Below are 72,089 nucleotides of genomic sequence, written 5' to 3' on the forward strand. Positions count from 1 at the left end.
CATTTATTATCAGGGTATCCCAGAAACATCAACATAAAACTGAGGAGTGGTACGATCACGCCTTCACCTTGCCACGATCTCCTGAAGTACCTGAAACAATACACTGAAACTGTAAGACCGAAAGCTTAGTGAGTTACCCCCAAAATACCAACCACAATACCATACATATATCATATCATATCATAAACAGAACTTCCATGCATATCGAGTCTACAGTGTGACTAGTCCACCTGCACCAGGCCTTCAGTCCACCCGGTCCACTCTCTCTCTGAGTCTACAGTGTGACTGGTCTGCCCGCACCGGACCTTCAGTCCACCTGGTCCACTCTCCGAGTCTACAGTATGATTGGTCCGCCCGCACCGGGCCTTCAGTTTATCTGCTCCACTCTCCGAGCCTCGGCACGTTTGGTCTGCCCTCTTGGGGCCTTCAGCCTATCCGGACCGCTCGCCGGGCCTTCGGTCTAACCGGTCCGCCCTGGGTATGTTGGCCTACAGCACAAAGCAGGACCCGCCTCAACCCAACCCCAGCCCAAACAACCATGTGCACATAAACATATAATCATATAACAATTCACATCTAATTAAACCGATCTAGCAGATCACATATCATAGCAACATCCTAACCAGGATACTGACCTAACCGGTCACTAACATAGCATCATCCTATACACCAGGATGCAGACATAGCAAGCAATAACATATCAAACAGATACCCGGATTTCAATCCGATAAAGGGCCAACCTTGGTGCCTTAGAGCCTGTCGATATAGTGAGGATAACTCACCTGCAATTGCCGAATGAAGAATAAGATCACGCTGCTCTGACCACCGACACGAACTCCACCACTGAACATTACCAAATAACCAAATCCAAGAAATACCAATAATTACCAAAATACCCCTGGAAGTCAACTGGTCAACCCTTGGTCAAAATTAAAGTCATCAGTCAAAGTCAACCTTCCTGGTTGACCCTACTCGCCGAGTCAACGCATTGACTCGTCGAGTCCCTATACTTAGAAACTCTCAATCACGACTCAACTCGCCGAGTCACCCCAAGACTCGTCGAGTCCAACAATCTTCGAGTCCCATCCTGCTCAACTCACCGAGTTGTCCCTCAACTTACAGAGACACGGCTTAACTAGAAAAGGCTAGGGTTCCACGACCAGACTCGCCGAGTCCAAGGCAATCTTCAATAGACTCGCCGAGTTGTTCTACTAACTCGCTGAGTCCAAACGTGACATCTTCATTTTGACGATTACAAGCCATTTCATTGCTTCTAATACATAGATCTGGACTCCTAGGGCCAGATTCACACGTAAAGTTTCCAACTTTAAGTGCATGCAAGGCTCAACAAGCTCCAAAAAGCTAAAAATGAAGGTTTAAGGCAAGGACACTCTCAATCAAGCCCCAAAGCTATCGCTTTCCAGATTCTACAATCAAGACAAGTCTAGATCCGAAGTAGCAACCTCAGATTTGGATCCAATACATGAAAAGGACTCTTAATATGACAATTTGGCCCTAAAACTTCATCCATGATCAATCTATTTGAAACAAGGTCAAGGTAACAGCTTGTTACCTTAAATTTGATGCCAAAAAGCAGGGAAAACAGATCTACTTCGTTCCTCTATGATCCCACCAACTTATACTTCAAGTATCCTTTTTCTCTAAGCCCCAAAGCACACAAAATTCCTTCTCTCTCACAATTTAGGGTTGAAATCGATGGGGGAAAGCTCATGGACGTCAAGGGATGCTAAAGAGGCTGGGGTGAAGGCTTAAGGTTCTTTAAATAGGGTGCAAACCCTATAAATTAGGGTTTCTCATTCCAGCACTGACTCGTCAAGTCCAGCCGCCGACTTGGCGAGTCGGGTCACTTAACATGTGCCCGACACACGCTTCGACTCGACGAGCTGAAGCTCTTACTCGTCGAGTCCTTCTTTTCCAAACCTACACTTTATCCCCCTGAACTCTTGATTCCGACTTGGGATGTTACAAAACTCGGCTTCGGATTCGTTTGGGATATGTATTTGATCTAAGTCTTCAGCCTTGTTCTTTTCCTTTGAAGATGAACTCGACTCTTCCGTTTTCTTTCCCGACTTCTTTGAGAATATTGACTTGAGTTCTTGTAAGGGCGTGTTCTTTGGTGTTTGATCTTCTTTCATGTCCTTATCTTTCTTTTTGTGAAGGGCGGACTCTGGATCTTCAAGAGGTGGTACCAAAGGTGTGTTAGAACCCTTGGTCATGAACTCCTGCAAAATAAACAAGAAAAAAAACGTAAAACTGAACTAAGAAAGACAAACTAAACTAAGAAAACGAGGAATCATAGGATTCACGTCGTGAGTTCTGTAATGCAAAAAGGATCGATTAATTTAAAGCGAAATAAATCAGTAATTAACGAAGCCATTCCTCGGAAACGGCACCAAACACTTGATGTGCACAAAAGTACCCACTAATTTTATAATTTATAACCTAGCTAACTTAACTAACTAAAAATGCACCTAGGCAGTGTACCTAGTCGAATTATAGAATAGTTGGGTAAGTCGGGTGTCGATCACAGGGAACGGTGTTAACTAATTATTCTACTTACTACTAAATTAATCTAATTATTAACAGCTTAAAAGGGTTTTATCTGATTTTACAAGATCATACGAACTTTACTCAAATTCAATCAATTACTAAAAATACTTCTGTTAGTTCGAATCCACTTTCCCTCAATGGTTTATAATTTAGCTATGACAATTACTGTTGGTACCAATTAAGATAGTATTAGCAATTTAGTTCTAAATCTACTAACTTTAATTAATTCAAGTAAGTTTATGTATGGTCACACAATAGTTAACACATAATCAATTATTGAATAAGATTGGAGCCATGTAAGATTGATTAATCAAAACACAATTACAGTCATAATATGAGTTCTCTAGCACAACTTAATTCAATGATTCAATTACTTATCTAAGATTGGTTTGATCTTAGCTCTAATAAACTAGTGTTCACGGAATCATTAGGTATTCAAATTCATACAGATTTGTATTCACTAACTACACATAACAAGAATTTAAAGCAATCAAATATTAAACTAAACATGCTAGGTAAAATCAATCAACACAAGCATATTACCAACAAGTAAAGTCAAATCTAATGCATCAAAACCATGAGTTCCAGCTTCATCTAGCTAACAGAAGCAGCTAGTTTTTGCCGGATATACTAGCAAATAAACAAGCACAAATTAAAGTATAAGACATGTTCAAATATCAAAAATTAAACTAATTATGAACCTCTACTCTTTTGGTGTTGAAAACCTTCTTCCAAGACTTTTCTTCTGTTGGAATTCGTCTTCTGAAACCCTTTTCTCCAGCCAAAAGTTTTTCAAGTCGTAATGAGGAAGAGAATTTATAATATCTGATTTTATCGAGTTCACGTCGTGAACCACAAGGATTCACGTCATGAATGCGAGTTCTCCGTATTCGACAATGACTCTTTCACCCGGATGCATATCTTCTGGAATACTTTGCTCACATTGTAACACCTGGTTCTTGGTACGTATTCTTGTATTTAATTATGTTGATATTTACAATTTTGGCATTGGACTCGGCGAGTCGAAGGATTGACTCGCCGAGTAGAAGCAGGATGAGACGCGAAGTTTAAGTTGCAGACTCAGCGAGTTGGGTCCCGGACTCGGCGAGTAGCCGCTGTCTGGACAAAAATCCTAATCCAGGGGTTTGCACCCAATTTAAACGACCTTATGCAGCCTCCATCACTCCTTTATGCTCCCAAACACCCCTCACTGAAACCCTAGCCGTTTTTGAAGCAATCTAAGCCTTGTTGGTGGATTTTGGTGTTGTGTTCTTAAGGAAGGAAGGAGAGAAGCTTGAGGAAGCAAGTATAGATCAAGGGAACCTGAGTTTGTGCACCTTCTACAGCTCATTGAAGGTAAAAAGCTGTGATGTTGCTCATTCATTTGTTAGATCCCTCTTTGGGGAGGTTTAGGGCTTTTTTGAGCCTTTTTTGGTGGCCAACCATGTTTGCAAACATGGTTGGGGGTTTAAGCTTCTGAATCATGTCATGAAAGGAGTCTCTAGGCAGATTTGGGTTGCTTTTGCACCCATGAAAGGTCCCATGTGCCATATGAGCTTGTTTTATGTCCTTTTGAGCTCAAAGTCCCATGCAAGCACGTAAAGTTTGTAACTTTACGTGCTAGATCGATTGTAGAAGCTTGGATATATCTTTTGATCAATGGATGTTCATCAGAAAGCAAAGATTTAGGGAATGGACGTGACCAACTCAGCGAGTCTAGGGGGTTCTGTCCCATTCTGTTGGGGGTCGAAATGACCCAGTTGAGTGTGGAAAGTTTTAAGGGGGTCTCCGGGGAGTGACCCAACGTTCTGGACTAAGCCATTAATCTGGAAGTTCATGGGACTCGGCGAGTGCATGAAGGTGCTCGGCGAGTCCAAGGCAATCTTCATAGAACTCGACGAGTTGTTCATACAACTCGGTGAGTCGAGGACATAACGTGCTCATCGGATGAAGATTAACTCGACCAATTGTTCATACAACTCGGTGAGTCAGATGAAGGACCATTGGGTATCAGTTAGGAAGTGAATTCGTCGAGTCAATGCCTAACTCGACGAGTAGAGACGGGAGTAAGGACAATCGACTGGATATGGACTCGACGAGTTGGCAAGCCAACTCGGCGATTCGGGTCAACTGGAAGGTTACTTTGACCTTGACTTGACTTTGGTTTGGAATCGGTCAGGGGTAAAATAGTCATTTTACCCTAGGAATAGTATCAATGTCTGATTAAGTGTTTTATGGAAATATAGTCGGGGGATCACCGGAGCAGCTGTCAGACATTTGCAGATCAGCTTTTCAGCAACCAGCCTTTTGAGGTGAGTTACCTTCCAATAGGGGTGGGTCTAAGGCCACAATGTCGGCCCAACAAGCAGGAGTATTTTAGAAGATGATTGTCTTTGTGATAATTATCTTGGTATAGATATGTGTTTGGTTATGAGATATATATGTATGATATGTTACGTGCATGATAGGGATAGTTTTCCCTGACAGTGGTCCTTAGGACCGAAGGGTAGGTCAGTACTTGGATAGGCCTGATTGTATGCTTATACCTTGTTGTTGTATGCTAGTAGTAGGGGGTGGAATAGACCCCAGTTACCGGTTGAAAGATACCGATGATGATTACCGGTTGAAAGATACCGATGATAATGACCTGTTGTAAGATAGCGATGAAGACTACCGGTTGAAAGATACCGATGATGATTACCGGTTGGAAAATACCGATGGTATTGTATGGTATGTGGTATGATGGGGGAACTCACTAAACTTTGTGATTACGGTTTCAGTTTTTGGTTTTAGGTACCTCTTCTTTTAAGGGGAAAGAGCCGGCGGCGTAGCATGACATCACACACACATCTCATTCTCCGCACGAAGATTTCTGGGATTGTACTCTGATATGATATTTGTTTATGATATGGGTTTCGAACATGATACATTGTTTTATGAAATGTCGTGTTGGCACAATATTTTCTAAAGAATGTTTTTATGAAATAAATAATTAAAATGAAATTTTTGGGCTTGAATTTTGGGTTGTTACAAGTTGGTATCAGAGCCCTGGTTTGAGGGATTCGGACACACCCTCGGGGGTGTATGGACTCAAACCGAGGGACTAAAAGATTTTTACAAGAAAAATGGTTTTCTAAAATCTAAAATGGGAAGTTTTAAGAAAGACGAAGTGTGTGATGCGTGCGACCGGCTGGGCTCAAGTAAGTTTTTCCCAAGATACCCATACTTGTTATGTTATGTTGTATGGTTTCGATTCAGGGAACTACATGCTAGAATAGGACTAAGGGTCTAGGAGGATGCCTTGTTTTCCTGATATATGATTCTGAGAATTGCATGCTAGTTAGGGATAAGGATCTAGGAAGGATGCCTTATATGCCTTTTGTATGAGCTGTATGCTAGGACTGTTTAGTCAGTTGTAGGATGGCCTGTGTAGGTTATGCATGGTTTGGTTACTCAACGCACAAATGCTGCCTGCTTGTGCTATGGGGGTTCTGGCCAACTTCGACTAACTAGTGAACATATATGTAACAATATCTACACAGTAGTTAGGGGGCGCGGTAAGGACACCTAATGCAGCTGATGGCGGGGAGTATGTCGAAGAGTGCCCTAGGGAGACCTAGGATATGATCAGTGGGAAGAGAAACGGTGAAAAGGGACTTGGTGAAGTCAAGGCAATCCTTGAGGAAAGTACGGATAGATGTGCAAGGTAGTATGGGCCTGTACTACTGAAAGCAGAGGATCCGTACTTGATTAAAGGAGGGCTGAGATGGAACCTGGAAACTTGGAGAGTGTATGAGACCTTTCAGGGGTATATGTGATCCTGACAATTGTGTTATTATTTTCAGAATGGTGGTTACATGTCATGGAGCAGGGGGATCAGGATCTGGTTCAGGATCGGGTTCGGGAGCGGGATCCGAGCATGTCGATGATGGGTTACGCGAGTTTACCGCGTCTGAGATTACGAGAGGTATCCTTGAGGTGACCCCGGTCATTTTCGGGTCGATCAAGGAAGGGATTATCAAGCTGATGGAGGATCGCCTCCGGGCATTCAGGAGTGATCTGGCGTCTAGCCAGGTGGGTACACGCACACTGTCCTTTAAGGACTTCCGTGGGAGTGGTGCGCTGGATTTTCATGGGGTGAAGGACCCCATTGCTGCTAGGAGGTGGATCGCAGACATCGGGTCTGCTCAGCTGACGAGCTTCTTCCCGGAAGGGTCGAATGGCCGTTTCGCTGCAGGTTGTCTGAGGGATAGAGCTAGAGACTGGTGGGAGTTGATTGGCGATACGTTGGGAGCCCCAGCCATTGAGGCTATGTCATGGTCAGATTTCGTGACCCGATTCAGGGCTGAGTTTGCACCAGCTGTGGAGCTTCAACAACTGGCCAGAGAGTTCTTGGATATGAGACAGACTACGGAGACTGTGGCGGAGATTACCGCCAAGTTCCTGGAGAGGGCCTTGTTGGTACCCCAATATGCGGGGGATGAGGATATGAAGAGGACCCGATACCATGATATGCTACGGGCTAATATTTGGGAGCATGTTAGTTTCTCTGCTTGCCCTAACCTGGAGTCCATGATTGTCAGGGCTAGGGAGAGAGAGATTGATTTGGAGCACATACAGAAGAGGAAGGCTGCTGAGGGACAGGCAATGGGGGCTTCGGGAAAGAAGCCCAAGGGATCCGATGGTATGCCGAAAGGCCAGTCAGGGCGGGATCGCTGTGGGAAATGCGGTCGGTCACATGAGGGAGTTTGTCGCACTGGGTCGGGTCAGGATGCTATAAGTGCGGCAAGGTAGGGCATTTTGGCAGGGATTGTGCTGCCCCTGCTTCCGCGATTCATACATCAGACCTGATTTGCTTCCATTGCAATTAGAGGGGCCATAAAAAGGCCAATTGTCCCAGGTTGGCAGCAGCCGCAGCAGCAGCAGCGCCGGCAGTGGCGCCAGCATCAGCGACAGCACGGGTTGTGGATGGCCGGAAGGTCAAGTCGGAGGCTCCAGTGGTTCGGAGCTGAGCATTTCAGCTGACAGCCGAGGAGGCACGTGCTGCACCCGATGTGGTGACGGGTATGATTCTTTTCCTCTGTTTTATTTGTATGATGTTATAATATTGATATGTGCTCTGTGTATATGCGTTTAGGATCGTTCCATGTGAACGGTATTCCAGTTCAGGTGTTATTTGATTCGGGTGCTACCCGATCATTTGTCTCTCTTGCTCTTAGCAAGAAGTTTCCTGAGTCTTCGGGCATGTTGGACTGCCCCCTAGAGGTCGAGATTGCAGACGACCGATCAGTGTGAGCATCGGAGGTCTACCGAGATTGTGTTTTGAGGCTGTTCGAGGAACGTTACCTGGTAGAATTGGTTCCCACACCGTTGTGGGGGAACAAGGTTATTATAGGCATGGATTGGTTGAGCCCCAATGGGGCAGTGATAGATTGTGCACATCAGCTGGTACGGATCAGGACCCTAAGTGGGGGAGAGTTGGTAGTTCAGGGCGAGAGGCCACAGCGAGGTCCAGCTGTATGTTCAGCAGCGAGAGCTAGGCACTACCTTCACCAGGGTTGCGCATGGTATATCGCGTATGTTATGGACACCCGGGAGGCGGGTAAGGCGACAGTGGGTGATGTACCCGTGGTGCGGGAGTTTATGGATGTATTCCCCGAGGAGTTGCCTGGGATACCTCCGGAGAGGCAGGTGGAGTTTAGGATCAACCTAGTCCCTGGCGCGGCTCCGATAGCCAAGGCACCGTATCGGTTGGCTCCTCCTGAGATGCAGGAGTTGTCCACACAACTGCAGGAGCTGTTAGACAAGGGATTCATTAGGCCGAGCAGTTCACCCTGGGGAGCCCTGATTTTGTTTGTGAAGAAGAAGGACGGGTCGCATCGGATGTGTATAGACTATCGGGAGCTGAATAAGGTAACGGTGAAGAACCGTTACCCACTCCCGAGGATTGATGACCTCTTCGACCAACTTCAGGGAGCATTTGGTTCTCCAAGATTGATTTGCGATCAGGGTATCATAAGATGAGGGTCAGAGAGGAGGATGTGCAAAAGATTGCTTTTCGGACACGCTACGGTCATTATGAGTTTGTGGTGATGCCTTTCGGGCTCACCAATGCTCCTTCCGCATTCATGGATCTCATGAATCGCGTGTGCCGGCCGATGTTGGATCGGTCCGTGATTGTTTTCATTGACGATATCTTGGTTTATTCCAAGACGCGAGAGCAACATGAGGAGCACTTGCGTGAGGTTCTGAGTACTTTGAGGAGGGAGAGCTTATATGCTAAGTTCTCCAAGTGCGAGTTCTGGTTGCGCGAGGTGCAGTTTCTGGGGCACCTTGTCAACCAAGACGGGATATCATCGGATCCAGCCAAGGTAGAGGCCGTGATGAGATGGGTGGTCCCGAGGTCTCCATCCGAGATTCGGAGCTTCCTGGGATTGGCGGGCTACTATCGGAGATTCATTTAGGACTTCTCCAAGATAGTCGTACCCCTGACCAGGATGACGAGGAAAGTCGTGGTTTTTCGTTGGGGGCCCGAGTAGCAGGCCGCATTCGAGACGTTGAGACAAAGATTATGCGAGGCGCCGATCTTAGCCCTGCCAGAGGGCATGGAAGATTTTGTTGTGTATTGCGATGCGTCCATCTCGGGTTTGGGCGCAGTGTTGATGCAGAGAGGGCACGTTATTGCTTACGCTTCGAGGCAGTTGAAGCCTCACGAGGCGAACTACCCAACGCATGATTTGGAGCTGGGGGCTGTTGTGTTCGCCCTCAAGATTTGGCGTCATTACCTCTATGGGGTTCATTGTACCATCTACACGGACCACAAGAGCCTGAGGTATCTCATGGACCAGCCGAATCTGAACATGAGGCAGCGTCGGTGGCTTGACGTGGTAAAGGATTATAATTGTGAGATCCTTTACCATCCGGGGAAAGCCAATGTGGTGGTTGACGTGCTTAGCCGCAAGGCAGCGCCAATCCGAGATATTTGCCTAAGGATGATAGTGGTGACTTCGCTGTTGGAGCGAATTCGGGAGGCTCAGCAGGAGGCTATGAAGGAGGAACATCAGAAGAGTGAGCGGATTGTGGGGCAAGTTTCCTCCTTCGCCTATGATAGCCGAGGGTTATTGACTCTTCACCGTAGGGTGTGGGTCCCTTATCCGAAATCCCGGTTCTCCATTCATCCCGGGGCGACGAAGATGTATAGGGATATTCGTCTGGACTATTGGTGGCCCTGCATGAAGCGGGATGTGGCATGGTACGTGGAGCGGTGCTTGACCTGCAGGTAGGTCAAGGCCGAGCATCAGATACCGCACGACAAGATGCAGCCGTTGGATATTCCGCTATGGAAATTGGAAGACATCACGATGGATTTTATCACCAAGCTTCCCAGGACCGCGTGGGGAGTGGATTCGATCTGGGTCATCATCGATCGGTTGACCAAGAGCGCCTACTTTATCCCGATTCAGGAGAGCATCTCGGCCGAGAAATTGGCCGATATTTATATCAGGGAGGTGGTGGCGCGGCACAGAGTGCCAGTTTCGGTGATTTCGGATAGGGATGTGCGGTTCACATCCAGGTATTGGAAAAATTCCACGACGAGTTGGGTACTCATTTGCATTTCAGCACCGCCTTTCACCTGTAGACGGATGACCAGAGCGAGCGGACCATCCAGACTCTGGAGGACATGCTGCGGGCATGTGTTTTAGACTTCGGAGGTAGCTGGGATACTTACCTTCCATTGGCGGAGTTCTCATATAATAATAGCTATCATGCGAGTATCGACCGTCCTCCCTTCTAGATGTTGTATAGGAGGAGGTGCAGGACCCCGATATGCTGGGGCGAGGTTGGCCAGAGGGTCATGGGGAGCACTGATGTAGTGCTCAAGAAGACAGAGAAGATTCAGCAGGTTCGGAGCAGGCTTCAGACTGCTCAGAGTCGGCAGAAAAGTTATGCCGATAAGTATCGATCAGACTTAGAGTTCCAGGTCGGGGATATGGTTCTCTTGAAGGTGTCGCCTTGCAAGGGCGTCGTCCGATTCAGGAAGCGGGGCAAGTTGGGTCCCAGGTTTATTGGACCGTTTAGGGTTGTAGCCCGGGTGGGCAAGGTGGTGTACCGTCTGGATCTTCCAGTCGAACTCAGTCAGATCCACAACACTTTCCACGTCTCTCAGCTGCGGAAGTGCCTGGTGGACGACTCGGCGATGATACCCTTGGAGGACATTCAGGTTGATGACAGCCTGAATTACATCGAGCGGCCTATAGCGATCCTTGACCGGAAATCGAAGGATCTGAGGAACAAAAGAGTGGAACTCGTGAAGGTGCAATAGCGGCACCGGAAGGGGTCGGAGTGGACTTGGGAGCCGGTGTACGAGATGATGGAGCATTACCCCGAGCTGTTTCAGGAGCGAGCAGCAGACTTCGAGGACGAAGTCTAAAATAAGTGGGGGAGATTTGTAGCGCCTGGTTCTTGGTACATATTCTTGTATTTAATTCTGTTGATGATTTATAATTTTGGCCTTGGACTCGGTGAGTCGAATGACTGACTCGCCGAGTAGAAGCGGGATGAGACGCAGAGTTTAAGTTGCAGACTCGGCGAGTCGGGTCCCGGACTCGGCGAGTAGCCGCTGTCTGGACAAAAACCCTAATCTAGGGGTTTGCACCTTATTTAAATGACCTTATGCAGCCTCCATCACTCCTTTATGCTCCCAAACACCCCTCACTGAAACCCTAGCCGTTTTTGAAGCAATCTAAGCCTTGTTGGTGGATTTTGGTGTTGTGATCTTAAGGAAGGAAGGAGAGAAGCTTGAGGAAGCAAGTAGAGATCAAGGGAACCTGAGTTTGTGCACCTTCTTCAGCTCATTGAAGGTAAAAAGTTGTGATCTTGCTCATTCATTTGTTAGATCCCTCTTTGGGGAGGTTTAGGGCTTTTATGAGCCATTTTTGGTGGCCAGCCATGTTTGCAAACATGGTTGGGGGTTTAAGCTTCTGAATCACGTCATGAAAGGAGTCTCTAGGCAGATTTGGGTTGCTTTTGCACCCATGAAAGGTCCCATGTGCCATATGAGCTTTTTTATGTCCTTTTGGGCTTAAAGACCCATGCAAGCATGTAAAGTTTGTAACTTTACGTGCTAGATCGATTGTAGAAGCTTGGATCTATATTTTGATTAAAGGATGTTAATCAGAAAGCAAAGATTTAGGGAATGGACGTGACCAACTCATCGAGTCCATTCTTGGACTCGGCGAGTCTAGGGGGTTCTGTCCCATTCTGTTGGGGGTCGAAATGACCCAGTTGAGTGTGGAAAGTTTTAAGGGGGTCTCCGGGGAGTGACCCAACATTCTGGACTAAGCCATTAATTTGGAAGTTCATGGGACTCGGCGAGTGCATGAAGGTGTTCGGCGAGTCCAAGGCAATCTTCATAGAACTCGACGAGTTGTTCATACAACTCGGTGAGTCGAGGACAAAACGTGTTCATCGGATGACGATTACGTCGACGAGTTGTTCATACAACTCAGCGATTCGGATGAAGGACCATTAGGTATCAGTTAGGAAGTGAACTCTTTGAGTCAATGCCTAACTCGACAAGTAGAGACGGGAGTAAGGACAATCGACTGGATATGGACTCGATGAGTTGGCAAGCCAACTCGGCGAGTCGGGTCAACTGGAAGTTGACTTTGACCTTGACTTGACTTTGGGTTGGAATCGGTCAGGGGTAAAATAGTCATTTTACCCTGGGAATAGTATCAATGTCTGATTAAGTGTTTTATGGAAATATAGCCGGGGGATCACCGGAGCAGCTGTCAGACATTTGCAGATCAGCTTTTCAGCAACCAACCTTTTGAGGTGAGTTACCTTCCAATAGGGGTGGGTCTAAGGCCACAATGCCGACCCACCAAGCAGGTGTATTTTAGAAGATGATTGTCTTTGTGATAATTATCTTGGTATAGATACGTGTTTGGTTATGAGATATATATGTATGATATGTTACGTGGATGATAGGGATAGTTTTCCCTGACAGTGGTCCTTAGGACTGAAGGGTAGGTCAGTACTCGGATATGTTTGATTGTATGCTTATACCTTGTTGTTGTATGCTAGTAGTAGGGGGTGGAATAGACCCCAGTTACCGGTTGAAAGATACCGATGATGATTACTGGTTGAAAGATACCGATGATGATTACCGGTTGAAAGATACCGATGATGATTACCGGTTGTAAGATACCGATGAAGACTACCGGTTGAAAGATACCGATGATGATTACCGGTTGGAAGATACTGATGGTATTGTATGGTATGTGGTATGATGGGGGAAGTCACTAAGCTTTGTGCTTACGGTTTCAGTTTTTGGTTTCAGGTACCTCTTCGTCTAAGGGGAAGGAGCCGGCGGCGTAGCATGACATCACACACACATCTGATTCTCTGCACGAAGTTTTCTGGGATTGTACTCTGATATGATATTTGTTTATGATATGGGTTTCAAACATGATACATTGTTTTATGAAATGTCGTGTTGGCACAATATTTTCTAAAGAATGTTTTTATGAAATAAATAATTAAAACGAAATTTTTGGGCTTGAATTTTGGGTTGTTACACACATTGTTAACATCTAATTACTTACGTCGTGAGCACGTTTTTTGCTGAGTTTTTAATCCTTCTTCCCTTCAAGCCTCCAAAGTTCCAAATATTGTCAGTTTTTGTCCCTCTCTTCAAGAATGCTTCTATTTTGGCTGCAAATAACAATTTATCGTTATAAGTACCATTATTCTATGCAAATAACCAAAATATATGTGAAATGTAAATAAATATTGCCTAAAAGTATGTATAAATATGGCAATATCACCAAGCTAGTAGAAGAATCAATACACATCACATTATTTCCTAGGTTATTTATAAACGACACAGTTTCATACACACCATCACAAGGTAATGCTTTAAAATAAAGAACATTATTAAAGAAAGCATTAATACTACCAACTTCATTTTCAAAAGAAAAGGTAAACCCTTGTTTGTACAAACCATGAAAAGCAATAATATTCCTCGCCATTTTGGACGAGTAAACACATTTATTCAAATCTAACTTTAACCCACTACTTAGAAACAAAGTATAAACTCCAATCTTGGTAACAGGTGAAGCCTTCCCATTCCCCATGATTAAGTTTATCTTCCCGTGCTCCACATCCTCACTTCTTCTTAGGCCCTGCAAATCAGAATATATGTGAATACCATAACATGTATCAAGGACCCAAGGGTTAGAATATGGTGAGTTATCAGACAATATAGTGTAAATACCTGCATGGGATGGTTTCACTTTCCCATCCTTGACATACTGCAAGTACTTTGGGTAGTTTCACTTCCAGTGCCCCTTATTCTGGCAATAGAAGCAATCAGCATCCTTAAGGATGGCAAAAGGAGTAGCAGAACCACCTTTGGTTCCACTCGATGAGGAGCCATAAAAAGACTTTCCCTTGGTACCCCTCGAACGTGTCTTCCTCTTCTTCCCTTTGCCTTGCCCGATAGCCAAAACAGGGGTAGCTGAAGGAGTAGGAGTAGTAACAACCGACTTACCTTTAAGACCACTTTTGGCAGTCTTCAGAAGTCCTTGAAGCTTGCTGAGTGTAACTTCTTCCTTGTTCATGTGGTATGTCATGCGGAATTGATCATAACACGAGGGTAAGGAGTGCAAAATGATGTCAATTGCCAACTCCTCAGGGAAGTTCACATTCAACTTCTGCAAACGGTCCACATACCTTTGCATTTTCTGCATGTGGCCCGTGATGGGTTCACCATCCTTCATTTGGGTTGTTATCATGGAGGAGATAATTTCATATCGCTCTTGATGAGCACTCTGATGGTAGCGGTCCATCAAATCCTGGTGCATCTCAAAAGGATAGTAGTCCTCATAGGACTTTTGGAGCTCGGCTGTCATAGTGTCCAACATGATGCATGCCACTTTGGTAGCATCTCTTTCATGTGACTCATATGTAGCGATCTCGTCAGGAGTAGCAGTCGGCTCAAGTTCCTTAAGCTCCTCGTCGAGGACATATTCCTTGTCCTCATAACGAGTGATCATCCTGATGTTCTGGATCCAATCCATAAAGTTGGAACCATCGAAGATGACTCTCCCATAAAGGTATATAGAGTCCTTAATAAGACACCCAAATGTAATATTAAGGCTAGGACCCAACACAATATATTATAACTTAGAAGAGGGATGCCGTAATCTAAGCTATAACATATTTGAAGGTAGGTGAATGACAATTCACCAATTTCCACCATGAAAACGAAATGAATTATTAGGTTTAATTGGTTTTGAAATTCCTAGATTCTTTTGAGATTCATTGAACTCTCGATTGTCCCCTTCAAGTTTTGTGACTGGGATGCCGAGGATCACAAAACAAGGTGTGAATAACCATGCAAATTCACTTGGTACCCTTAATATTATCACCTAATCGATGTGCTGGTTAACCACACACACTCCACCTATCTATGATAAACATTAAGTCACCCTTTGTTATCCTTACTAGTCCAAGTTAGTGTGTCGGTTAACCACACACGCTCCACCAACAACTTGGTAAGATACAAAGTGTGAATTTCATGGGTTAGCACCATTTCACATTTTCCTAAAGTACCTAAGATTGGGAATTTATTAAAACATTTAGTTACTTTATAATAATCATTATACTTTTAATGAGAATTAATGTCATTGTCCTACCCGTTCGGCTAACGAACCTCCACCGATCAAGGAAGCGGTGGGTGAGAGTGGCCACCCATTAAGCTGCCATTTTATAGACAACAACCTTATACCCCCTTATAGACCGGCTTCGTGAATGAGGCCTACTAACGGTAAAACAACTTGATCTTATACATATATATAAATATTAACCATTAATCTTATAATAGTATAAGGGTTGAATTTTAACTTTTAAAAGCCTAAGGTTTGGAATTTAAAGTGTATGTGTCTTTACAAATTCAAAAACTTGAGGGCAAGTTTTGAAACTCTTCAAAACTTTTCATTTCATAACTTATGAGTTAAGGGTTCATAAAAGTGAAGACTCTTCATTTTTATGTAACTTATGTGTTTTAAATATTCATTATAAGGAGATGACCTTTGGAAATCAATAACTTGAGGACAAATTATTGATTCCATTAAAACACATAATTGTTTAAGAATTAATCATTAAACAATTTAGAAAGTAATTCCTATGATCTAACAATAACTCATAAGAACATGAATATCATATCAAAATTTCAAGAATCATATGAACACATATAAAACATGGAATTTTGATATAAGCCATTGGAAATAGATTAGAACAACCATTACACCATCTAAAACAGGTTTTAAAACATCAAACAGTTTAGGGTAATGTTTCTAGTCCATTTCCAACAACAAAAGTCAAAAAACTGCATTCTGTGTCTCCTACTCGTCGAGTGCAGGAACCTACTCGACAAGTAGGATGAATTTGTGCTTGGACTCGTCGAGTCCCCCCATGGATTCGGCGAGTTCACTGCCTAGACAGCTCAATTTTGCGACTTTTCAACAGTTTGCATCAAGTATTCAAGAAAACAATCCTAGGCTCTGATACCACTGATGGGTTTTGAGCATCCTAACACTCTTATGGTGTACATGCAACCCTAGAAACCCTGGATCTATGTTTTACTATGAATACATGCAACTTTGTTTTTCCAAGGTTCATAACCTATCTAGAGTGGCATGGGGAACATTAAACATAATGGCTAGAAGAGTTACATACCTTTCAATAATGAGTTGATTCCTTGGAGTTTGAGTGCTAAGCACCAATAATGTGGACGCCTCAAATGGAAATCACAAATCACCACAAACTTGGAAAAAACCTAAGAGAGTGTATGTTAGCTTATAGAAATCGTCCACCTCTTTGTACACACATAACTAGTGTCATTTCAAGCATCACAAGCTTCTTTATATAGTTTGGGAAATTAGGGTTACATCCATGTAAACCCTAATACCCATGACTCTTCCTTTCCAAGAATCCATGGTTAAAAGCTCCATGGACTATCCATGGACTCCGATGCATGCCATGCCCATTCCAAACGAGTATTAGCCCACACTACATAAAATACAAGAGCCCATATTTAATTAGTCATCCTTTTGATCACCAAATTAATTCTAAATTAATTTATGATCAATACTAATTAAGTAATATGATTTCATATTAATATATTATAACTTATAATATATTAACAAATCATAAACATACAATTCTCAAAGGTTTAACCATATAAATAGTTCGGGTGAAGTGCAACCCAAGTGGACCATGCCGGGTCGGGTCAAGTATATACCAAATAAAGTTATGGACTTAGACACCTTATCCAACAAACCCGATCGCAAATCAATATTGGAAAACCAAGATGCACCCTGAAGTTGGTTGAAAAGATCATCAATCCTCGGGAGTGGATAATGGTTCTTTACCGTTACCTTATTCAACTCCCGGTAGTCGATACACATAAGATGAGACCCATCCTTCTTCTTCACAAACAAGATCGGTGCTCCCCAAGGCGAATTGCTCATTCGAATGATTCCCTTGTCTAACAACTGTTGTAGCTGTGTACACAACTCTAGTATCTTGGGAAGAGCCAACCAATACGATGCTTTAGCTATTGGATCCGCACTAGGAACCAGATCAATTCTGAACTCAACCTGACTCTCTGGAGGCACTCCAGGCCATGGTTGTAGAACTCGATACTCGGTACTTACTCGGCCGACTACCGAGTAACGAGTACTCGGGAGTACTCGGGGAATACTCAGATTCGGTAATTCATATAGAAATATTTTTAAGGAAATTATATATGCCAAAATCAAAAGTTAAAACCATAAGTTGAATGAAATATATAACAAAATTAGATACATGTAAATACACAAAAACTAAAAACACACACAATGGCCCCACTTCGTGAATAATTATTGAAAATTTAAGATATATATATATATATATATATATATATATATATATATATATATATATATATATATATATATATATATATATATATGTAGTAATAATCACATATGTGCGTGTTAAATAATAAATCATTAAGTATATTATACATATTAATCATTGATTTGGCCGAGTTTTACAACAGTGTTCACTTCAACAAGGGGCCGATCGGGGAATACTCGGATTTTGTAACTCGCCTCGGCAAGGGGCCGAGTAGCGAGTACTCGGATGAGTACTCGGCCGACTCGGCGAGTCTTACAAGTCCAGACAAATCCTCCAGAAACACATCTTGGTAATCCCGTATAATCGGCAAATCATCCACGGTCGCCTTACCCTTATCCCATGTATCCATAACATAGGTGACATAACTGGAACAACTCTGCTGAATATAACGTCTGGCCCTCACTGTTGAATACAAAATCGGCCCACGATGAGATCTCTCCCCATAAACCACTAACGCTCCCCCACTTGGGGTCCAAACTTGAACTAACCGTTGCTCACAATCAACCACTGTCCCATTAGGGCTCAACCAATCCATACATACAATAAACTTGTTCCCATACAAAGGAATAGGAACAAAATCTACCAAATATTGCTCACTGAACAACCAGAGAGTACAACCCCAATGAACTCTCGCAACCAAAACGGACCTATCATCTGCAATCTCGACATCTAATGGACAATCCAGCTCCCCCGGAGCTCCAACAAATCTGTTGCTAAGCGCAAGAGATACAAAGGATCGGGTAGGCCCTGAATCAAACAACACCAAAGTAGAAATATCGTTCACGAGGAACGATTCTAAAATTAAACACATAAATATAAGAAAGCAATTCAATATAAATAAAGAGATAATGAGAAGATACATACCCGTCACCACGTTGGGAGCTGCACGAACCTCCTCGACTGTCAGCTAAAAAGCCCTGCTCTTCACTAAAGGTGCATCTGCCAGGCCCCGACGGCCGTTAGTAATCCAAAGAGTTGCAGGAGAGGGTGCTGACACCGGTCCTGCTGCAGCCAAACTCAGAAAATGGGCCTTCTTGTGGCCCATCTGATTGCAATGAAAGCAAATCAGATCATATACTAGGGTGGTGGTGGTAGCAGTATAATCTCTGCGAATATGACCAGTCTGCCTGCACTTGAAGCAACTCGAACCACCCATCCTGCACGTTCCTTCGTGCACCTTGCCGCACTTGCCACAGCGGCTCTGACCCTGATGGCCTCTCGACCTGGAATCAAATACCTTGGGCCTCTTGACTGGACCCTCAGCACTCCGCACATAATCTGGCTTCCTCTTCTTCTCCATATCCAGATCAATCTCCCTTTCTTTAGCCGTCACTATCATATCCTCAAGCGTCTTGTAACTGGATCGGCTCACAAACTGCCGAATGTCATTCCTAAACATCTCATGATACCTAGCCTTCTTCATTTCCTCACCCACCACATATTGTAGAACCAAAAGTGCCCTTTCCCAGAACATCATGGTGATCTCAGCCACCCTCTCAGTAGTAGTCTGGCGAAGATCCTGAAGCTCTCGTGCCAACTACTGCACCTCAATCACCAGTGCAAACTCAGCCCTGAACCTGGTCATAAAATCATCCCAAGTCATCGAATCAATAACCTCATCACCCACTGTGAGCCCGACCTCCTCCCACCAATCTCGTGCCCTGTCCTTCATATATTTCTAATTCATTTTATTTTTTTTATTTATGTCATATATCTATAAAAAACATATAAATTAATAAAATATAATTTCATTAAATAGTAAATTAAAATACCATACAAACCAAAAAAAACAATGAAAAAAACAGACGATAGTCCTAATAATTAAAAAAAACATTGAGAAACTATTTTTCGCCCAAGTATTTGCTCTCGATCTTTGCCTTCATCCTCCGTATCACTTCAGCTCGTCTCGGTGGTAAATTTTCTTCGTTTGTCGTAAGAATTGTCAAATCCTTCGACATGCGATCTTCTTCGGCTTCTTGACGAAGGAAATCCAAATGCTCCCGTTGCTATTCATATCTTTTATTTGCGATTTCCATGTGGGCATCAGATTTTTTTTCATTTCGTCGTGCTCTCGAAGCCGACTTTCATTCTCCTATGCATGTCATTGCGCACGCTTGGCTTTGTCGCGCCCCATCGGTCGTCGTAACGGAGAGATTCCTCGATGTCATCAAACTCGTCCGGGATCTCATCGGTGTCCGCGTTGAGGTCGATGTTTGTGTGTCCGTCGGAAACGTCAACCGAACCCGAACCACGAGACCTCTTTGATTATTGTTCCGATGATGTTGGCGTTTTCATACATTTTGGATCTTTTCTCACTATGTCCTATACTTTTTCATACTCAAATATGTGCCCCATTTGCACGTGATATTCCTCCCTCGCGGCTCTAAACACATCGAAATCATTGACACCACTTTGACGTTGCGAAGAAATTTTGTTGTATATGGAATTAAATTTTGTGCACGTCCGACTAATTTGAGTCCACTTTCCACTAAGCATATCATTATTGCGATATGTGTCACCTTGTTCAAAATTGTGCGGAATTTGACAATTACGGCATCCCAAAAAGCAACTCTCTCCATATCGGTCCCCATAGTTGGTTGTTTTGAATTACCGCACCAAGCCACCGCCAACACATGCTCTTCCTCCGGTGTCCACCATGTTGGAGGTGCTTCCGTTTCTTCCGCCCTGACCACGACCTCTTTCCCTTTCTTTTTTGAATGAAATAGAGATATATAGAGAGAAATAGAGATAGATATAGAGAAATAGAAGTGTAATAAAATAAGGTATATGTATTGATATAGTTTAATTTTTTAAGTAAATTTTTTTTTAGAATTCAACGTATTAAACGGTAATATTACTGTTTTTCAACGGAACAAAATTTGCAACGGTAAAAAAATGGCGTTACTATTCGTTACCATGGTAACGGGTAATGGCATAACGCCCCATATTGTTGGACAATTTTAGACAATTTTGTTTTCTCCTGATTAAGCCAATTTCTCAACACATGATACAAGACAATCAATTACTTGCTCTTGTGTGCTCCTGAATGATTCACTAATGTTGTGGATATCAAAGAAACAATCTACTATCTCAAGATAAACAACGATTAGCTGAATATTATGTTATTGTTGTCGTCACTAATGAAGTAATTTGGTTACAACATCTACCGGATGATTTTGGATTTGATAGAAATATCCTAATTTGGTATTTTGGATTTGATAGAAATATCCTAAACATATTAAGACATAAAACTATAAAATTTGACTTTGGTCTTCTGTTCTTCAAGAAACTCATTTTTAATTCATACTATTTTCAGTTTTCATTTACAATAATGGCTGTTAGACTCGGATGTTGTTGTATATTTGACACAGGATGAGTTGTGATGATCATAACACAATTTTATCTTTAATATCACTCAAGATGACCCATGTCGGGGATTATGCAATTCGAGAACGAAACGGGCCATGTTAGGGAATCTTTTCCAATTGCTATGCAAAAAGAAAAAAAAAGTTATTAAGAAGTAAATTTAATATATGTTAACTAAAAGTTCCATTTATGATAGTTGTTGCAACTACTTTTTTTGACTTAAATAATTATTTTATGTTAACACGATCTTTAGCCGATTGGGAACAACAGTTCAGACGAGTTCACTACTTTTATATATTTGAAAGGAAGGTAACTTTTACTCATGGAAAAGTGGAAAATTCCGATTAAAATATTCGCATTCAAATCCCATACTGACATACTCCTTACTAAAAAAACTCAAAACTATGTTATTTGGTTGGAAAGAGAATAATGGCGCTTGCCTAACATGGACCTCTAATCACTCTAATGGTTAAGCAATTTATAAGCATCAATTGCTTTGGGTCCTTAACTTCTTTCTTCTGAATTAAGAAAAATGTGAAGGTCTATTTTTGCCAATAAAGTAATCATATGGTGGCTAAAGATTTGAGATTTGAATTTGTTGTAATCAATTAAATGTTTTCCCTACGTTTTCTTGGTTATTTAAGTCTTCAAGATAATCATAATGTCTTTGATTCCAATTTTAAGATCCATTAATAAGTCTTAATATTTATATATTTTATGTGCTTATATGTGATGGTGTATGTGTATCTCCGAACAAGCATGGATCATACCCATGTCGGGTGACGGGTTGGACAAATGGATCGGACAAACAGATGAGTGGCGCACATACAACTTAAGTAGAGGTGAATCATCAATCGAAATTCTATCTTATACAATCATCACCCTTTTCCATAAATTATTGACTCCAATTTGTCTTCTTTCTATAGAAATCTAGATATTATATCTTTGTGGTCTTCAAATACAGAGAATACATCCATGTTGTTTATGCAATCAAAAACATGTATTGAGGAACCAATACAAAACAAATAAACCGTGTTTAATCAATATTATGATATCATGGAATTACAAGTCTCCATTACATAAAATGTGTTTGACTTTGTATTAAGATATTCGCTATGTGAAATTGTAATAAAGCATGATTTAACTGATTGTCATAAACATAAAAAAACCTTACAACTAAATATTCCTGTTAAACAAATATTAAAAGAGATAATAGGAAAAGAGTAGAAGAAATAGAAACTACTTCTCATCGACTTGTCTCAACTAACCACATGCCTACATTTTGTGAGGCTTTTATCCAATTATAAACAGATCGAAGGTTAAAAATATTTGTCGATTCGATATCTTTTATTTTTTATTGCATCTACTCACCTTCGATGAACAAAGATAATCATAAATGTATCCAATTTAGGCCTTTGAATTTGGCTCAGGCCTTATGCTTCTCTAATTTATTTTATCTTTTTTTTATAAATAGACTAATGACTTTATATTAATACTAGTTTATAACCCGTGAGAACCACGGTTATAAAATTAATTAAAATTTCATATTAAAAAATCAAAATTATTAATCAATTCTTTTAAATAAATTATTACTTAAGATATATTTTTTAGTTATATAAAATTATAATCGTTGATTTAAATAAATATGTGAAGTTATATCATCTTATAATCTGTAATAGTTGTATTTTATTTTTTAATCAAATATTATTAATTTAATATTATTAAAGTGAGAATGTTTAAATTTTTGAAATTTAAAATGAAAAATCAATTATTAATTTACTATAATTAGAGTAACAAATTTAAAATTTGAAATTTGAAATGGATAATCAATTATTAATTTAATGTAATTAAAGTGGAAATTTAAATTTTGAAAATTTTAAATAGATAATTAATAGGTTGACAAGTGGCATGATAGGTGATATATAACATTAATGAGGAGTTCTAATTGTATGACACTTGTCAATAGGAGATTAAACCTATTCTTTTATTAAAATAAGGATTACATAACCGATAAAAATTTGGACCCTTTGGAGTGATGGGCCATGGCGGCAACAAGCTTGTGTGTGATAATGATAACTTGAAGATTGAGTTGTCAAAGACAGCCGAAGACTCTCTAATTTTAAAGAATTACGGTAACAGTTACTTAGGTTCATCAATCCATATTAATATATGACTATTTAATATATATATATATATATATATATATATATATATATATATATATATATATATATATATATATATATATATATATAGTGTTCTAAAAGGCGCGCCATGGCATGAGGCGCGGCGTCGCCGTTACGAAAAACTTCATAACGTTGTTGTTAGGCGTGACGCGTGACAATGCGTGATATGACGTGTTATGGCGCGTGTTTTTTTCATTTGAGACACGTTTTATGCTCTTTTTTATACCTTTTCTAATCGGACATACAAGTATTATATTTTTTATTAACTTTTTGTTATTAGTTGTTGATATAACACTTCTAAAAACTAGGTATATTTGATATAAATTTATATTTATGCGGTAATATAATTTTAAATTAATACAAAATCGCCGCCTTACATCACGCCTTGAAAAACGTCATGGCTCGCCATAACTCGTTAAGCTTGAGGCTCGGCCTTGCCGCCACGCCACGCCTCACGCCTTTTAGAACCTTATATATATATATATATATATATATATATATATATATATATATATATATATATATATATATATATATATATATATATATATATATATATATATATATATATAGTCATACCAAGTTTGTATATTAAGTTAGGGTTTTATTGTCTTATATATATATATATATATATATATATATATATATATATATATATATATAGAGAGAGAGAGAGAGAGAGAGAGAGAGATGTATGTTCTGTTGAGATTCGAAATAAAATAGAGATATTGAGATTCAACCTCGGGATAACTACAGTAAAGTCCCTATATTTTGGCAAAAGCTTCAAAAAAGTCCTAAATTTTTTTTTGAATGAAAAAGCCCAATAAACTGGATAAAGTGGACAATTTAGTCCTTATCATCCGGTGACCCTCATTTTCCCGGTTACAGATGTCTACGTGGACTGAGCATGCTTAGGTGGACTTAACTTAACTTAAATATATACATCATTCATTCCTTCCGTGCCTTAAAATCGGACCAGGCAAAAATCGAAGCAGGAGGAGGAGCCACAAATGTCGTCTTCATCTTCTGTAGGAAGCAAAAGTTCAAATCGAAGAGTGATGAATCGACTGAGAAGCAGGTGCTATTGCGGTGATCCCGTTGGAAAATGGACTTCGTGGACTCCGTTTAACCCAGGAAGAAGGTTTATAGGTTGCCCAAATTACCAGGATGCACTTAAAGACTGCAAGTTCTTCTAATGGGTGGATCCTCCTCTACCAAATCAATGGTATGCAAATCTCTTACTAGAATTTCACAACAATGTTAATTTGGAGAACAATGCAATTTTCGGGGACTATGGACAACAACAAGTTGAAGGGAACTTTTTTGAGGACATTGTGGAACAACCAGTGGCACAACCACCAGTGGCAAATCAACCCGTGGAAGGAGTGGCCATTCAAGTCCAGAATGGAGAAGAAGGTGGAAAATGGAAATCTTTTTTATGTGTTCATGGTTTCTTTTGTTTTTGTGTTGGTGATGTTGAAGGATTTGTAGGATAGACAGAAGATGTATGGAAAGTAGTGTTTTGGTGTCTTTTATGTGTTTTATGTGTTCAATGTCTTAATTGGTGTGTGTAGTATGTATCATGTTGTGTCCTTTTGTCAAGTGAAATGAATTAACAAGTTTATGTTTATGGCAAAGTCATAAGTGCTTCGAATGTAATCATGAGTGAATAGAATGGAATGAAACAATGAATGAAATGAAACAACGAATGGAATGAAACATGAATGGAATCATTAATTAACTGAATCAATAAACAATGGAATCAATATAGAATATAATCAAACATGTTTAATAAACAATGGAATCAATAATGACTGGAATCATGCATGATTGGAATCAAGTATGGTTGGAATCATGCATGATCGGAATCAATTATGGTAGGAATAAAACATGGTTGGAATTCCAGTTAACGTAACAATGTAATCAATCACAACATTAACATACACAATAGAATGGAATGAAACAATGAATGGAATGAAACATGAATGGAATCATTAATTAATTGAATCAATAAACAATGGACTGAATATAGAATATAATCAAACATGTTTAATAAATAATGGAATCAATAATGATTGGAATCATTTATGACTGGAATCATGCATGATTGGAATCAAGTATGGTTGGAATCATGCATGACCAAAATTAATTATGGCAGGAATCAAATCACAACATTAACATACACAATAGAATCAATCACAACATTAACATACACAATAGAATCAAATCAAACACAATATAAACATACACAAGTTAATCAACTTAAAGATGCATTAACTATGTTTATCATAGAACATGTAATATTAACCAAAAGTTTGTACAAAACATAATCAAGGGGCCCAAAGCCTATACTTTATATGGCTATTAACAAAAAGGGCTATTTAACAAAAGGGGCTATCAACAAAAGGGGCTATCAACGGTTGCCTAAAGCCAAAAGTTTGTACATGTTCTTCACAAAAGGATGGGTTAGGAACCCATTAATCTCGACTAAGTGGGTTGGATGAACTCATCCCCTTCCCATTTTTGACAACCACCAATTTCTTCAATTGTATTTTTGTTATCCTCTCTGAAGTCTTCCTCTTTCTCAGTTTTGGCCTCCTGCCCATGTCCTCCACAACCAGGCCCTCCTGATCCATACCTTCTTGTTCCATGCCCTCCTCACCTATTCCATTCTCATTGATTCCCTCCTGATCCAACCCTTGTGCACCCATTCCATCCTGATTCATGCCATCTTGATCCATACCTTCTTGTTCCATGCCCTCCTCACCTATGTCATTCTCATTGAATCCCTCTTGATCCAACCCTTGTGCACCCATTCCATCCTGATTCATGCCCTCTTGATCCATACCTTCTTGTTCCATGCCCTCCTCATCTATGCCCTCTATACCTATATCCTCTTCAACGATTCCCTCTGGATCCATGCCATCCTGATTCATAATCTCCAAACCTTCTTGTTCCATTCCCTCTTCATTCCCAGTCAAAGTTTCTATAGTCAATTGGCTAGGAAATTCAAAACCCTGCAACAAGCATATCAATATATGGTTAGCCATACTAAACACAATAAACTAAAATTATTTTCTAAACCATACCTGTGATATATTAAGCTCCACAGGTACATGTTTTAGACCCTCACATTCATATAATTCTTCCTCATTGATTCCAAGACAGTCCAAAATATCTTGTGTAGTGTAATTCGACTGTCTCATGAAATTGATATCACTCTTTACATCCACTCTTATTTCATCATCAACTTCAGGACTCTCCACATCTCTTGCCTCTTCATTATCACTCTCAACAGTAGGAGTCACCACATTTTCTTCATCAAGATTAGAAGTTCCCTCACCAAATTTTGTATTCCCTCTACCTCTTCCTCCAGATCCCCTACCACCACCTCTCTTCCCTCTTCTACCAGATTCAATATTCCCACCTCTATCACCTCTTCTAGATCCTGTCCAGTTAGTCAAATCAGGATCCAATTTGGGTCTGCCCATTTTATTTTTAGGTTTTGGCGTAGGTACAACCTTTGGATTTTTGCAAGAAGCTTTATTATGTCCCTTTTGAAGACAATTCTTGCATTATACAGTTCTTCCCTTGTTAGACACTTGGGGGTACTTGTCTTCATGCTCAGATGCATGTCTCCTTCTTTTGACACTGGGTCGTCCTGGCATCCTCCTAGCTGTAGGTGGAAGGGGCTTGGTATAGCCAGTTTCTTCCCACAAGTTACTTCCAGTGACTGGAAGTATGTTAGACTGATATGTAGCCATGTAATTACTCTTGCTGAACCAAGTGCTAATGAATTCCTTTGGATCTTGGTTGGTGTATAAGATTGCTACCTATGCATGCACACAAGGTATCCCTACTATATCTCATAGTCTGCAGCTGCAGTAATGGAGTTCCAAATCAACTCCATAACTTTGAAAGCCATTCCTAATTTCGTATGAATTAACACCACTTGGCACTGCATACCAAGTCCAGCAAATATAAACATTTATCTTATTATAAATATTTAATTAAAAAGCTACATTTATATATGAAATACAAAATATACCTTATATCCTCAACAAATTACCCCATCTTTAGAAGTGCTGCTTCACACACATCACCTTCTAATTTCTGTGCTTCCTCTCTTAAGTTGTAGAACCTTTCCATCATGTAGAGTCTTATTTCTTCAAGCATAGACAAAAGAGGCTTCTTTCTAGCATCTACAATGACTGCATTAAAACACTTAGCTATCCCATTCTCTACAGACTCACATGCCAAACCACTACCAAAAAATGCCCTGCACCATGTATGAGGTTCTCTAGCCATAAGATGATCATATGCACCTTCACTTAAAGTCTTGATCCCATCCATGTTTATCTTGAAATCACCTTCTGTTGTAGATTTTGCAGCTACCCAAAACATGTTTCTGAATTGTATTCTACTATACACTTTCCTAAAATGGGCATAAATATGCCTAGCACACTATCTGTGCTCTACATGGGGTAGAATATCCTTTGTTGCTTCAACAAGACCCTAGGAAATGAAAAAAAATATATTAGTAACTGTTATTAAACACTATAATAGATGATATAAATTAAATGAAATTGTCATTACCTTGTGTTGATCACTAATGACACTTAATCCCCTGCCAGCATCCAATGAAAGATCTTCACTAACTAGTTCAAAGAACCATGTCCAATTAACCTGGTTTTCAACCTCCACAACAGCCCATGCTATAGGGTAAATTTGATTATTTGCATCTCTACCTATTGTAGTTAGTAACTCACCCTTGCATTGTCCCTTCAAAAAACACCCATCCAACCCTATAACACTACGACATCCTATCTTCCACCCATCTTTGATTGCTTTAAAGCACACATATATTCTATGAAAAGTTGTAGTCTGATCAGGGTTAAAATTAACAGAAATCCTAACTGTGCTACCTGGATTGGACCTCATCAGTTCATGTCCATAATCCTACACTCTTGCATAATGGTCACTCAATTGCCATGAATTAAGGACAGTGCCCTACACCTTGATCTATAACATTTTGACCATGACACCTTGCAATGAAATTTAATTTGAATAATTGTCTGCATTTCCTTGCATTTTAACTTTGGTTTCCTTACTAGTTCTTTCACAAACTGCTTTGCTAACCAAGTTGGATTCATAAGCCTTGAACTACTAAAATTCCTAACACATGTATGCCTATCATTCATCTTTTTCACCTGGAATGATTTTTCAGTACTCATCCATGAAGCACGAACCATAAAAGAGCATTTTTCTGGATCACTAACACACACAACCACTAGTCTAACACTATCACACTTCTTGAAACGAATTTTATAGCCCTTATAGATGGAATAATTTGTTAAACATAGTTTCAGTTCATGTCTAGATTCATACCTTTCTCCAATAACCGGTTTCATCACATTCCATTTGACCTTCAGATTATGGATGGAGTATATGATTTCATCTTCATCACTAAATTCGTCAGTGTTTTCCTCATCATCTAGTTCCACTCGAGCATTTTCTCCTTCACCTTCCACTGGTTCGTCATCACTGTCTTCACAAAGAACATTGATGAATTCATCTTTGGATCTTGAAACTGATTTGGTTTTTACAAAATCATCAACTTGAACGTCGATTTTGTCAGGCTCAAATACTTCATCCATCGCCAAAGGACACGATTAGAATCGATCGATCGATTTGTCGGGAATAAAGGAGATGAGAAAAAAGGGGTTTTCAAAGAAAACCCTAAATTAATGAGGTCAATGATATAGTCACCATTAAGATGCCATGTAAACTTCTTTAACCGGGAAAATGAGGGTCACCGGATAATAAGGACAAAATTGTTTGGTTTATCCGGTTTATTGGGCTTTTTCATTAAAAAAAATTAGGACTTTTTTGAAACTTTTGCCAAAATATAGGGACTTTACTGTAGTTATCTCATTCAACCTCAGTCACATAATTCATATCTGCCGCTCTAACCCTCCGGAGTACCGGCACGATGAGTCAGTTATAATCATAAATGATTATGTAGCGTCGCACGTTCCTTTCACCCCCGCCGCCTTCCCCACCATCTTTGCCACCATCCAACCACACCACTACCACCTTCGTTACTTATATCATCACCACTTCTTCTACCACCAACCATTATAATCATATATGATTACTCAATCTGTAAACATACATATGTGTATAATCATTTATGCTTAGGCATATACATAGAAACATGTATAATCATATATGATTATACCTCTCTGCCCTATAATCATTTATGATTAGGCATACCCCGTTGTTGTCGATACGCCAAAGCGTTAGAGCGGAAAATGAGAAAATGTGGCTGGGGTTGAATCTTAACATTTCTATTTTTTTTATCTCAAGTGAACCGCCCTATATATATATATATATATATATATATATATATATATATATATATATATATATATATATATATATATATATATAAAATAATAATACTAATAATACTAATACTAATAATAATAACAATAACATTAATATTAATAATAATAATAATAATAATAATAATAATAATAATAATATAAGAGATAAAACATAAGAGCATATATACCCCTTGGAATATGGACCACAAAACCTGGTTTATTTACAGAAAATATGGATTTCTACCTATTGGACACCGCTCCCAGGGGCGCTGCCCCCGAACCCCAGTCAGTTTTGGAGTTTTGCCGCTAAATAGCAGTATACTTTCAGCAAATACAAAATTAAACAAATGTGCATTCTACATCATCCTAATTTGTTTAATAATTGTAAAAGTGACATTGATTAACAAATTAAGCACATTACACTTAAATAATATTAGTGATATAAAATCACCAATATATATATATATATATATATATATATATATATATATATATATATATATATATATATATATATATATATATATATATAACATATTTAACTTTTCTTGAAATGTAAGAGGTACATGCTTGATAACTTAATGTACAAATCTATTATGCACAAGCCACTCATCTTTTATTGAACAAATAATTGACGAAAATATTTAAGAAATAAAACATCAATTAATTATTATTATTTTCTTTTTTAACGCAGGCATGATGTTTGCCCCAAGGTAGGGCATGAAAATATTCTAACAGATCAACCAGAAATTTATAGCCATTGAAACAGTCAAATAACATTCTCTGAATAAAGAATCATTCACCGAAAATCATTCACCGAAACAGTAATAATTGTCGTCGCCGCTTTGCGCGGGTGTACACTTAGTGTTATATATATATATATATATATATATATATATATATATATATATATATAATAATAATAATAATAATAATAATAATAATAATAATAATAATAATAATAATAATAATTTACTTATATCGCATAAATTAGAAACGATTTCTACAAGGAACTAAACACAAAAGACCCATTTCAACTTGAAGAATTAACAAATTCCCATAGGTCTAGTATAACATTATCATGAACCTTTTTAGTGTAACAATTTCATAATCATGTGGTCTTTATAACTAACTTATCATAGAAACTCTAAAAAAACGAAACATGATCAAATCCATCTATAAAATACCTCCTATTATTTTGTTCTAGATGTGAGATTTTTAAATTTCTAACTAATATCTTCTTTCCAAACCTAATTATCACTTCTTTATTATTATCATGACAACACAGTAATTTTTTTATTTTTTATTTTTTTTCAAATTTATTGTGAGCCCGATGGTTGGGAACATATAAAAATCATGTTTACCCTTTGGATGTCATTCTATAAAAGAAAAGCGACATGCAACAATTATAAAAATACCTCCTATTATGTTGTTCTAGATTTGGATGTCATTCTATAAAAGAAAAGCGATATGCAACAATTATAAAATTCGTGATATTAGATGTTGACTTTTTTTTTTTTTTTTAATAATCCTAAACCATTTTTAAAATCACCGACCTAAGGAGGGAGAGCAACACCACATACCGTTGGTCTACAATGTATTAGGTAGATGTTGACCTTTTGAAGTAAAGCATATTTTCCTCAACTATTGTTAGTGTATTACAATACTAGGTGTAAGACCCATATATTACATGTTTAATTAAAAAAAATATAAATGTCTAAATATTTAAAAACTTTAGATTTATAAGATAATAAGAAAAATAATGAATTATTAAAACTGATTTTTTTATCTTCTAAATTCAAATAAATAAACAAAATATACTAATGAATTTTAATTTAAAATTTTTGAAATAAGAAGGTAAGTCCATTAATAAAATTGATATTAATTTATTACTATAGTTATTGTAATTATTATATTAAAATATTATGTGGAATTTATTAAAATAGAAAAACTCATAAAATAATATGTAAAAAAATTAATTTAAAATAATCACAAATAATATTCCACAAATTGAATCAGAATATAACATTTGGCAATAAATATTTATTTATTAGAATAGATTGATTGATGTCTATTATTTTTATAGTTAGGCGTCCTTTGGATATTTAGCAAGGTTCTAAATAACGTGAGGTGTGGCTTTGCGGCAAGGTAAAAGTTAAGTCATGACAAGTCTTGGTGAGCCATGACGTTTTTCAAGACGTAACTATTTTATATATATTAAAAGAGATAAATCATATAATTATTGATTTTTATCAAGTATATCAAGTTTTTAGAAGTATTATATTAGTATTTAATATAAAAAGTTAACAAAAACTCAATTATTTTAGGCCTTATAAAAAAAACAAAAAAAACTCGCGCCTTGAAAAAAACTCATGCCATATCGTGCGATAAGACGCGCCTTGACACGTTATTTAAATGTCACGCTTAACAAACCCGCCTTGAACGTTTTCGTAACGGCTACACCACGTCTCGCGCCATGGCACGCCTTAAAGCGCGCCATGGCGTGTTTTTTTAACCATGATATTTAGACGTAATTATTGTCCAAAAGAAAAAGGCATAGACATATATTTCCACGTGTTTGTAAAATTATATCCATTCATGTCTTGATCGACGTAAAGTAGTTTTCATTCATCACAAAGCAGATGTGAAGCATGTGAAGGTGGGGAAGGCACCACATGTAACTTGTGCCTACTTCCTCACGGAAACAAATTCAATCACATACATATGAACATATGTATAGATTCACTAAAAGAATCGTAAAAAACATTTACAGACGCATATTCATATTTCTTTTTTAAAGTAAGCATATATCGGTTCAAAAAAAAAGTAAGCATATACATATCCAAAAAAAATATGTATACAAACGAAATACACATTCTTAAATCTTAATTAAATCGTTTCTTTTAAGTTGTTAGAGGCTGTATTTACTAAATTTTCGCATTATTGAAGAATATATATTTTTTTTTAATTGCATAAAAAGAAAGTCAATTCAGCAAAAGCGAAAATTTAATAGATATTTTATTTTTATTTTTATTTATTTATTTTTGAAAATTCTCTCAAAAAAACCCTTATTTTTTCGTGTTTTCTAACACTTTACAAACAACATAAATTAAAAATTCAGTCAAAAACACTTTCAATCACTTATCTCTCAATGTTACTTCAAAACATCGATCATGTTTCAAATATCATATTTTGAAGGTATTTCAAGTTTATTTTAAGGCTATTGATTGTTTGTAAATTTTGACGTATTTTAAAGGTACATTTTATTATTTATCTTTTTGAATGTTTTGTAAAATATAAGTGGCAAAATTTTGACTAAAAAAATGCAATTTTCCCTTATGATATTTTTGACAATATCATTTTCAACTTAAAAATAACTTAGGTTCATGAACATTGAGATATAATCCATGTGTAATAATTAAGTATGTGCTTGATTAATCTTCCTTTATATAGCAAAGCTATAAAGAGTAAGAGATTATTTTAGAAAGAATACATGCATGGAAATCATACACATTTAGCAAGACTGGTTTTTATCATACTTGTGTTATTGACTGTGGTCCTTATCATACTTATACCATTGACTATGATCAAACATTTTCAGAAGTAGCTATGATTAGATCAACAAAGATATTATTTACTATAACTTCATATTATTAATATCAGATATAACAAATAGATTTCAAGAAATATCGCTTTTTTTAATAGCCATCTACTAGAAGATATCTATATAGCTTATCCTGGAGGTTTTCTTAATCCATGTCATCCTAACAAAATGTGTAATGCTTAAGATCCACTTGTGGATATAAAGAAAACATCTTAAGGTTGGAATAATCATTTTAATATGAAGATACAATGTGTGCTATTATATCAAAATGAAAAGAACATGTGTGTTTACTAAGAACTAGTGGGAAGATAGTGATATTCCTAATCTTGTATGAATGAAACATACTTAATCATTTGAAATAACATTCCCACTATTCACGATCGTTTCACCTTGACTCGAAAAGTGTTTCTAAAAGGAAAGACTTAGGAATGACAAAATACATTCTTAGATTGTAAAATTTGTAGAGATAACTAAAGATGAATGTTAAAAGTTTTACATTCTTTTGCATGAATTAACAATATCTTGAAAGAGATCAAGATATAAGATTCCTTTGGAAGATATTTGTCATTATCACATGACACCATTTTGAGTCTATCTCAAAATGACCTAACACATAGGTTTGAACTAGATGAAATGATTTATATTCTATTTAATTGGTAAATGAATCCATCATTTATGTCATATTAGGTATATGATTATGCTATGAACATATCATAAGATACTAATTGAATACATGATTAAGTCACTAGATGACTATAAGAACATTCTAGGAGTACTTAAGAAGAAGTAAGAGCATGTACATGAGATAATCATTTTAGAAGAAGATCTTTATGTAAAGAGTTACTTAAAAATCTAAAATGTTGACTTCAAAAAGGATATGTATAATTATGAATTATAATAGGATTATGACTTCTTTATGGAATGAAGAGTAAGTTTTGTTGGAATGAGGTTCAAGCTAAACATAATAGCACAATCTACTAAATAAGAATACACTACTACTTTAGAAGCTGAAATCAAATATGATTGGATGAATGATTTCATTGAAAAACTATGTTGATATCTACCATTCAAGTATCACATAGAGACCTTTATGACTTCGAGGGTATACTTAATCAAGATAAGAGACTATGTGTCATGAAATAACACTAATTATATCTCTGAGATATTTAACTATAGTTAGAGTAAAGTCAAATATTGAGATGATAGTATTCGCAAAATTCACACATATTAAATTTAGTCAAGCCTATTAATAAGGTCTTTATTTTTAAGCTAAGTATGAGAGTGGTCACAATTCAACTACATGACTTCATTATTCTAAAAATGAGATTTTAGTTTGATTTTAGTATTTGGATATTGGAACATTATGACAACAACTATTATATATTGTTTTGATATATTGAGATATGATCATCACATCAATACTTGTTGTGTTCTTCTATATTAACATGTTTAATCCATGAATAGTCTTATTATTCTAAAAGTTCATAGTCGGTTATAATTGTGGGAGCAATTATGAAGTAAGACTAATATGAATTGGATTGGTTGACTCTCACTAGATGAAAGTATACAAGTGGTTGTAACCAAGTTTCATAGACACTTGTCAAAGAACTAGTATTGAATGGACTCGCATCAAGATCAACTCATAGATCGTAGTTATGAGTGATACTAGATTAAAAGTTACTATCTTTGTATCCTTAACATTTGAGATAAATAGTGGGACTTAAGTGTAGGGAGTGATGTGCTTTGATATGGTCAAATGTTGATCCTTAACCGAGCAGTTATAAAATCCATTTTCAGGTATGGTGTGAACTATGCAAGAGGCTTATGTAGTCAAAATAGGATTTGTTCCCCTTATGCATTGAGCGTTAGATATCTAACGTGCGTTAACCAAAGTTGAACTACAAATGAGATTAATTGTGATCCAAGTCTCATGTTCAACATGATGTGTGCGACAAAGGGATAACTGATAAACTTGCCTTATACATCAATTGAGGCTTTAAGCTTTTGGAAATTGGATGTTGATAGAATGACACTAAGTCATATACTACTTGGAGCAGTGAAATGTTGCTAGACGTTCACCACTGTCTATATCAATCTATGATGAGTCTTGTGCGAGTGGGGATTGAAAGATCTATATGCCCAATAGTCATTATAGAATGATATTGCTATATAATATATGATCCCAAAGGGTCACACTAATAACAACTTGATGCAAATTAGTATTTATAAGAATTTGATTCTTGATATATATATATATATATATATATATATATATATATATATATATATATATATATATCCTATAATTAGTTGTAAATTATTGATCTCATAGAAATATTAATTTTCAATGTTAAATATCAAAATATATCATAAGGTATGATTTATTATGCCATGTACAACTTTTTGGACCAAAATGGTTTTTTTTTTATCTTATATGGATCTATATGTTTTATAAGTTATAAAAATTAGAAGAGTTTTTATATAAAAACTAGCTTCTTCTTTTTATAAAATATTTAAAGAGACCATAAAGAAGAAAGAAGACTTGCTTTTAATTAATTTATTCAACACACCATACTCTTAGAAAGCATGGCTAGCTGATTTGATAAAGCATAGGTCTTAAAGTGCTAAGACCCATGGGATAAAGACTTAAAGTAAGGTCTTAAAAGAACTAGCTTTCTCCCTCCTTTCAGTAGTGAAAACCATGAAATTTATGGCTTCCCATCTTTATACTCTCTTTAGTTTTTGTTGCTTAAAGTGTTACGAACATAAAGATGAAGATGATACTTAAATACTCTCTTTTAAAGCAAACTAATTTCTTTATTTTAAGAGCTTAATAGATTCTTTTATTACAAAAAGAAGAGTAGCATCTTATCAAATTGATTTGTTGTTGGTGGATATCTCTAGAGAACTTCTACCTTGAAGTTTCATGCCACACTTCATCGATTTCCAGTCTCCTATGAGAATCAAAGTCTTCAAAGGTTGTAACACGTTTCTTTCTATGGTTGTTTTCATTTTTCTTAGTCTTGCCAAATGATTTTTTTGGTGGGAATAAGATAGTTTTATTTTGTTCAAATCAAAGTCTTCGGTTGCTATGTTTATGTTTTTGAAACAATTTTTGAATAAAAATTTATCACCTATATGAAGCCCCCTTCTACTTGATGCTCATTTCTTACTTGATTTATTTCGTGTATGTTGATGATTCTTCTTTGTGTGTTGGCAAAAAAGATAGACATTTGTATCCGGTATGACTTTTTTGGTGGCATTGTGAAAACTCTTTTATTATTGGATCCTCTATTTGTAAATAAATAAGATCATTATTTATGGGTCTGCCAGATGTATGTTAATTATTGGTGCTTTAACAATCATCAAACTATCAGATGTCAGATTTTGCAATACGGATGTTAGATTGCACAGTACCGATGATGACAATAAAATACGTGCTTTTGTCACAAAATCCGCAACTTCTTAAATGACACATGTTAAATCGCAAATGAATCTACAAAATTTCTTTCTTTTATGGCATAAAATATTTCGTAGATGTCATGAAGGCAGATGGATATTAGAGGATTTCACATATATCATCTATGTAATCCTTTCCCCCCCCCCCCCCCCCCCTAAATACGAAACATATTTTAGCAAGATAACGTCCTTATTTCGCATAAGGCTCGCAAAATTTCACAGATGATGTCTGCAAAATTTATGATTATCTTGGCGTTTTGGCTGATTTTTTTGCTAATTAGTGTATAGCATTAAATGTAATTAGACATATTTGTCTTTTATTTTATATTAAATATATTTTTTAATTTACGTCTAACGTTTCTATTCCTTTTTTAACATTAAAAAACCAAATTTATTAAATTAATCATTTTTATTATCTATATTAAACATTTAAATCTAATTTCGGTCTAAAAAGAAATTATATTATAAATATGGCTGGTATTTATTACCTGATAATTGTTAGTATTAGTATTTAATAACAAAGTTAAATAGTCCATGTGGTTTACTAAAAGTTATAACTTTAGTCTCTACTAATTCTTTTGATGAACATGGTCCTTGTCGTTTCTAAAACTTCCATAATTGGTCCTTTAACTACATGAAATGTCTTCTTTGCCTTTTTGATTTATTTTTGAATTTGTTTTATATTTTTTTTAACTAATTTTAAATCTAAAAAAAATACCCCACCCACCCATCACACATCTACACCATCTTTTTTTTCTCTATTTCTCTATCTATCTATCTATCTCCCGCGCTCCCTCCTCCCCCTCCTCCTCCTCCTCCTCCTCTCTCTCTCTCTCTCTCACACTCTCACTCTCACTCTCACTCTCACTCTCACTCTCCTGATTAGTCTTCTTGCCTTAAATTCGTGACCCAATTCTTGTGATATCTAACAATTGTATGTTTATCAGATTGTGGGTACCTCATTCTCATACTCAAACCCAAAATAACCCAAATCAATAATAAAAAAAACTAAAACCCAAATCTATCACCAACAAATCGCTTCTCCCCTGCCACTGGCGGAGCATTATTAGGGCCAGGGGCCTGATTTTTTGGTTCTAAATAGCCCTTATAATTTCATTTTATACCTAAATATGTAAAATTTTGACATTGGTCCCCCTTATTTACCAATTTGTATACATATTATATCCCCCCCCCCCCCCCCCCCAAATCAAATGGTGAAGCTCCGCCACTGTCCCCTGCCAATCAAGATCGTCGTCTTAAGAGGGAACACCATCTCCTCCATCATGTTCATCATGGTAGGTTTGATTTAAACTCAATATCATAGTGTAAAGGAGATGGTTTGAGAAATAACTTAAATTTGGAAAGCTATGGAAGATATGAGGTTCATTTTGATGGTGGGTAGCGGGTTTGATTTCAGTCCAATCGAGTTTTAGAAGTTGCACTAGAAAATGATATGGATTTGTTAGGAAAATGAGATGACTATGTGTTTCTGGCTCTTTCCACTTTGATTCCTTCCGATTGTAAAACCGGTTTTCTTTCCTAACAAGACCAACCAAGTAGTTCGTAAATGGAAGATCATGAAGGTCTGCAAGACGAAAGAAATATCCAGCCAAATACTTACTTTGTGAAAGCCTACCCTCGTATACATTCAACACTTTCCCAAGATTATCCTTTCTTTATTTGCACATTTTCTTGTTTCATGTTAACCCATAAAAAGAGTTGAACCTAATTTGTTGCACAAGATTGAGAACCACTGGTAGTTCATCGTCAAAAGGGAGAAGGCGTATAGTGGCAAGCAATCAATTAGTGCAATTTGGGCGAAAAATGGAAAGACGAGAAGCTTGCTAGGGCTTTTCAATAATAATCAAGAAGGAGAAAGTGAGAGGATGTCAGAGTTGGTTGTGGCGGAGTGTTAATAAAATGTTTCACATACTCTTCTTTTCACTCATCTTCCTACCAACTACTTCCCTAATAGCATCCAAGTCACAATCATTGATACTCGATCTAGGTTTGAATTAAGCTTATTCATCTTTAATTTACTTAATCACGAGCCAGCAACGACTGTATAGGAGGCCGTTGTGGCTATTAGGGTTGGAGGTGTTATGGATAGAAACCGAGACACAAAGATGTTGAGAGTTACAAGAGAGAAATGGGTGGGTTGGGTTTATTCGTTTTCTTTTAGACTAAACTGCACAAACGGTCCCCATGGTTTGCTCAAAATTGCCACTTTGGTCCAAAAAGGTTTGGACTAGCACCATAGGTCAAAAGTTTTGCGAGTTTGGTCTGATTTGTTTTGAATTTTTTTTAAATGACGAGTTTGCCCTTCATTTTTTAATTTTCCATTTTTCTTTATTTCAATAACTAAAAAGAAAAAGAAAAAAGAAAAATTATGTTGTTACCTCCCCCCCCCCCCCCCCCACACACACACTATCTCTCTCAAGATTAAACACACTTAAATACTCAAAATATAAACACTACCACAGTCTGAAAACTATACGACCACCACCGCCATAAAATATAAACACCATCACCACCACAGGTCAACACCACCTCCTGGAAAACCTTTGATTTGAAAACCCTCATTTTTCGGTGCTGACTCGCAAATCTATTAAGCTATGAATGGCAACACATGTCAAACCACCACCACCACAGTTTAGTACCATCGCCACCATCGATTTTCCGACAAAGACTCTGATTACGGTTTTCATCTTTAACCCCCATCATCTCTGATCACGAAAAGCTTCTAGAAAAACCCTTGGATTCTCTAATCGATTTCCACTACTGGAGAAGTTAAATCTAAATCTGAAAAGCTAGGGGTTTGTTTTCACTGGAAAAACTTTTCAGATCCGAGATTTCTCAGGTCTATTTTCAAATCCGATGTTTTCCCCGGAAAAATGATGGGGTACAAGATCGACAACGCTACTTTCGAGTTTCCATACCGTGGTGGTGGCTTTAAACCCTAGGGTACATGATGAGCGACGACACTAGGATCGTCAGGAAATGAGAGGCGGTGACATAGATCTGAACGTCGTCTTCGTCAACGAGTCGACGGTCAAGGATTCGTCGACGCTAACACAAAGATGTTCACGTTGGTGCTAGAAATCCAAACGACGTAGAGACAAATTTGGACGTCGATGATGTTGCAGATTCGACGTTGGATGTCCTAATCTTCATCTTCGTCGTCAGTGGTGGTTTGGATGTTCTGGTGAAAAAGGCGGAGGAACTCTAGCAGTGTGGCAGTTTTTGGCGATGTGGCAGTTTCCGGTGGGGCACTAGATTCCGACGATACATTAGAGAGAGAGATAGAGAGAGATAGAGAGAGTCTAAGAGGGGTGTCGGTGGGGTGGGGATTGTGTGGCTATTACGTAGTAGGTTTATATTTATTTTTTTGTTTTATTGTAATTAACTAATAGTAAAGAAAAGTAAAGGAAAAAAAATAAATAAGGGTAAATTCGTTATTTGCGGAGTTTTTAAAATGAATTGGAGCAAAACCGTAACAAAATGAAAATTTTGAACCTATGGTGCTAGTCCAAACCTTTTTTGGACCAAAATGATAATTTTAGAAAAAACCATAGAGATTATTTGTGCAGTTTAGTCTTTCTTTTATTTTAAAAGTCCTAATACATACCACCCTATAATATTATAGTCTTTAATCATAGTCAAACAATTATTATTAATTATTTCCATTAAAGATGATATAGTAAGTTTCATTAATTACTTGTAATTATCACCTAAAAACTAATAACTTATGTGTGTTCCTGGTAAAAAAAGAAAATCATAACCCTCTTATCCTCATGTAATAGCAATGTACTTGCATTCTTTTTATCCGAAAATAGTAACGTATTACAGAATTGTTTTGCTTATAAAAGTTTAAAACCAACCCTGCAAAACGGGGTTTCTTATCTAGTAAATATTAATGTGAATTTAAATACATTGACACATTTATTAAAGGCACTTTGTTATTTTAAAACTTATAATAATATATTATAAATTACATACGAACAAAATTCATATATAAAGTGTTTATATTTTCATGAATTATATTATCTAGTCTTCTTCTTTTAAATCAAAAGATTATTAATTTATAATGTTATATTAACAAAATATTATCTTGAAAATTTATAAATACAAGTGAGTAAAAAAAATAGAAGAAAAAAACAGCAGGAGAAAATACAGGAGTGTTTGTGATAGAAAAGAAAATCATATTTGTTATTATTTATTTATAAAATATAATTTAAATAATAATTAATAGAAATTATCAATTGAAAGAAATAAGTAACAATTACTGATGTAATAAATAAGTTATAAATTTAATGAAAATGATTAGTTAATGAGAACTTTTAAGAAACAATAGATTAGGATAGTGTGTGGGTAAAAATAAAAGGGTGTATAAACAAAAATAATTTTATTTTAATTAGAATTAAACCGAACAAAAAATGATAAAATAAATTAATAAGAATAAAGAAGTCATTTCATGTAACTTAAGGACACCTATCTAAGTTTTAGAAAACATATGAACCATGTTTGTCAAATATATATATATATATATATATATATATATATATATATATATATATATATATATATATATATATATATATATATATATATATATATATATATATATATATATATATATATATATACTGAAGTTGTGATTTTTGGTAAAACATAAAGATCATTTATGTAAATAAAACTTTATACATCTTGTTTTTTATGTTTTTAGGACGTTAATATGATTTTATGTTTATTTTGTTTTGCACTAATTTATTCTATATTGACATCATACTTATTTATCATGTAGCAAAATCAAGAATCTCATGCACGTTTCCACGTCGAAGCTTTAAAGAACAATAAGTAGAACTAGTTAGACAAGTAAATAAAGCTCGAGTCCATATTTATTAATTTTAGGTGTTATTTTTTTCCACTTGCCACCCACGCCACCACCCCCACATGTAAATTTCGCCCAACTTCTTTTGTCATGTCATGTGGTCATCAGGGAAGCGACATTTGCCCACGAACCAGTTGTTTCTAACCCATTAGAGTCCCCTTCATTGTTAAACTCTTCAGAGACTCAGCCAGACAACAACGATTAGACTAACAATGCTCTTGGTCTATGCGACCCCTTTTGAACCCAATGACAAGCTAATCCGGCATGTTTTTCAATCACTCTCGGGTCAATTGCTAAATTAGGAATAAATTGGTAAATCTCCGTATATTCAAATGTTTAATTATTGTTTGTTTGTTTTTCTTTCTAGATATTTTATATTTTGTTTTCAAATGAAAATGCAAAGTTGCTAATATGATTAGAATTAGGTATTTACAGTTTGATTTTTGCTAATTGTTCTCGTAATGACTAATGAAACTATATATATATATATATATATATATATATATATATATATTATATATATATATATATATATATATATATATATATATAGGATTAGAATATCAGTTTGTGTTTGTATTTTATTTTCAGTGAATTAAGAAAACTGAAATCAATAGCATGCATGGCTCCTTTCACACTAGGTATTAGTCATACTGACACAGTGGATAATGCGTAAAGAAGGTGCCCACAATGCCTAGGCACCATCTACAACAATAGTATTTAAAATGCCCCAGGCCCCAGCCTGTTGCTAGAGCTAGACTAATGTCTAAAAGTTTATTGTCATTTGAGCATTGGCCCAGTTTTTCCTCTGTCTAAAAAGTCTATTTCCTAGACTTGCTCATACCATTCCACAGATAGCAACCTCCTTATCTCTCTTTAAATACTTATTCAATGCTAAGCCTTAGCCACCCCTCAAGCATACATATGCGAGAAAAAGAGAAGAAGGATAAAAAAGGAAATTAAATTAACAAAGCAGGGTACTCTTAAAAAAAAAAAAAAGTCGTTCTTAGATTTTGTTAGTCTAAATGTAAGGGCTGCTTCAATACCAAAATATAATCACATTCAATTTGCACCTTGTGCACCAAGGTAAAAGAAATAGGCAGAACAGGGGAAAAGCAATCACAGGTAAAAACAGGGGAATAAGACTTGGTTCTGAATGATTAAAATACCACACGTTGGGATCTATTTATACTAGACAAATTACTATTAGAATCCAGTCTAATACTAATGCACGGAAAAAACAGACTTAAACTAAAGTTTCCAATATTGCCCCTGATGCTGAACTACTCCCAACATTTTTGTGGGTATATTTAGTAGCGAGGAAACCATGGAGAGGTATCTTTGGTGATTTGGTCTTATCAACTCCCAATTTTTGTGGTTGCTCTTTTAAGTATTGAAGCTTCAGTTTTTTTACAGTTTTTGATCTCCTATTCAGTCTGTTCTTTATCATCAAAATTGTTTTTATTTAGCTTGATCTGAGAGAGCTTAACACTTGGTATATTTAGATCAAAATGCTCACCAAGTGACATGAAAAATAAAATTAAGAAATTGGTCTACATTTCTTGATGAAAATGAAAGATTTTACCCTTCAGCAAGCCAAGATGATTTTGCCCTTGAACAAACTCGAAAAAGGACACAAAATAGGGACCACATTCCTAATGTAATCTAGTTTAAAAATGATCATAAGATAAAATTTTGGAAATTTTACCCACAGCTTAGTGAACAGAAGATCATCTCCAACAATTTGTAGTTTGTCATTTTTTTTTGGAAACAGCAAATATATATATATATATATATATATATATATATATATATATATATATATATATATATATATATATATATATATATATATATTAATAACGCCACACGATTAGCAAGTAATTAAATCGAAGGCAATAAAACAAGTACATGAAAGGAAATAGATAAAATGTTTTAACAAAACAGAGAAATGCTCCAATCTATCCATCTACAATTCACCTTTGATGTTCTAAATTTGAACCAAGAGAAAGTTTGAGATATCACCTCATCTACAATCCTAGTTGGATTCATATTTATCGCCTTGAAGAGTCTATTATTTCTAGCCACCCAGATATACCATAATAGACCATAAAACACCGTATTGATCCTTTCCTTTTTCTTTGGACAGTTGCCCCATGTGGCTGCAAAGTTAATGAACTCTTTGACATTATCAAATGTAGTAGTAGGTATGCCACACCATTTTAAAATCCAATCTCAAGTTTCCTTTGCCATGCGACAAGTAATCAACAGATGATCATCTGTTTCTTGTTCATTATTACACAGAGTGCATAATGTTGATTGTACTTTAATTCCTCTACATACGAGGTTTAGTGCCACTGGGAGCCTGTAGACAGGCTCCCTCCATGCAAAGCAACGTATTTTGAGTGACACTACCTTAGACCACCTGATTTTTATTCTTGTAAGAGGGGTAAGGACAAAGTCAATCTTGTGGCGTAGAACGTGTACCCTGAACTCACCATCCATGCTCAAATTAAATCTAAAGCCATTTTGTACAGGTTGCGTGTTAAACCCTTGTAGCATAGAACATAAGTTCTCCAGATCTTCTCGAATATCCCCCCCCCCCCCCCCCCCCCCCCCCCCTCTTTTAATTTGTGATCTCCATCTCCATTGCAGACCTCAGTTGGTAATTATGTCGAAGACTAGACACAATTTCCTTGTTTCCAACTCAAACAAGCATGGGAATCGTTCTTGTAGAGTTAGAGAGCCACACCAACGATCTTTCCAGAAAAGTATGTTTACATTTGATCCGGGAACTAATGAAAAGAGCTCATGGTAATTGATATCAAAATCAGGGATAGATTTGATAGCCTTGGCTATGTTATTCGGGACCCCACACATTGAGGTTTTTGCAATCACAGTAACGGGTTTTCTGCTAAGATTATGAATACTATTTATGCATTCTTTCCAAAGACCTCCATGCCTTTGTTTGAGTTTCCACCACCACTTTGTAATTAAGTAGTGCTAGGTTTTAAGCTTTTAGCGTCCCAACATCGAGTCCACCATCTTTTTTGGAAGCTACGATTTTTTACCAAGATACCCAATGAATCTTGGATCCAGAGACTTTAACCAAACCCCCACCCAAAAAAAAAAAAAAAAGGAATCTCCTACTCATCTTTTCAAGTTCCTCAATAATTCCATTTGGAGCATTGAATAGAGAGAAATAATGTGGGTAAACTGTCAAGTATAGATTTTATTAAGATGAGTCTACCCATAAAAGATCGCATTTTTTCCCTCCATACAGATAACCGAGATTTGAATTTTTCAATTACCGGTCTCCAATTTTTCTTCAGCAACATATTTGCACCGACTGAGACTCCAAGATACATGAAAGGTAATGTGCTTTTAAGACATCCAAGCACATTTAACTGATAAAGAAGATTCGAGTCATTGACAAAAATGCCAAAAAGACGCGACTTTTGAAAACTAACCTTCAATCCGAAGCGGATGTGGAAGCATTTAAGGATGCTTGCTAAGTTTTTGATGCTCTCAGTGTTCCGTTTACCTATGAATATCGCAACATCTGCATAGAATAGATGCGATATAGTAGGGCCATTATATGGTAGAGGGAGACCTTGCATGAGGGATTTCTTTATTGCAGTTTTGATGGTTACATTCAGACCTTCCATTGCCATGATAAAAAGGAAAGGAGAGAGCGGTCTCCTTGCCGTACACCTTTGGTTATGGGAAAGTCGCCTGAGGGAGATCCATTGATAAGTACTGAGGCTCTCGAAGATAAGAGACATCTGTGAATCCACCTCCTCCATTTGGGACTGAATCCCATTTGTTCCATAATTGAATCGAGATATCCCCAGTTTATTGAGTTGAACGCCTTCTCGAAGTCCATTTTTACTTAGAAAATCTTTTCTTTTGCTTTTTTGGCCCATAAACATATTTCATTTACAATTAGTGGACCTTCTAGGATGTGTCTTCTTTCTATGTAAGCTGATTGTATTTCTTCGACCACTAAACTGATTACTAGTTTAAGTCTTACTGCAAGTTGATATTTCTATAATCTTCCAGACTCAACGGGTCCTTGACTTTTGGAATAAGGGTTATAAAGGACGAATTACAACCATTGGCAAATTGACCATGAGCTTCAAAGTGTGACACAAAACGGATGACATCATGTTTGATTAGTTCCCACTTGTGTTTCAGAATTTTGAATGTGTATCCGTCAAGCCTTGGAGATTTGTCACCACCACAACCCTATACTGCTTGTCTTATTTCTTCAAGAGAGAGATAGGCGAATCAAGGAACTTCCTTTGATTGTTCGAAAGGGTTTAAAATTCTTCACTAACTAGTTTCGGTCACTCAGGCCATTTTTCGTGAAATTTATCGCCAAAGAATTTATGCACAGCCTGTTTAATTTATGTTGGTTCGGTGCTCCACTCCCCGTTGATCAATAGACCATGTATTCTGTTTTTCCTGTTTTTGCTTTTAATGGAATTGTAAAAGAATCGAGTATTTTCATCACCTTCTGTTAGCCATAGAATTTTTGCTTTTTGCTGGATGTCCTGTTTCGCAAGATACTCTAATTCACTGATTTTGCCTTTGCATATCTTCTTTCATTCAACTCGTATCAAATAATGGTCTTGATTCTGCAAGCTCTTCAATATCCTCCACCCCTTTCTTTAGTTGAGCTAATAGTTTTAGATTCCTTGTTTGTATCTAAACCTCTCCATTTGCCAATTTCTTTTCTAACATACCGGAGTTTGGCTTTTAAGAACATGTCAGGGGTACCAAATTCTTTGAAAGAGAGCCAAGCCAAGCATTCGTGAAAGTCATATCAAAGTCTTCTCTGTGGATCCAGGAGTTGAAGAAACGAAAGGGGGTGGTCCAAAATCTTTGTTTGAAGGTTTAAGGACCAAGGGGAATGGTCCGAGTGTTGGCGAGGTAAGGCAATAACAGTGGTGAGAGGCTGTTGCGTAATGAAATTCAAGCACACCAAGAATCGGTCCAGCTTGCTGAGTTTTATCCCATCATCGCACATATATGTGTACTTTTTACCTCCCTGATTGAATTCCTTCAATCCCACATCCGCAATGAAGTTTTGCAGTGGTTTTGCAAAACCTAGAGAATGCATCAGCATTTTTTTTGCAAATGAAATTGATTAGGATCCTTAGGCCTCCAACGTAGTAAACCATTCCGCTATCATTACCGTCAATCCGCATGATGGTGGGAATGTTTGCAATTTGTTGGGCATCATCCCAGTTTAGAGTTTTCTTAGAGGGGTTTAAAGATATAACAGGGCATGTAAGTGGGACTGGTGTTTTAATCTTCTGGCCAGCAACGACATCTGCAAAGGTCTTGGTACCTCAGTATCCCCTTACCTTGGATTGCATGTGAAGAGTATTTGGCTTGGGTGTAGGAATGTTTGACTTCATTTGCTTCTGTGTATCTCCTCGAAGATTACTCTGTTTTTGATACTTTGCTATGTTCACCTTTAGTATGCAGTGTTCTCATCTCACTCTGCACATTTCCTTCTCCAATCTCTTCACGTCTCTTACATCTTTAAATCTAACAAAAGCAACGATAGAGCCTGATTTGTCTCTCTTCCCCCCAATGTAAATATCAACCACCTTTCCAAAGTCCTGGAATGAGTTCCTGATTTTTTCTAGCTTATGTTATTTGGAAGATTGGAGACATAGTATGAGATTATATTAGCTTTTGATGCCGGAAAATGGATCTTCATGGGAGACAACTGGGTATTCACTAAGAAAGGAATCGTATACTAACTTATTATACTTAACTTTTTGGAACAGACTTATTATATACTTAATAAATTAAAAACATTAAACATAAGAAATGCTCAATGAAACCCAAATAAAATTGTAATAAAATTATATTTTTCTACTTCTTTTTAGTAAACAAAACAGTAATTTGATTAAACTCATGAAACTTCTAAAAGAATATTCTGCGAGTTACCTATTTAATTACTTATTTGGTTAACAGGATTCAGACCAAAGTACAATACTGTTTCTTGAGCCATTCTATTTGTACTTTGCAAAAGATTTACCTGTTGCCATAACTACAAATGGGATTATAAATATTTCGAACAAAAAAAAGTACATTGTTGCTTTTGGATTTAAGATCCCAACATATCCTAATCAAAATTAACAGATTTAATCTGTTGAATTAACAGATTTAACCTGATGTAGCTCGAAAGAAAATGAGATAATAGGAAAAGAAAAACTAGTAACATTTAACCAGCTGTAATACAAAAGAAATTAAGATAATGAAAAAAAGAAAAAGTAATCAGATTAACAGACTTATAACCAGTTGAGTGGGAAAAAAAAACTAATGCCTAAACATGAACTTAAAGCATCAAGAATCAGTTAAGCTCGGGTGACTTCCACTTGAGGAAACTTGACATTTGATGGAAAAACGAAACCTTTATCTTGCAAACAGGAAACCACCTACCAATACCAAGTGACAAAACAACAATTTAGTGATAAAATAAATAGGAGCACTCAACTAAACAAGTTTATCCAAAATGAAAAATAAGCAAAATATGTTTTACCTGAGAACATAAAATCCCAATTTTAAGCTCCTTGACATGGCCAAGCTTCATTATAAATCCTTTAAGCATCTCTTCTTCCACTTTTTTAGGCGCTGTATAATTTAAGTTAGCTTTAACTAAAGACGACACATCTACCAACAAAAGCTTCAACAAATCTATTTCCTGTTCGATTCTTAGTGATTGAATATTAGGAGCATTGATTTCATATCGATATGGGCTTCAGATCCAATACAATAATCCAAGTATCCATCCAAATCAGCGTCAGATGTAGATACATCATAACTATTCAAGTAATTCCAGTATTTAGATATCACCAAGTTTTTAAGACTCTTTGAAGTAATATTAAGCCTCCTATAACCATAGCAAAGATCCAACTCCAAAGTTTCCAATACAGGACTCCCTGATAATATATTTTCAATCAACTCTTCATCTAAACTCCCATACGATATACACAAATTCCTAAGATTTTTCCAACTAATCACCCCAGCTGGAATAACCATGCACGTGCACAGATCTAATGTCAGATCAGTCAGACACGAACAGGTGAAAAGAGTTTGATCTAACTTAAAATCAGATTCAGATTCGAATTTGTTAGTCGATAACTTTAATATAATCTCTTTAACATTGCATCTTATAACATAACAAATCCAACTGTTGAGTTGTAATTCTAACTTAATATCAAATTCAGATGACGCTGCTTCGAATTTCTTGAGCTTCTTCAGTTGGGGAGCATTGATTTTGATGATATCGTCTTCAGATTCATCATATGAACTAATCTCTATCCCCCTATAACCATCGAAATCTTCCAACACCAAAGTTTCCAATAGAGGACTTCCAGATAATATATTTTCGATCAAGTCTTCATCTAACATCAGATAGGAAATATACAAACTCTTGAGATTTTTCCAACTAATCGCCCCACTTGGATTCAACATGCAGCCTGCTAATTTCAGATCGGTAAAACAAGAATTGTTGAAAATAGATTGATCTAGCCGAAACTCAGCGTCCCTGTCCCTGTACAGAAACTCCAAGTCAAGCTCTTCAACGTTACAACTTATAGCATGACGAATCCAATTGTTGAACTGCGATTCAAATCGAATAGCATAATACGAATGCAGTTTGAATTTCTTTAGCTTCAACTGGCGACATTGAGTTAGGGTTTTCTCCACCAATCGCGCGAAATCGTAAATTGAGTTAGGGTTTTGGAAACATTCACACCGGCGATGATGATCTAAATGTGTAAAAATCAGAGTAGGTACCCAATTCCAAAGATTTTCCCATCGCTTGGAGAGTTTACCTGTTCTAATCGCATCTTTTGTATAGGGTAAACGAGAGAGGATTTCAAGAAGCAATCCATCGGGCAACGCACTGATTCCATCCTCGTCCCCTTTCTCCGTGATTTCTTGATACTTAATACGTTTCTCGGCATTTTTTGGTTGATTTTGACGTTCTTCAAACATCTCCATGGTGGCAAGCGGCAACAGAGCCCTCGTCTCTGCTTTCCCATGAATAACTACAAAACTCAATCTTCGGAAATGTATGCATCTCAAGTTTTGCTTTCCCCCCCCCCCCCCCCTCAACTTTGAAAATATACTATTCAGTCTATATATTTCTATACTCATGTTACTCATGTCATTCTATAATATCATCCATCACCGAAAAAAAAAATGTATCGTTAATTTATTAAAGAGAAAATTACATGGATGGTCCATGTGGTTATGGTTTATTTGCACGCTTAGTTCTTAGAAAGATTTTAGACTATTCCCGAAACATTAATTTGTTACCCGCCTAGTCCCTTTATTAACTTGTGTGTTAGGAACTCCTAGAGGTATTTTTGTCTTTTCATCTTTGGAGGAGTTTGAATGTAACTTTCTTCAAAACTCTTAAACATCCCAATAAATACAAAACTGGGACAGCACATTATTGCACACTATTTTTTACCAAGTGAATTCCTTTGACCTGAATTTTGCTTAAGAAATTGATGTGAAACCAAGAAGCAATAAATTCAGAAGTTGGATAAAACGAAAATGAGATAGCAACGAAGGTCAATAATTTGGTTTGGTTTGACCATATTTTTCAAATTTTGACCAACCAAAACGTCGAATTAGTTTCGTATCATCATCAAAGCATCAACCCATTTCGACTCCCATAAGCTACAGTTTCAAACTTCGAGGTGCTTGGCTTTCATTTTTAAATGACTTTTGGAACTTTTGGCTTTTTTAAAAAGTCAAAAGTTTAAAAAGTTGTTTGGTAACTTCAAAAGATCTTTTAAATTAGTTTTTTGAAAAGAAGAAAAATGAGGGGTAAAGAAGTCATGAATATGTGACTTTTAGCAACTTTTGCCTTTTTTTCCTTTGTCCCTCAAAAGTTTATACAAACACATTTTAAAACTATATTTTGGAAAGAGACATGAATCAAAAAGCCATTTTCTAAAAAGGACTTTTTAGTTTAAAAAGCTATCCCAAACACCCCTTTCATTCGAAATTCGTACACGACCAAAAACAGAAACCAAGGAAATCATTTAAAACGAGTCTTGCATAGAAGCACCTCCATCGAAAGATGCATCTCGTTCCTTCTTCATCCCAAAGAGAAATCCAAACTTCATTAGCATCATTGAAACTCTATAGTTCGAAATATCATCTCTGTAAGAAATCAATTACGAGGCTCGATCGAAAGTCAATCATACGAAGTTCTACCTCTTCCTCAAAGGTTGTTCAAGGTCGAGTTTAACAAAACCGTTTCCATCGAAAGTCAAATTCGATCATCACTCTGATTGAAATCCTCCATTGATTCACCAACGAAATCGGATAACTATTCACGTTCCAGCAAAATCGTCAACATTGGAAACAATTTCAAATCATCTACGCTCAAAAAATGAAAATTAACTCAGCAACCCAAACAACAATCATATCCTAAACATCAACACCACAAAATATTTTCAGATTAAATAGGACATTCAAAGAATCATTATCTACACAAGGGTAGAACCGTAAATATGAAAAACATGATGATAAAGGAAACCTAAAATCCTCCGTCAATGAATGGTTTTTTTCCAAGGAATAGAAATCAGTTGATGATATTAGAATGATAAGTTTAGTCGATTTTACCGGAAGAATTAATTGTAGACTCCCGTCGATGAATTCAACCAATGATATTCCAAAGAGATGAACATAATCAGAGAAGAACTAAGAAAAAGAAAGAAGGGAAGGGAGTGGGGTTCCTAACAGCTAAACAAACGGACAAGTTAATAGAGGATTGAACAGGTAACAAATTAAAGTTTCGGGGATGATCCGAGTTAAAGAATCTTTCTAGGGAACAAGTGTGCAAGCAACCCATAACCACAAGGACCATCCGTATAATTTTCTCTTTATTTAATATAACATCATATTTTCATTTCTTCTTATTATTAAAAAATCTATCCATATAGCATTTGTCGGCGTAAAAATAAGCATGGACCGGATAGAGTTTATGAAGCACGAAGTGCTAATGAGGAAAATTTTAAAAGTTTAATATAAAATAGGTGTAAGACTCTTGTATTACACGGATTTATTAAAAACAAAACTTTAATATGAATATATAAACATTAAATATTTTATAAAATAATGTTTTTCCATAACAAAATGTAATCATTTGAAGCATTTATGAGAATTTATTATCAAATTAATAGAATGATAACCTTATATATATATATATATATATATATATATATATATATATATATATATATATAGAGAGAGAGAGAGAGAGAGAGCTATGTTCAAATGTTTTTAACAACTATTGTGTGCCTAAATGTACCAATGAGAATTCAAGAAATAATAAATAATTAAATAAATCATTAAAGGGTATTTTGGACCTTTTGTACTTTTATTTAAGGAAATTATTTAATTGAAATCATTCAATTAAGGAAATAAACTAATCATTCAATTAAGGAATTAAACTAAATATATTTGACCTAGATATGCTTGCGGCCGAACAGTTCATCATCGACATCAACACCATCACCATCACCATCACCGATTCTACTTCTTCTACAATCGACAGATCCAAAGGGAAGCACATACTCTCGTCTCGCAATCGATGATGGATTCTGGGGTCGATGAGGCTGAAGAAGGGGATGCGGAGGAGCAGTGGCGCTGTTGTGGGGTCTATGAACACGAATGAGAAGCGAGGAGCAAACGGTGAGGAAATCCCGACGATTGCAGGTACTTGGATGGAGGTATCCTCCGGCAGCCTCCTGTTCTTCTTTCTTTGGTCCGGTAATCCAACAACTAGGGGATATAACTGGAAATTATTTACCTCAATCGAGATTGATCTTATCTCGATTTTTTTTCAAGATCGAGATTGTGTTCATCATCTTATTAAATTCGATTTCTTCAATGGTTTATTTCTGTTCGATTGAAGAAATATTCTGATACAACTTGCACTTCACAGTCATAAGTTGGATTTTGTTTCAAAAAATTCAAAATTGGTGTTCATATTTCTAAATCGATAATGTAAATGTGTGTTTGTTTCTTGAATTCATGACTGGGAATGAATGCATGTGTGTTCATGATTCAATCACAGCTATTGAATTCTATATACAATCACAACTCTTGAATTATGTAATGTATTCTATTAGAATTTATTTTATATAAATGTATTCTGTTAGAATGTTTGAGAATAATTGTCAACAACAAGTACATTCTGTCAGAATTTATAGTTTTTATTCTCTTAGAATGCATTGAATTTTTTAATTTTTGAATCTTGATTATGTTTTCTTTGTGGATTTAGGTTTTGAAGAGACTAACATTGATGTGGAGAAGGAAGAAAACATAGAGAATGAGAGTGTATTATACCAGAATGTGTTATGTTACAATGTATAAAATGTTGCTAAAAAATAATATTCTACCAGAATAAATTAGTGTTTTTGTTAGATTGTGATGTTTTTTTTTCTTTTTTCTTTCAGAATGTTGTTATTATTCAATGAATCACAATCATACAATGTAATTATTTGGTATATTGTTAGTTCAAGAATTGATTTTGTGTATTCTTTTTAGAATGTATTTACTAGTTTATGGTTGGCATTCGGTCATTCTGACAGAATAAAATCGAAAAATATATTTACTAGTTTATGGTTAACATTCTAACATTCTGACAGAATAAATCGAATTTTTAATTTTGAATTAATTTAAAATATTCAGATTTTAAAAAATAAAGGAATTAATTATCCCTAAAAATCCGAAAATTTCCTTTTTTAATATAGGTTAATTGACTAAAATGCCCTTATGCTGAAATTTGTGTGATTATATGGTATATGTTATCCTATTCTACTATCATAGACCCTCAGATAATGACCTTTGATTATATTTCATCCGATGGTCCAGATCTGTGTATTCTGGCATACAATAGTAACTAAAAACAAAATAACCTAACCCTATATATATATATATATATATATATATATATATATATATATATATATATATATATATATATATATATATATAACCCATTAGAATTTTTTGGAAATTTATTTTAAGAAAATTGAAATCCCCAAAAAATGACAAGTGGAAAATAATAATTTTAAAAATCTTAGAAAATGACATTTGTCAAAATGAAAAAGAAAAAAAAAAAAAAAAGATGACAAGTGGCAAAAATATTTTTATTTATTTGGTAGGATATTTTATACGGTCACAGTTCAAAGTAACAAACATGTGCAAATAATGACCTAGATATTAGTTTGATAAAGACCTACACCCTTTTGAAACATGGATGAAACATGAATGATTCTTTCAAGACATCCTGCGAGTTAGTATTTACACTTCTCAGATTGTAGTCAATTTACAACAAAAGTCCTAGACTCCTAGTTTTCATATTTGAAATTGGTGTTAATAAACAAATCAATGAAAATACAATATTTTTCTTGTATTTTGGATTATTTTCAACCTAAATGATAAAAGAATGTGACTGCAACTAGCAAAGCTAGTTTTAAAGCAAACGCTTATGATTATTGATTTCATTAGCATGTTAATGTAATGATACAAATTTAAGTTTATCATGAATTTCATTCGACAATTTATACATGGTAGAATCCGCAGTACATGTAGAATTAATAAAACAAAAGCATATATATCACTTTACATTCTATATCACATCTTAACTCATTTTTTCAAACTTGTAGTGATATCTAAAAAATTTAATATCACTCCATAAAAAAATAAAATTGAATTATTTTATTCGGTCATTAAATATGCACTATGTTATACATTATATAAAAAAAAAAAAAAGACAAATTATGTGAGGGTCACTGTGATCTTCCAAAACAGACGTAGTCAAGACAACTATTAAAACTTCTAAGTACATGGTCTATGTACAAATTGCTGTTTGTATTTTGCAAAAGATTTACCTGTTGCCAAAACTACAAATGGGACATTACTACAGTAGAAATCGGATTATAAAGCATTCGACCAAAAAAAAGTACATAGTTGTTTCTGGATTTAAGATCCAGATATATCCTAATCAGAATCAATTGATTTAACCTCTAGTGATGTAAATCGAAAGAAAATATGATAATAGAAAAAGAAAAACTAGACAGATTTAACCTGCTGTAAAACAAAAGAAATTAAGATAATGAAAAAAGAAAAAGTAATCAGATTAACAGATTTAACCAGTTGGAGTTGAAAAAAGAAAACCAATGCCTAAACATGAACTTAAAGCATCATGAATCAGTTCAGCTCTTGGTGACTTCAGAAAACTTGACATTTGATGGAAAAACAAAACCTTTAGCTTGCAAACAAGAAACAACCTACACCAAAACCAAGTGACATAACAACAATTTTGTCATAAAATAATTAGGAGTCCTGAAATTTGAAACAAGTTCATTATCCAAAAAGGAAAAAATCAAAACGGATTTTACCTCAGAACAAAAAAACCCGATTTTAAGTTCCTTGACATGGCTAAGATTCATTATAAATCCTTTAAGCATCTCTTCTTTAGGCGTTGTGTGGCTATACCGGATGCCTTTACAAGTATAATTTAAGTCGGCTTTGACTAAAGAAGACACATCTACTAACAAAATCTTCAACAAATTTATTTCATATTGGATTGTTAGTGATTGAATATTAGGCGCATTGATTTCGATGACATCATCTTCAGATCTATCAATATTAAAATCCTTGTATCCAGATATCACCAACTTTTTAACACTCTTTGAAGTAATATTGAGCCTCCTGTAACCAAAGCAATCCTCTAACTCCAAAGTTTCCAATACAGGACTCCCTGATAATATATTTTCAATCAAATCTTCATCTAAACTCCCATAACTTACACACAAATTCTTAAGATTTTTCCAACTAATTGCCCCAATTGGATTAACCATGCACCTATGTAATTTCATATTAGTAAAACATGAACTCGTGAAAAAAGTTTGATCTAACATAAACTCATATTCGATTCCATCAGCGCATAAATTTAAATAAATATCTCTAACACTACAACGTATAGCATAAAGAACCCAACTGTTTAGTTGTGATTTCAACTTAATATCATTATAGGAAAGCAATTTGAATTTCTTGAGCTTCAATTGGGGACATTGAGTTAGTGATAAAGTATTAGAAGCATTGGTTTTGATGATATTGGCTTCAGATTCATCATCTGAAGAACTATCATTATCTGAAGTAGTGTTGTCTATCCAACCATCTAAATCTACCAACACCAAAGTTTCCAATAGAGGACTTCCAGATAATATATTTACAATCAAGTCTTCATCTAATTTCATATAAGAAATATACAAACTCTTAAGATTTTTCCAACTAATCGCCCCACTTGGATTCAACTTGCAGCCTGCTAATTTCAGATCAGTAAAACAAGAATCGATGAAAATAGACTCATCTAACCAAAACTCATCCTGGTAATTAAACTCCAAGTTAAGCTCTTCAACGTTACAACTTATGGCATGACGAATCCAATTGTTGAACTGCAATTTAAATCGAATATCATAATGGGTACGCAGTTGGAATTTCTTGAGCTTCAATTGGCGACATTGAGTTAGCGTTTTCTCCACCACTAGAGCGAAATCCGATCTTAAGTTAGGGCTTTGTATCCAGGGATGGGGATGATCGTAATGTACAAAAATAAGAGTAGGTACCCAAGTCCAAAGATGTGCCCATCGCTTGGAGAGTGTCCCTGTTCTAATGGCATATTTTGTGGAGGGTAAACGAGAGAGGATTTCAAGAAGCAAACAATCAGGCAACCCACTAATTCCATCCTCTTCCTCTTTCTCCGTGATTTCTTGAAACTTGATCCGGTTCTGGGCGTTGTTTCGTTGATTTTGACCTTCTTCCAACATCTTCATGGTGGCAACAAAGCCCTTTGTGTTTTCTCCACGAAAAACTCAATCGACGTAAATATATACATCTCAAGTTTTTCTTTACCCCTCAACTTTGAAAATAGAGTAAATTACATGAATGGTCCCTATGGTTTGGGGTAATTTGCGCACTTGGTCCCTAACTTATTTTTTTAACTCGGAAAGTCCATACTGTTTGTTTTTGTTACATGTTTGGTCCCTACTGTTTGTTTTTGTTACACGATTGGTCCATGTCTTACCTAAAAACACTATTATTTAAATAGGAAAAAATTATGGGATAAGTAAGGTAAGGTGAGCGGGGTTGGGGTTGGGTTTGGAGTGTTTATTTAAATACTTTTAAAAATCAAGGGCAAAATAGTTTTTTTAGGTAAGACAGGGATCAAGTGTGTAACAAAAACAAACAGTAGGGACCTTTTGAGTTAAAAAATAAGTTAGGAACCAAACACGCAAATTACCCTAAACCATAGGGACCATTCGTGTAATTTACTCTTGAAAATATACTATTACGTCTTTATATTTCTATATTAATGTCGATCTTTAATCATTTGCCAAATATTAAAAACTGCATTGCATATTATAACACTAGGTTACAACCCGTGGAATCCACGGGTCACAAAATAATATAACATATAAACTATAAGAATAAAAATTGTTAATGAAAACATAATTTTTTTTATAAAATTTGAAGCGATACGCTATTAAAAGCACATATTTCATAATTTACTATACGTATTTTATCAAATAGTTTTGGATCTTTTATTTTGTTAATAAGTATTTTTAAGAAATAAGCAAAAATAGATAAACCAATAAATTATATCTTTTTCCCTTACTTCCAACTTCTCTTATTATCATTCCACGCAAACATTATAGGAAATATGAACATATTAAATTGTTATATTTTATTGACAAAACTTCAAAAATGGTTCATGTGGTTTCCGAAAATATCAAATTTAGTCTCTAAGTTCAAAAAACATCACAGATGGTCCCTATGGTTTCAAAACTTTTAACAAATGGTCATTCCGCCTAACTCCGTCAGCTTTCTACCGTTAAGTGAGGGGCATTTTCGTCATTTCAATACACAGGGACCATTTATGAGGTTTTCTCTATTTAAAAAAAAAAAAGAAAAAATATAATTATTTAATTAAAGGGCTCTCTCTCTCTCTCTCTCTCTCTCTCTCTCTCTCTCTCTCTCTCTCTCTCTCTCTCTCTCTCTCTCTCTCTCTCTCTCTCTCTCTCTCTCTCTCTCTCAAGAACCCAATCAACACATTGACTTTCTAACAATCAACACCAAAAAAACATTTACAGCAAAAATATTTTGAGTTCTTCCATAACACAATAATTTGATTTTTACACAGATTGGAACCTAGCCATTGATTCTAACCCTACCTTTCTAATTTGGAGATCGTTGGAACCTAGCTGGAGAAACAAAAGCCTAGTTGAAGTGCTTCAATAGTGGCAGATATCTCAAAAGTTCAAGTAAGTTCTGATGGTTGCAGAAAGCTCGCCGGGGCAATTGATCGTGATTTCCCCACCGATTGTAAAGCTTGGAAACAATAAAGAAGATGAAGTGGTTGAGCTACCTTTAAAGAACAATTTACACATTTTTTCTGACCCATTTCTCCGACAAAATGAGATACATGATAAGGAAAGTAACGAATTTGCAGTCGGCGTGATTGACGCCAAGACATGGTCGAAGATGATCGAAGAAAAAATCCCCAAAATCATCCCCAAAACACCCATCAGAACGCCTCCCGGCGAGCCGGAAACGATCAATGCGTGGGAATTGATGGAAGGTTTGGATGATACAAGCCTACTCCGACCAAAATCCGCCGCGAATCACATCCGTAGCTTCTCATTTCATGTCAATCCCAATTCGTTTACATCCTTCGGTGAATCTGTAACAGAATTCCCAAAACAAGACCGACAAACTGAATTCTCCGGCAAACCACTATGTCTAGCAATACCAGAGAACCACTCCTCAGATTTGAAGTCCCTTTTCGATTCAAACGACACATCGATGGCATCGGATTTTGATACTGCGGTAATTTCTTCATTCAAAAAATCACTAGATTTGCTACCTCCAGCGAACCCATTTTACATAAAGCCATTAAAGAAGGTGTAATCTTGCTGTAGGTAATCTCGTTCCATTTTTGCTTCTTCAAATTCTTTTTCTGTAGATCTTAAATCCACCGATTGGGGAGGGGGGAAAGGGGTATGGTTTAATAATCTGTGAAAGGGTGAAGGAATTTGAGCACTTGTGGAGGATGATATTGCTAGTGATTATCAGAGAGAGAAAGATGATATGGGAGAGCCATGAAGACGATGAAGAAGAGAGAAGAGAGAATGAGGCTAAGGAGGATCAGTGCACAATGCATATGGAGAGAGAGAGAGAGAGAGAGAGAGAGAGAGAGGGAGAGAGAGGGTCCCTTTATTTAAATAATTATATTTTTTTCTTTTTTTTTAAATAGAGAAAACCTCATAAATGGTCCCTGTATATTGAAATGACGAAAATGCCCCTCACTTAACGGTAGAAAGCTGACGGAGTTAGGCAAAATAACCATTTGTTAAAAGTTTTGAAACCACAGGGACCATCTGTGAGGTTTTTTAAACTTGGAGACTAAACTTGATATTTTTGGAAACCAAAGGGACCATTTTTGAAGTTTTGTCTATTTTATTTCATCTGTTAAGCGAAATACAACATATTTGCATTATTATATGAATTCAATTCTTTAACTTTTTTTAATGCCAAACTTCCAAACTTTGTTATCTTGTACTTAATTATACAAAATATATAAAATGGGGCGTTTGATTTCGCTACCTAATAATATGGTTGACCAGGAACACGAGTCAACTGGTTAATATTTGCATTTTCCGTCCACGACCTTGTTTCACAGCATACACGATCCATTCCACAAACCACAACTTTGTGTCCTATCACCACCACACTAATTTTTCAGAACATCAAAAGCTTTTAAAAAATCTACCAAGTTAGAACAATGTGATCTAAATGCAAAACATGTGTCAATGCTGCAATTGAGTAGAAATGAGAGATATTTGATATACCAAACTTATTGTGCCTGACTTTATGGACTAAAAGAAATTTACAAATTGAGCATTTTGGAAAGCTTGGCGATGCAGCCAATGAATGAGCTTAATCTTTTGAACTTTGGTCATGTAATTCAGCTGCCCATGAATAGTTTTCATTCTCAATTGCTTTTTGCAGGTCCTCTCTGTAGGATAAGATATATAAAAAATGAAAATAAATAATAAGTAACAACAAAAAGTACAAAAACTTCAAAATTTTGTTTTAGATAAACGCCAATAAAGATTTAAAAAAAAAAGATGATATTATGAGAAAATAACCGCATACGCAGCAAGCTTAATCCCTTATCTTGAGCTTCACTTTCTATAGATAATCCCTTTTTTGTTTCCTGTTGCTTAATCACTTCAGCTTCAACCTTATATAGAAAATATTAGAATAGTAAGTCAACTATGTCATTCATATGCTCATGAAAAATTGCAAAGGTTTTTTTTTCAAAAGTTCAAAAGTTTTGCATATTTAATTGTGATCATCATTAGAAATAAATTGATAGTATTGATTTAGGTCCAAATTTTAGTTCAAATTTGTCGTTATGAATGGATGCTTTTGATATAAATATTTGATATAGTCACACGAATCATTAAGGTTTGTTTGGTTGAATGGAATGAAATAGAATGACAAAAGAATGGAATGGAATGAAATGGATAAGTTAATAGATAAGATTATCAAGCCTCATTGAGTTTGTTCTCAATTGCTTTGCAATATCACACTCCTCCAAATTCAATGCATACTACAATAACAAAAGTTGTAAAACTTTATAAGAAAATCCGTTTTCTTAGTAAACCAACATAATTAACGTTACCTAATCTTTAAATTTAACAATAACAATACGAAGATTGAAACATGCGAAAACATGTACTCTAGTATCCAACTCCAATCTGATAAAAGAAATAGATGATGTGAGCAATGTCTCTAATTCAAGTTAAACAAATAAATCCTGTGAATTCTACTTTGACAGATGGAAAACATGGATGAATTTTGTGTATTACAAGCAACCCCTGCACATTGTTAAACAAAAGCATTTGGTATATAAATTACAGATATATCTATCGCCAACAGAGAAGAACGCACGAACCAAAAATCATATTCATAAGACCACCAAAATAAAGTGAAATTAGGTCAAATTAAAATTGAACAGAATCCAATAAGTGATTAATACTCAAACTTAAATTAGTTAAAACAAAATTGAATAAAATCACATAAAGAATACCTTAGAATGATCAACTTTCGGGAAGATATTGAGGATATCGTATTCATCAGATCAAATCATCAACTCTTGAGAGAGACAGAGAGACAAGGAGAGGGATAGAGATTGGTGAGAGGAAGACCGAATGTTTAGAAATTAGCATTCATTCCTATGGTGGTGGTGATCGTGGCGGATGCAGATTAGCATTCATTCGGGATTGGCGAGAAAAAGACCAAAGGTTTGGGAATTGAAATTCAGTGCAAACATTAGGGCTTGATGAGAGAAAGAGAGAAAGAGAAGACATAAGGAAAGGAAACTGAGAGAACATAATGGACTTATATCAATTAATCAATCGGAGAAGATTACTCCATATCAATTGTTGATTATTTGTAGATTAATGTTGATGATCAGTTACGATTGCAAAAATCAATGAGAATCTTTAAGATACGAAAATGGTATTTTAAGTTTGGAATAGATAATATACAAAGAATAACTCCTGAGGGTATAAAAGTAATTTAACTTCTATAAACAACGAAAGAAGGAAAAAACACATGGCAATCCAAGGATTCTTTTATTAAGGTAGAGATTCTTACTATATTTCAAAAAGTCTATCCAAATACTAATATTGACATAAAATTAAAATAAACACAAATTGGATTGAGTTTTGAAACTATGATGTTCTAATGCAATTTTTTTTTTTTTTTGAGAATCCAATACGGATCTTTTATATAATCACAAAATCACAAAAACAAAGTAGCAAAAGCAAACCCTAACCCTTTCGAAAATCATCCTGAGTCCATATTTACGCTTATCAGATTGTAGCGAATCTACAACAAAAGTCCAAGTTTTCAAATTTGAAATTTATGTTAGTAAAAAAAATCAATTGTATAGTAATATTTTTCTTGCGTTTTGGATTATTTTCAACCTAAATGATAAAGGAAAGTAAATGCAGCTACTACATAGACAAGTTTTCAAAGCAAGTGTTTATGTTTAATGATTTCATTGACATGTTAATTTAATGAAAAAAAAATATGTTTGCCATCAGTTTCGTTTGATTATTTACACATAGTGCAATCGGCAATGAATGTAACATTAATGAAACAACAAAAAATACCTAGAGCACTTAACACACGTGCGCGCGCATATATATATATATATATATATATATATATATATATATATATATATATATATATATATATATATATATATATATATATATATATGTTATTCTATTCTAACTAATTATGATGTGGTTGTAGAAATGATTGTGAGCCAATCACTTTATTTAATTTTAGAAAAAATGAATAATACATATTATTAAATTAAAGATAATTAGAAAATATCATCTAATTTCATTTTAAGGGTATTTTAGTCAATTAATATAAATTTAAAAAAGTAAAATTGCATATTTTAAGGGATAATAGATTCTATTAATTTTAAAAATCTGATTGTAAGGATGATAATTCTCGAATATTCTGACAGAATATGTTTATAAATATATTGAAAAATAACAAATATGTTTGAACCAAAAAAGAATACACATTCTGACAGAATATATATATATATATATATATATATATATATATATATATATATATATATATATATATTGATTTAATGAGTTTTTCTTAAAGAATAACAAAAATTTGGATACAAGTTCAATTTTTTATACTACATTCTTAGAATGATATATTTAAATCAAGGTAAAATACAAATACATTCTGAGAGAATATTGTTGTTAATCCATTCTAATAAAATAAAATAAAAAAATACATTCTTAATGAATAACAAATAATTTATGTAAGAATACAATGTCAATGGCATTCTGTATAAATACAGTCTGCTAGAATATACTATCGTCCCTCCATGTTTTCTTTGTTTTCCACTTCAAAACCTAAACCCACATGTCATCTGAGCTTAGCAACTGCATAAAGTTAGGAAAAAATTAGTCATCTCGATCACCATGTCTGTAAATTAATATGCAAAAAGTGAAGTATGGTTTATCATAGCTTAACAATTGTGTATATACCTTAATTTGAAGTTGCAAGTACTTCACATAGTGGACAGCTTCTTCAAGCATTGTGCTAATGTCAACCTTCGTCCCATTTGTGTGACATCCCCAATTTCGCGGCCAGAAAAGACCGATTTGTTTATGCTTTGTTTTTAAAATCAGAGTAATCGTTTAAAGAAAACGGTTGTGGAATTTGTTCCCAAAACAAAATATGATAAAAAGTTATCAACGCATTTCGTTAAAAAATGAATTTTCATTATATAACAAAATCTTGGGATGTCATTTTCCGATACAAACACATAAGCATAAACAGAACTTACAATTATTTACACTAATGATTTACATCTCCTTTAATCTCTCAGTGAAATATGTCTTCGTATTAATACCTATGATACAAAGAAAACTGAGAGGGTCAGGTGTGGGAGCCTGGTGAGCATAGAGGGTTTTCGACCCACAATAATATAATTATTATATTCAACCATCAAACAATCAACCCAATTACTCATCCCCATTATCTTCTTTATTTCTCAAGGTTTTACCCTAAGAATTCATTTATCATTCATTCATTCATTCCTGAGGATTGACCTAAGGAATTGGCACAAAATCCATTGCTACATAAGGTGCATCTACCAACATCATCCTTTAAGCGCCTCTGCCAGGATTATGTCATACACTATGAGGCGCGACTGCTAGGTTTATGACATTCTCATTTAGGCGTATCTGCCGACATTATCCTATAAGCGCATCTGCTAGTATTATGACATTCTCTATTTGGTGCATCTACTAATATTATTCTTAAGCGCATCTGCTAGTATTATGACATTCTCTAATTGGTGCATCTACCAATATTATTCTTAATCATCTTACATACCTCATCGTTTTATCACATACCAACTATCTCATCTACCCATGTTCTACCCAACATATTAGTAGATATAAAATACATATACAGTTTAACTCATTTAAAAACCATATAAAGCATCCATTCCACATTTATCTCAAATAAACAACAGTATATAAACAAATATCATGTATTCATAGCAAATACTTCATATTTATGTGTTAGAAGAAAGTGACCACACAGTCACTTGATCAGAAGATGATCGGACAGCACTACGGCTTGTAGAAGTAGTATTCTTCGGTAGATCTACACAAAAATTGGCTTCTCGCATGCAGAGCTTCGTCTCGGAAACTTTACTTCTCGGGATCTTCGGGGCTTCAGGACTTGCTTCGAGTCTCGAGATTAATACTGGGGCTTCGGGATATTTCTTGCACGCAAAACGATGCAAAAACGAGACAGAAAGAAGAGAAAAGGAGCAAAGAACTCGGCAGCCTCGACTTCCTTTTATAGGGGTTGGATTCTCGATTTACGCTGGGCGTAAATCCAGGTACGCTGGGCGTAACCCGGATAAGGCCGCTGACCCCCCCCCCCCCCCCTTCGAATAATATCGAAATTTATAATTAAATTTAATATTTTAATTATTTAATAAACTTCAAAAATTCATATCTTCCTCATACGAACTCCATTTTCGACATTCTTTATATCCACGCGTAGGTGAGACTACACTCTACTACTTTCGTTTAGACTCCGTCGGCTAATTTTGACTTTTATTTTATTATTTATTTTTAGTAGGCTGGGACAAGAAAACTCCGTTATAAATTCATAACTTCTTCATACGACACCCGTTTTCGTCTGTCGTTTTACCGTTGGACTACTATCGACGAGATCTTCGATTCTGTTTTAGATTCTTTCGGCTAAAAACCGCTCGATCTCAAATCGAGTATTCGGGCTGCATACCGCTAAGTCGAAACTTAGAAAAATCATAACTTCCTCATATGAAGTCAGATTTGGACATTCTTTTTATGTATGCTCTCGGTTTAACGTATTCTACGACTTTCATTTAGATCGCTAAGGCCAAATCTCGCTCTATCATAAATTCACTATTTACGTCCCACTATGTCGTGTCGGTTCTGTCGCGAAACTTCGTCAGGTCGTAACTTCTTCGTTATAACTCGGATTTCGGCGTTCTTTATATGTAAGGAATCCTTGTAACATATAATACAACTTAGTTAAGATTATTCATTCTAAATAATCTTCTATCAAAAAGTCATTTTTTTACGCTTATCATCTCTAAATTGACTAACCATGATCTACGGGAGTTACAATTATCTCCCCTTTAGGATGATTACGTCCCGGAATCATCAACGAAACAGGGCTTGAACAATTATTCCGTACGTTACCTCTTCATCCTAGGTAGTGTAACTTCTATGTTTCCTCGAAAGAGTATTTAACTCTAAGGCTTCTTGACTGCAGACGATGCTCAATCTTGCATCTGCTTTTCGTACTATGTTGTACTTTCAATCATAACCTTCGAGTTACCAAATAAGTCCTTATTATGGACTCCTTCTTCTTCTTAGAATAAATACTTTCCTTTTGTTGGATTAATGTCTAAGTCCATAACTATAATTGGTAAGGCTTGACCCGACCCGGCATGGTCCATTTGGGTTGCATGACATCATGCATTTGGATACTCTATAATGAGATAAATAACACTTAAGGTTTGTTAATATATTATAAGTTCTAATATATTAATAAGGTTATTTAATTAGTATTGATCAAGAATTAATTTGGAATTAATTAAGTGATCAAAAGGAGACTAATTAAATATATGGGTTGATTGTGTAAATCATTCATTCTTATATATGTGGGCCTATGATCCAAGATTCCTTATGTTGGACTAAGTCCATGGGGTGACCCATGGATACTCCATGGAGGTTAAAATCCATGGAGCATAAGGAATGGGTAAAGTTATGAGTTACATAGAGTAACCCTAATAGCCACCATATAAAAGAATCACGTGGCTCAAGAAATCGTGCACTAGTGTGTGTATGAGGGCTAGATGATTTCAAGGAGTGTTCCATTTCTCTCAAGTCATTCCATGTGCATTTGGTGTTGTGTGAACCATTTGAGGTGTCACACTTGGGGCACTAGGCACTCCAGCTTCATGAAGACAAGCTACATCAAACAAAGGTATGTATTTTATCCATCTGATTACCCAAGTATCAAGTATTGTATGCTAGATAGGGTAATACCTTGGAAAGTTCATATTTGCATGTATAATAGATAAAACATAGATCCAAGGTATTTAGGGTTGCATGTACACTTAGGAGTGTTAGAATGCTCAAAACCCATCACCTTTATCTATTGTAACAGATCGATGGGTCGTGCTCCATGACCTCTCATCGCATAATGCAATGCTTAGACTCAGGTCTTTTAGAGTTAAATTCCAGAATGTAATATAGCTTCCTTCATATTCTAATGTGATATAATCACATTTCAGCATGTAGCATTTCTAGCTACAAACTTCATTAACAACGAGCACGATACAATCGATCGTATTAATTTCAACCTTCTGACTTACGTCAGATGTTACCTCGAACTTGGTTCTCTAAACCACGTAACATACTCACCATAGTCGGACTTAATTTGATATGACCACTAGGGTCGGAATAACAACCATCTTACTAGTCACTACCGAAACAAGGGTAATGACACACTTGAACAAAACAGAATCAATTACTAGCTTCTTGGTAACCTTGTGACTTTCCCTGATCCAACTGCGAGTCCTGTGCTTCCGGTAGTACATGCATCTACTACCTTTCACACCTACTCATACTTGTCCCAAGTATTGTCCCGTGGTCGACCAAGTCACCATACAAGAAAAATCATACAATCATTCAACACACTAGATAACAAAACTAGGGTTTATATTATTTCCTTGAAATTATTAGACAAAAGTTCAAGTTCACCATATACTATGCCTCTAATAGGCTACACCACATGTTACTATTCACATCGCTACTTTATAACTTGATATTTAGATATAAAATCGTTATTCCTGATTCCTTGCATTGCCGTCTGCTTCATCAAGGATCATTTGAAATGCTCTTGCCTTTGGCTTTGGCGGTGCCTCTAGCCTTGCTGCTTGATTTTTCCTTGGGCAGTCTTGCTTGAAGTTAGACCTGGAAATGGAGCGGGTTTTGACCCTGATCCGATCCAAACCCGTAAGATTTATATGGGTTTGGAGCATAGTTTTTGATTCGTTTACCTATTAACGATCCATACCCGCTAACCCTTTTTATTAAATGGGTCGGGTATGGATCATCACCGATCCGCTCCATTTATAACCCGTCCTATATAAATTTTAGAATTATACATTTATATTTTATATACTTCTTAATGTTTAATTTTAATTCCAATCTGTCACACCCCAAAACCAAGAACGGCGGAAACGTTTTGGGGCGGAGGACGTCATGTAAAGTAATCACAACACAGTAAATGTAAATAAGCAAACAACATCATCCATTGCATTAAATATATAATTTTAATACAAGCGTGTTCTGTACAGTTTTAGACACCAAAAATATAACGTAAATCAAAATAATAATATGATGAGTCTTGAATGCGCTCCATCATCTCAAAAGCTGGCATCGGTATCTGTCTACCGATGACCTGAGAATACAAGTTATTTTGAAAGAGTTTATCAGCATTAAGCTGGTGAGTTCATAAGTGTTTTAATGTCGGTGTCTGTTATCAAAAACGTTTGAACATGTCTCAAGTATAAGTTCATGTATGTAAGTGTTTGTAAAAGTTTGAATCTCTCAGAAAAACCTATATTTTCTAATAAAGTAGCCTTCTACCAAGGCTTTAACTGTTTTGTATGTTCGTTTGTTGTAAAAGTGTGTAATTTCCCAAGTGCAACTATCTTTTTTTAAAAAAATATAGTTTGTACATTAAAGTTCAAGTGAGGTTATCACTAAAAATATGTAATGGATAAATCATTGTAGTACTGTAGCTTAGTTTTATAGTGACTACTGTTGTACTAACTACCTTAAACCGGATTTATATTAAGGTATAATGTGATAATTGCACCATACTATCGACTGATAACAACGACAATAAGAACGGTCGTAATAACGGAATGACGTTTGGCACCCGCAGACCTGCAGGTCCAGCTGTAGCTAGCAGCAAGGTGTAGGATAGTCAATCCAGTATAGATCTATACGCAAACTTAACGCTCTCCCTCCAAGAGAATTCTGGCTACAACTCGGGCCATGACATTTAAGGCATGCTCCGATACAGTGGATCACAATTGTTAACGTATTAATGTGAGGGTAATGTTCCTCGTTCTAGTATAGTTGTATATGTTCTTATAGTAATGTAATGTATAGACTCATGAATGAACTGACTCATTGATCTAACAGATGTAATAGTATGATCCTGTGTTACCCCGATGGTAACTCACTAATGATGTGGCTAGTACGTATGAATATGGAAGTACTTTTATGTCTATATATGTATATTGGATATATAATTAATATTGAAACGACCTTCGGATGGTCACCCGAAATCCCACCAGACCACATCCATATCGAGAAAAAGGAAATAGGGTGGATGGCCTTCCTAAGCCCTTTAAATATTATTTATACATCTATACATATATGGGCATGCAATTTATATTATAAAAGCATAAATAAGTTTTTATAAGACATTTGAAACATAAGTATTATTTTAAAGAAAGATCGACTTGATGTCAATCTATAAAACAATTTGAAGGCATAGGTTTGATTAAAACAGTTTAAGTATAAGGAACATTTGTTTGAATCACAGTTGTAATATAAGTTTGAAAAGTAAATGGGTTTGTAGAACATTTTGAAGAAAAACAGTTTGATAGACAGTTTGAACAGTGATAAAATCACTGGTTTCCCTAGTCATTAATCATATGTGATTAATGCAATCACATGTGATTGAAGCAATAACTATAAGTTTTTAACTTGTATCCCCCCCCCCATAAGTATTTAAAACGTTTAAAATCACTTCAAAGGTTGATTAAAGGGAGTATGAACTCACTTGATTGATTGAAGAAAGCGAGATGGAAAACCGGGCAGAGTTTCGTCTTGGGAAACGGATTTTTCTCGGGATTCTCGGGAATCTCGGGAGTAAAATCGACCCTCGGGACTTGAGCAAAAAGACCAGAGCTTCGGGTTCGAACGGGCACGGAAATCGAGGCAAGATCGTGAGAGAAAAGAGAGAAGTGAGCAAAATTTCCGGAAAGCCTCGCATACCTTTTATAGGGATGCTGAACCGCCTCGGTACGCTGGGCGTACGAGGGTACGCAGCGCGTACGAGACGTCATCGCTTACGCACTTCGGATGGCACGGCGGGTCGGACGGGCGGGTCGGATGGGCGGGTCGGAAGCTTTGCATAGGGCGACGTGGACGATCCGAGGCCCTTGATCTGAGTACGCGGGGCGTACGAAGGTACGCAGGGCGTACTCCGGTCCTATCCGATGACTCCCCTTCGGATAATACCGGGAGTTTATAATTAAATTTATATTTATTTTAAATAAACTTCTAAAATTCATATCTCCTTCATACAAACTCCGTTTTTGACGTTCTTTATATCCACGCGAAGGTGAGACCAAGATCTACAACTTTCGTTTAGACTCCGTTGGCAAATTCCGAAATTATTTTTATTATTTATTTATTAAAATGACGTGATTAAGGAATTTCTTCAAAATTTCATAACTTCCTCATCCGAAGTCAGATTTGGACGTTCTTTTTATGTACGAAAACCCTGATACGACTCCTACTAATTTATTCAACCCAAATAAGATTTTTGGAAGGTTATATTTAGACCTAGATTTGATTGGTTTTACATTACATTGACTCGAAATATCGGGTTGTCACATCATCCCCCCGTTAGAAGGAATTTCGTCCCGAAATTAGAATTTAAGCAAGCAAGAAATTACAAACAACTAAGCAAAAAGGTGAGGGTATTTCAGTTTCTTCTAATCCTCACGTTCCCAAGTGAATTCCGGTCCTCGCTTGGCATTCCAGCGAACCTTCACGATAGGGATACGGCTTTGCTTTGTCTGCTTGACCTCACGGTCCATGATCTCTACAGGTTCTTCCACGAAGTTGAGGCTCTCATTGATCTCGATCTCGTCGAGAGGGATTACAAGAGTCTCGTCGGATAGACACTTTTTCAAGTTTGATACGTGGAATGTAGAATGTACGTTACGAAGTGCATCTGGTAGTTCGAGTTTGTAAGCTACGGGGCCGACTCTTGCAAGAATCTCGAAAGGCCCTATGTACCTCGGATTAAGCTTCCTACGCTTGCCGAAACGTATCAAGCCCTTCCAGGGTGAGACTTTGAGAAGGACTCGGTCTCCCACCTGAAATTCCAAAGGTTTCCTTCGTTTATTAGCGTAGCTCTTCTGTCGGTCTCTAGAGGCTTTCAATCATTCACGGATCTGAACGATTTTCTCTGTCGTTTCCCGAATGATCTCCGGACCGGTGAGTGTACTATCGGAAGCTTGCCCCCTGGCTAATTGGGTATCACCCATCTCAGCCCAGCATAGAGGGGATCTGCACTTTCAGCCGTAGAGAGCTTCGAATGGAGCAGCCTTGATGCTCATGTGATAACTGTTATTATAGGAAAACTCGACAAGGGGTAAATGAGTATCCCATGCCTTCCCAAAGTCAATCACGCAGGCTCGTAACATATCTTCCAGTGTTTGGATGGTCCTCTCACTCTGTCCGTCGGTCTGAGGATGGTAGGTTGTGCTCATGTCCAGCCTTGTTCCTAGGGAATGTTGTAGTGACTGCCAAAATCTTGAGGTGAACCTACTATCTCTATCGGAGATAATGGACATAGGTACACCATGTAGCCGTACGATTTCCCTAATGTATGTTCGCGTAAGTTTCTCCATCTTGTCGGTTTCTTTGATAGGCAGGAAGTGTGCAGACTTGGTCAATCTATCAACGATGACCCATATGGTGTCAAGTCCACCCGTTGTCTTGGGCAACTTGGTTATGAAATCCATAGTGATCCGCTCCCACTTCCATTCCGGGATCTCTGGTTGTTGCAATAAACCAGAGGGCTTCTGGTACTCGACCTTAACCTTTGCGCAAGTAAGGCATTTACTTACGAAGGTAGCAATCTCTGCTTTCATATTAGGCCACCAGTATAGCTTTTTAAGATCCAGATACATCTTATCTGAACCTGGGTGGACGGAATACCGAGTGTTGTGCGCCTCGGTCATGACCAAGTCTCGGAAACCATCGTGTTTCGGTGTCCAGATCCGGTTCATGAAATATAAGGCTCCGTCACCCTTGGCTTCTAAATTCTTGTCCATTCCTCTAAGGGATTCATTCGTCACATTTTCAGATTTCATGGCTTCAAGTTGAGCCTCCTGAATTTGCTTAGACAAGTGTGAATGGATGGTTATTGACAATGACTTGACTTTGCGACCAGAATATTCCTTCCGACTTAGGGCGTCTGCTAGTACGTTGGCTTTACCCGGATGATAACGAATATCGTATTCGTAATCACTGAGTAGCTCGACCCACCGTCGTTGTCTCATGTTGAGCTCCTTTTGATCGAAAATGTGTTGTAAACTCTTGTGGTCGGTAAAGATAGTGCTCTTCGTTCCATACAAGTAATGTCTCCAGATCTTCAGAGCAAACACCACTGCTCCTAGTTCAAGATCGTGGGTCGTGTAGTTAACCTCGTGTGTCTTCAACTGTCTCGAGGCGTAGGCGATGACCTTACCTCGCTGCATCAGGACACATCCGAGCCCTTGATTCGATGCATCGCAATAGACTATGAAGTCTTCTATTCCTTCGTGAAGGGATAGTATTGGTGCGGTGCACAAGGCTCGTTTGAGCGTTTGGAACGCTCTTTCTTGTTTCTCTTCCCAGTCAAAGGCCACGCCTTTCTGGGTTAGGGTTGTAAGAGGTTTCGCTATTCGAGAGAAGTTCTGAATGAATCTGCGGTAGTAGCCAGCGAGACCTAGAAATTGACGAATTTCTGTAGGCGTCTTAGGTGTTGACCAGTTCTCAATGGCTTTAATTTTGGATGGGTCCACGTGGATTCCCTCTTCGCTTACCACGTATCCTAAGAATTCGACTCTCCGGATCCAAAATTCACATTTCGAGAACTTCGCATAAAGCTTCTCTTTTCGTAATGTCTCTAGAACTTGTCGCAGGTGATCGCCATGCTCTTTCTTACTTTGGGAGTAGATCAGGATGTCGTCAATGAAAACGATGACGAACTGATCCAAGTAAGGTCGGCATACTCTATTCATCAGATCCATGAAGACTGCGGGCGCATTGGTCAATCAGAATGGCATTACCACGAACTCGTAATGTCCGTAACGAGTTCGGAAGGCTGTCTTCGGCACATCCTCCTCTAGCACTCGTAACTGGTGATATCCGGATCTCAGATCAATCTTAGAAAAATAGTTCGCCCCTTGCAGTTGGTCGAATAGATCATCTAGCGAGGCAGAGGGTAACGATTCTTGACCGTCAGTTTGTTGAGTTCTCTGTAGTCAATACACATATGGAATGATCCGTCTTTCTTATTAACGAACAGAATGCATG

General features: G+C 36.4%; 3 protein-coding genes and 1 long non-coding RNA gene across 5 annotated transcripts; all 4 read right to left on the reverse strand.

Moving 5' to 3' along the window:
- Nucleotides 1-27,557: 27,557 nt before the first annotated feature.
- LOC128126084 (uncharacterized) lies at nt 27,558-28,750 on the reverse strand. The gene is made up of 3 exons (XM_052763816.1): nt 28,139-28,750; nt 27,690-28,052; nt 27,558-27,608 (listed from the first exon to the last, which is right to left on the reverse strand). Exons 1-3 carry the CDS (start codon nt 28,748-28,750, stop codon nt 27,558-27,560), a joined length of 1,026 nt encoding a protein of 341 aa, XP_052619776.1.
- Nucleotides 28,751-47,660: 18,910 nt separating this feature from the next.
- On the reverse strand, nt 47,661-49,561 carry LOC111904933 (F-box protein At5g03100). The gene is made up of 2 exons (XM_023900630.3): nt 47,999-49,561; nt 47,661-47,894 (listed from the first exon to the last, which is right to left on the reverse strand). The coding sequence occupies exon 1, from the start codon at nt 49,462-49,464 to the stop codon at nt 48,172-48,174; it is 1,293 nt and encodes a 430-aa protein (XP_023756398.1). The 5' UTR covers nt 49,465-49,561; the 3' UTR covers nt 47,661-47,894; nt 47,999-48,171.
- Nucleotides 49,562-54,259: 4,698 nt separating this feature from the next.
- Nucleotides 54,260-56,823, reverse strand: LOC111904944 (F-box protein At5g03100). Its single transcript, XM_042902144.2, has one exon. The coding sequence runs from the start codon at nt 56,328-56,330 to the stop codon at nt 54,783-54,785; it is 1,548 nt and encodes a 515-aa protein (XP_042758078.1). The 5' UTR covers nt 56,331-56,823; the 3' UTR covers nt 54,260-54,782.
- A 1,682-nt stretch (nt 56,824-58,505) lies between these two features.
- Nucleotides 58,506-61,074, reverse strand: LOC122194512 (uncharacterized). 2 transcript variants are annotated; one of them, XR_006183335.2, is made up of 4 exons: nt 60,653-61,074; nt 59,706-59,800; nt 59,406-59,572; nt 58,506-59,273 (listed from the first exon to the last, which is right to left on the reverse strand). It is a non-coding gene; the product is annotated as an uncharacterized LOC122194512 (long non-coding RNA). The 2 variants fall into 2 exon arrangements; XR_006183334.2 differs by lacking the exon at nt 58,506-59,273 and having other exon boundaries at nt 59,347-59,572; nt 60,653-61,071.
- Nucleotides 61,075-72,089: the final 11,015 nt, after the last annotated feature.

Source organism: Lactuca sativa, chromosome 5 (genome assembly GCF_002870075.4).
Source record: "Lactuca sativa cultivar Salinas chromosome 5, Lsat_Salinas_v11, whole genome shotgun sequence".
NCBI classification, from domain to species: Eukaryota; Viridiplantae; Streptophyta; class Magnoliopsida; order Asterales; family Asteraceae; genus Lactuca; species Lactuca sativa.

Bases quoted from the DNA above. Each gene is read 5' to 3' on its own strand.
- LOC128126084 (XM_052763816.1), bottom strand. From the start codon at position 28,750: ATGGATGAAGTATTTGAGCCTGACAAAATCGACGTTCAAGTTGATGAT. The intron at 28,053-28,138 runs GTGTCATGGTCA...GCAAGAGTGTAG, and splicing joins AAATTAAATTTCATTGCAAG to GATTATGGACATGAACTGAT. The intron at 27,609-27,689 runs GTAATGACAATT...TTCATTTCCTAG, and splicing joins TCATTAGTGATCAACACAAG to GGTCTTGTTGAAGCAACAAA.
- LOC111904933 (XM_023900630.3), bottom strand. From the start codon at position 49,464: ATGGAGATGTTTGAAGAACGTCAAAATCAACCAAAAAATGCCGAGAAA.
- LOC111904944 (XM_042902144.2), bottom strand. From the start codon at position 56,330: ATGAAGATGTTGGAAGAAGGTCAAAATCAACGAAACAACGCCCAGAAC.